Genomic DNA, 60948 nt, shown 5'->3' with positions numbered 1-60948 from the left:
AATTTGGGCCACATGATGTCGCTCTAAACCGTGAATTGCTCTCCTATTCACCAAGTCATCCTTTATCCATTGGAAAGACGTTCTGCTGTTTCACTCTTTGGATGCAAAACAATGGCCAGCATATAAGGAGTGGAATAAAGTTATATTAAGATTCTTCTAAAATTTGAAGCAAGTCTCTCTGATGGGAATAAAAGTCAATAATTTGAAATGGTGGACCTGAGTGGATGCAACAAGGAGAGCCGACAACTACTTCTGTTTATGGTAATTCTAGCAGCCTGGGAGGAGGGGAGCGGCCAGCTCCATTACTCGGTCCCGGAGGAGGCAAAACACGGCACTTTCGTGGGCCGCATAGCCCAGGATCTTGAATTGCAACTGACGGAGCTGCTGCCTCGCCTGTTCCGGGTGGCTTCCAAGAGCCCTGGAGACCTTCTGGAGGTAAATCTGCAGAATGGCATTTTGTTTGTGAATTCTCGGATCGACCGGGAGGAGCTGTGCGGGCGGAGCGCGGAGTGTAGCATCCACCTGGAGGTGATCGTGGACAGACCGCTGCAGGTTTTCCATGTGGAGGTGGAGGTGAAGGACATTAACGACAACCCCCCGGTGTTCCCAGTCACACAAAAGAATCTGTTTATAGCAGAATCCAGGCCGCTTGACTCTCGGTTTCCACTAGAGGGCGCCTCGGATGCAGATGTCGGAGCCAATGCTCTGCTGACTTACAGACTGAGCCCCAATGAGTATTTCTCACTGGATGTACCACCCAGCCACGAACAGGTAAAACCTCTTGGACTTGTGTTACGCAAACCTTTGGACCGGGAAGAAGCTCCAGAGCTTTACCTATTGCTCACCGCTACCGACGGAGGCAAACCCGAGCTGACTGGCACCGTTCAGTTATTCATCACAGTGCTGGATGCCAATGACAATGCCCCAGTATTCGACAGGACACTCTATACAGTGAGATTACCAGAAAATGTTCCTATAGGAACGCTGGTAATTAACCCCAATGCCTCAGATTTAGACGAAGGAGTGAATGGGGATATTGCTTACTCATTTTCCAGTGATGTTTCTCCAGATATAAAATCCAAGTTCCACATAGATGCTGTGAGTGGGGCAATCACAGTGATAGGACGTATTGATTTTGAAGAAAGCAAAACTTACAAAATTCAAGTAGAGGCAATTGATAAAGGCTTTCCACCACTGGCTGGTCACTGTACAGTTCTTGTGGAAGTGGTGGACACTAATGACAATGCTCCAGAGTTGACTGTCACTTCCCTGTCTCTTCCCATCTCTGAGGATACCCTGCCTGGCACAGTCATCACCTTGATTAGTGTGTTTGATCACGATTCTGGTACCAATGGACAAGTGACTTGCTCTCTGATGCCTCATGTCCCCTTCAAACTAGTGTCCACTTTCAAGAATTACTATTCGTTGGTGTTGGACAGTGTCTTAGACCGCGAGACTGTATCTGACTATAAAGTAGTGGTGACCGCCAGGGATGGAGGCTCACCTTCGCTGTGGACCACTGCCAGCTTGTTGGTGGAGGTGGCTGACGTGAACGACAATGCACCAGTGTTTGCGCAGTCCGAGTACACGGTGTTCGTGAAGGAGAACAACCCGCCAGGGTGCCACATCTTCACGGTGTCTGCGCATGACGCGGACGCGCAGGAGAACGCTCTGGTGTCCTATTCTCTGGTGGAGCGTCGGGTGGGCGAGCGTGCGCTGTCGAGCTACGTGTCAGTGCACGCGGAGAGCGGCAAGGTGTATGCTCTGCAATCTCTGGACCACGAAGAGCTGGAGCTGCTGCAATTCCAGGTGAGCGCGCGCGACGCTGGCGTACCGCCCCTGGGCAGCAATGTGACTCTGCAAGTGTTCGTGCTGGATGAAAACGACAATGCGCCAGCACTGCTGGGACCTTGGCAACAAGGAGCAGGAGGCACTGTGAGCGAGCTGGTGTCGCGGTCAGTTGGTGCGGGCCACGTGGTGGCGAAAGTGCGGGCGGTGGACGCAGACTCTGGCTACAATGCGTGGCTGTCTTATGAGCTTCTGCCGGTGGCCGGTGTCACGCGTAGTCCGTTTCGCGTGGGACTCTATACTGGCGAGATCAGTACGACACGCTCCCTGGATGAGATGGATGTGCCACGCCAGAGCTTGCTAGTGCTGGTGATGGACCATGGCGAACCTGCCCTGACCTCCACCGCCACAGTGCTGGTGTCTCTTGTGGAGAGCGGCCAGGCGCCCCAGGCCTCCTCCAGGGCGCTGGCAGGTGCCTCTGGCCAGGACGCTGCTCTGGTGGATGTCAATGTGTACCTGATTATAGCCATCTGCATGGTGTCCAGCCTGTTGGTGCTCACCGGGGTGCTGTACTTGGCGTTTCGGTGCTCCGCGTCGCCCACCCAGGACACGTGTGGTCCTGTGAAGCCCACGCTGGTGTGTTCCAGTGCGGTGGGGAGCTGGTCCTACTCCCAGCAGAGAAGGCAGAGGGTGTGCTCTGGAGAGGTGCCACCCAAGGCTGATCTCATGGCCTTCAGCCCTAGTTTGCCTCAGGCTCCTACCTCTACAGAAAACGTGAGTCTTAATTTTTTCCAACAATTTAATTGAGAAAAAGTATTGCCTTATTTTTCTTGTTAAAATCAAGTGTTCATTTTACTGTTTTTTTAAAAATATTTTGCTAATTGAAATTATGGATTCACCTTCCTCTTAAATGGTGGATTTCCAAAGTCATTTACATATCCACAGCTTGTAATTAACTTTTTTGACTTGATGATGAGAATGGAATCCAGGCTTTCCTGGGGCATGCTCACTCACTTCTATGGTGTGCCCCATCAATGTTTATAAATGTTATAAGTATTGAATTTTGATATATATTGACATTTATTTTTTTGTGTTGTACTTACCATAATAAAACACGTTTCTATATCATCTGTTTAATTTTGCCTTTTATATTTAGTCTAAAGTTGGGTTATTTTAACTTCTAATTACACCAGTTTATTTTTTCTGCAAGCAGTTGTGTAGTACTGGCTTCTTTGTAATTTACTTTGTAGAAATGCATTTGCCATGTCGAAGATGAATTAAATGATACAGTTTAAGATACATTTAAAATACAGTTAAATAGTATACTGTTCCTTATTTGTATGGAATATATGCTCATAATCAAAACTTTAAGAAACTGAATTCCAAATGTAGTGGAAGTAGCCACTTCAAACACTAATCCATTCATTTTATCTCTCTGAATTACTGAAGTGTTCCAGATTTTTTTTTTTTTTTGTACATTCCAGGTCAGTCTACCACTTACTTTTTTGCCCTTCATAATTTTCTTCTTTAGTATATTGTTTATGGTTGGTTATTCATTTTAAAAATCTGTATCTCATTTTATTATATGAATATATCATGATTTATTTATTAAATTATTTTTATGGAGATTTGTGGAATAGTAGCTTAATTTTCCAAGCTCATATTAATTTGAAAACTCACAAATAATATTTTGGTTAGTTACTAGTGCCAACATTCAGTTTTAGAATACCTTGGAATTTTTTTGTTTTCAATATAATTAATGGTAGAGGTATATCAACTCAAGATACTGTCTGAAAATCAATAGAATTATTTGTCATCAAGCAGTAAATTGTCATTCACAATAAGCAGATCAAATTTTCTGCTTTGTTGAAAGAAGAATCAATTTTTGATCACATCTATAAATATTGTAGACTTTTAATAATGACAATTGTAATTGTTTTATTGTTTTACTTTTATTTCTTTTATTCTTTTTTTAAAGAGAGGGGGGAGAGAGAGAGAGAGAGAGAGAGAGAGAGAGAGAGAGAGAGAGAGGGAGAGAGGGAGGGAGAGGGAGGGAATTTTTTTTTAGTATTTTATTTTTCAGTTTTTGGTGGACACAACATCTTTATTTTTATATGGTTCTGAGGATCGAACCCAGCGCCTCGCGCATGCCAGGCGAGCATGTTACCACTTGAGCCACATCCTCAACCTAAATTTCTTTTATTCTTAAAAGTATTTATGTAGCTATTCATTTTAGGGTACTGAGGATTGAACCCAGGGATTGTTTACTGCTGAGCTCTCTTCTCAGCCCTTTTTATTTTATATTTTGAAACAGAGTTTAGCTAAGTTTCCCTGACTGGCTTAGAAATTGTGATCCTTCTATCCCATTCTCCTGAGTCACAGGGATTACAGTACAATTGTATCACTATGCCTGGAATATATGTACACTTAAAAAATCTTCCTGGTATTTTATTTAAAAAACTAAATAATCCTATTTTGGTAAGTAATAGAAGTTGATAGAGGATCTTATTCAACACCCCAACCTGTATTCACCAACCATCATTATTTTTTGATACAATTTTTTTTTAGAAATTTAAACTCTTTTACTTATGTTCATGTTATGGATTTTTTTTGGGGGGGAGTACTAAGGATTGAATCAGGGACACTTAATCACTGAGCCACATCCCCAGCCCCTTTAAAAAAAAATTTTGGGACAGGGTCTTACTATGATGCCTAGATAAATTGCTGAGGTGGCTTTGAACTCTCAATCCTCCTGCTTCAGCTTCCCAAAACCATTGTGATTACAAATGTGCTACAACCCTTGCAGATTATTTTTTTCTTGTTGGTGGAAAATGCTTTTTGGTGGATGGGGGTTCACCTTCGCTATGGGCCACAGTCAGCTTCTTGGTGAAAAAGTATTGCCTTATTTTTCTTGTTAAAATCAACTGTTCAATGTGCCAGTGTTCGCACAGGGTATTTATGTTGGCAGAAAAAATCTATGAAGCAAAATGGTTTAAGTGAAAGGCCTACTTAAGCAAGCTACAGATATATTGAATATTATAAAGAATGTACACTTGAATTTTTCTTGTACTAATAAGTGAAAATTAGGAAATTTAATATTCATAGAATGAAGTAAAACAGAAGCTTAACAATAATTTGCCAGTTGATAAGATGAAATAGAATTACAAGATCACTTTGGTTAATATATCCTGGTGACCAGATAAACATAAACACAATGCTTCCACAAAAAGTGTGTAAGATAGTTTACATATGTCACTATACATTATTTATGACTTATGAAGATCATGCTTGAACATAATACTAATACATGCCAATATTGAAAATATTGAGAAAAAGTATTGCCTTATGAGGAAAAAGATTCCTGCTAAAACCAACTTAATGTAAAAATCCATATGGCATAAACACACTTAAAATTAATAAGGATAAGGGTCTATATTAAATTTGATAAAATAAAATATTTATTGCATAAAAGAACAATTATTGAGGAGTCAATTTAATAATGAAAACATTACCCTTTGGAGCCGCTTGATGTCGCTGTCTGACAAATTCTGTCCAGACAAGATCCAAAGACATTGCTGTAGCAGTATCTGTCTTTCAAAGCCAAACAATCGCAGATGCAGCGAAATTGGACTAAAAGCATCCAGATAATACAATAGTTCATCTTTATATCCGGACAATATTTTCTGATAGGAACAAAACGAGTACTTGACATGGTATTTTCCTGGCGAGGAAACCCGGAATCCGGGCATCTGCTTCTCTCGATTCTGCTTCTCTCGGTCTGGAAGGATACGTATGGTAGACAGATTCACTACTCGGTCCCCGAGGAGGCCAAACACGGCACCTTCGTGGGCCGCATCGCCCAGGACCTGGGGCTGGAACTGGAAGAGTTGGTGCCGCGCCTGTTTCGGGTAGTGCCCAAGGACCGCGCAGACCTTCTGGAGGTAAATCTGCAGAATGGCATTTTGTTTGTGAATTCTCGGATCGACCGGGAGGAACTGTGCGGGCGGAGCGCGGAATGTAGCATCCACCTGGAGGTGATCGTGGACAGACCGCTTCAGGTTTTCCATGTGGAGGTGGAAGTGAAGGACATTAACGACAACCCTCCTGTATTCCCAGTAACGGAACAAAAGCTGTTTGTTTCAGAATCCAGGCCGCTTGACTCTCGGTTCCCACTAGAGGGCGCGTCGGATACAGATATTGGAGCTAACTCAGCTTTAACCTACAAGCTTAACTCTAATGATTATTTCATGCTAAGCGTGAATTTAAAGAACGAGGAGAATAAACAGGTTGAGCTAATATTAAGAAAATTCTTGGACAGAGAGGATGCTCCTGAACACAATTTACTCCTGATAGCCACCGATGGAGGCAAACCTGAGCTCACGGGCTCTGTTCAGCTGCTGGTCACTGTGCTGGACGTGAACGATAATGCTCCTAGTTTCGAAAGGTCTGAATATGAAGTGAGACTATTCGAAAACTCAGACAAAGGAACTACAGTTGTGAGACTGAATGCTTCTGATCGGGATGAAGGAACGAACGGGGCAATTTCCTACTCTTTTAATAGTCTTGTTCCACCCATGGTTACTGACCAGTTTAGTCTAGATGCAAACACTGGAGAAATAACAACCCAAGGGAATTTGGATTTTGAACAAGTAAGTTTATACAAACTCCGCATTGACGCGACGGACAAAGGCCACCCTCCAATGGCGGGTCATTGCACCGTTTTAGTGAAAGTTTTGGATGAAAATGATAATGCCCCTCAGATTGCAGTGACGTCCTTATCCTTGCCTGTCCGGGAGGACGCTCAATTCGGTACTGTCATTGCCCTGATCAGCGTGTCAGACCGTGACTCTGGAGCCAATGGACAGGTGACCTGTTCCCTGACGCCTCAAGTCCCCTTCAAGCTGATGTCCACTTTCAAGAATTACTACTCGCTTGTATTGGATAGCGCCTTGGACCGCGAGAGCATATCTGAGTATGATTTGGTGGTGACTGCGAGGGATGGGGGCTCGCCTTCGCTGTGGGCCACTGCCAGCTTGTTGGTGGAGGTGGCAGATGTGAATGACAATGCGCCAGTGTTTGCGCAGCCGGAGTACACGGTGTTCGTGAAGGAGAACAACCCGCCAGGCTGTCACATCTTCACGGTGTCTGCGCATGACGCGGACGCTCAGGAGAATGCGCGGGTGTTATATTCACTGGTGGAGCGGCGGGTGGGTGAGCGTGCGCTGTCGAGCTACGTGTCAGTGCACGCGGAGAGCGGCAAGGTGTATGCGCTGCAACCTCTGGATCATGAGGAGTTGGAGCTGCTGCAGTTCCAGGTGAGCGCGAGGGACTCTGGGGTGCCGCCCTTGGGCAGCAATGTGACTCTGCAAGTATTCGTGCTGGATGAGAATGACAATGCACCAGCATTGCTGGGACCTTGGACACAAGGAGCAAGTGGCTCAGTGAATGAGTTAGTGCAGTGGTCAGTTGGTGTGGGCCACGTGGTGGCAAAGGTGCGAGCAGTGGACGCTGACTCTGGGTACAATGCATGGCTGTCGTATGAGCTGCTGCCAGTGGTAGGTGGAACACGCAGTCCGTTCCGAGTAGGGCTGTACACTGGTGAGATCAGTACCACACGTGCCCTGAATGAGGCAGATGCTGCACGCCAGAGTCTACTGGTCTTGGTGAAGGACCATGGAGAGCCGTCGCTGACCGCCACTGCCACAGTGCTGATCTCTTTGGTGGAAAGCTGGCAAGCTCCAAAAACCTCTTATAGGGCTTTAGCTGGTGCAGCAGGTCAGGAAACAGCACTGGTGGGTGTGAACGTGTACCTAGTCATCGCTATCTGCGCTGTGTCCAGTCTGTTGGTGCTCACGCTGCTTCTGTACACCATGCTGAGGTGCTCCTCGGGGACCGCCCAGGACAAGTGCGCGTCTGGGAAGCCCACACTGGTGTGCTCCAGTGCGGTGGGAAGCTGGTCTTATTCACAAAAGAGGAGACAGGTGGTGTGCTCTGGGGAGGTCCCACCCAAGACAGACCTCATGGCCTTCAGCCCCAGTCTTCCACAGTGTCCAGAATCAGTCGATGTGCGTGAACAGCAAGATTTAAATGTTGATCATTGTATTCAAGTAAGTGCCTGTCTATTTAGAAATTTTAAATTGTATTCGTGGAAATTTTATAATTACTTCTAAGTTTATTTCACTTTTCTGCATATGATGCAATCAAAATTGAAACTTTTTTAGTTTTAAAAAATACTCTATAAACTATCCTTATTTTTAAGGGCTCTCTTAATTTTTTTTTTTTTGGTACCAGGGATCCACAAATTGTCCTTAGACTCAAATTAACATTAGATAATTTTTTGTACAAATATTAATTTTAGCCTTTTTACTATTCCAGTAATCTCTGAATAATATTCTAATAAAATGCTCTCATCCAGACATTTAAGCTTTCATGATCAGGCATTGGACTTTTAACCTTGTTTCCTAACCTATGCTTTGAAATATATATTTTAAATAATTTCTTGTTTTTATAGCACCACAAAAATTTTTGCATTATACTTATGTTTAATATGATTTAACTGGTAAATATCTATCAGAAAACTGTACTAGATAATTTCATTCTTGCAAGCCAAATATAGGATTTTCAAATCTTTGTTACAGAAAATTTTCAGAATGATCAGAACTCATTGGTTAATGTAGAAATTCTTGGTATTTTTCAAAGTCCAAGATTCTTTCCTTTTTCTCCTTCAAGTTTTCCAAGGCCTTAAGCATGTTGGTTAGTGTTCTACCACTGAACTACAACCCCAGAACAGTTCTTTTAAACTTCTTGTTCTTTTAGTTGGTTGTGTCTGTTTTTCTGTGCTTCTTGTGACTTTTTGGCCCACCTTGATATTAAATATCCATTATATTTTGACCATATTCCTTTGGAGAGATTAATGGAATTTGATGAAAGGGAATGAAGGTTGCTGGGATTCTGAGTTCTTATGTTATAAACATACTAATTTGCTTATTTATCACTTACTTATGAATTTACAGGAATTTTGTAAGAAAGTGATCTTACTCTTACAATTTCTATTCTATGTCTACTTTGTTCTCAGGTATAATTTTACTGAATTCTCCTTCTAAATATTTACTTCATTTTACAAAAGCACTTTTCCTTTCCACCAGAAGCAAGGTTCTTTTCTACCATCGAGCGTAGCATTTGACAACTTGTCATTTCAGTCATTTTAGTTCTTTGTTTATCCAACTCTCTAATTGATATTTGAATTGTATTTGATGGGCACACTTTTTTCAAAGAAGGAATCTAAACTTTTTTCTTGTATTTCTAATATCTTGGTATTAAATGCCCATTTCTATTCTATGTGCAGTACTGCTTTTAGCTATTTTCTGTTTCTTAAGTTGAAAGTCATTAGAGCTTAGTTGTTATATATAGTGGATTCTGGAGCTTCCTGGATTACTTATCCCCTCTAAAATGTTTTGTTTTTATGGATTCTGGTAAAAAATTGTTATTCAGTACACTGATTTTACATTTATGCATAATAAATGTGAATTATATCACCTAGAACTTTTTTGTGCCAATCAAGTTAATATTTATAAATTTGTAATAAAATTTAGCAAATGCTAAGGACATAATAAAAGGTACTTATTATTACTTCCAAGAGGAAAAGAAGTTTGAATGCAAAAAAACCTAAAATGTCAGCAAAATTAAATAAAATGTCAGAAAGTAATTTTATTTTTATGTAAAATTAATCTTGTGAGGACTTCTGAAATTGACCCAAGACTAAATATTTTGAATTCTGTGTGGTAGAATTTGCATCATGTATGTGGTAAAATATTTTTGGATATACAAAAAGATGGCTTATCTTGGTATTAAATGCCCATTAGATTTTTATCTTATTCTTTTGGAGAGAATGATGGGACATAATGGAATAGAATGAAAGGTTTCTGGGGTTCTGAATTCTTATAGCTTATTATTAACATAGTTTTTATATCTTTATCACTTTATCACTAGAGTACTTCATGGTGACATTTGTGATTTATTCCATACTTATAAGTTGCAGGCTGGAGATGTCGCTCAGTGGTAAGCATTTGCTTAACATTCATGAGACCATGGGTTAGGTTCCAGCACCAAATAAATAAACAACCCAGCATAGTTACAGTTGCCCAAGATCCTTCAGTGTCTGAGTAAGTATTTGAGATATTTCTGTGTTTCATTCAATTAATATTTTTCCCCTTTCTTAAAAGCACACAATAGTATTTTGATATGATTTAAAATAATTTGTTATAGTACTCCCAACAAATGAAATAAATTATTTTACAGCATTATAGAATAAATACATGCTATCTTAGTAAGTAGAGAATATTAAAGCTACCAGTCTTCTTTAAACATTTAACAGGGTCCTTATACATCTCTAGAAACATGTCATTATGTTAGAAATTACCCAGCCTCAAACTTGAGATTTTGAGTAAAACAAATAATATGAATTACATAATGCAATATGTTATAATGAGCACAAAAGAGGTAATGAAGTTGGAATTGAAATAAAATAATTCCCTGTTTGCGTCTTTGAAGGAACACCTGAAGGGTCATTGTGTTCTAGTGTTTTTTTACAAGGGTTGATTTCCACTGCAGAACACCAGAAATAATTTACAGTGCTGCTAAGGAGAAAACAAACAAAACCGAAGACACAGAGAAGCTTCAAATGACTGGAAATATGGAATGGTCTGCTTTATTTAAAACATGTGGATTGCATAAAAGATAATGTGAGAAAATCTGTATTTTGAGCACTAGAAGCAGTTGGGAGCTATCAAAAGATTTTGAGTAAAATAAATTCACACTGTTTCAGCAATTTAAAAGAGAAGACAAACTGGGAAGGTACTGCAGTCATCAAGATTAACAACAATTGAAAGTGACTCTAATTGATAAGAATACAAAAGAAAATATAGATATTTAAAAACATCAGTGACTCAAAAACTTTCAGGTACTTGCTTTCAGACTCAAGACTAAAATATAGATTTAATAAATTTGTTTGCACTTTGGAATGACAGACTAAAACTTATGACAGCTTTACTTATGTAGAACCTAGGCAGAAAAAGAATCCCACCTTAAGTCTAAAATCAGAAATTGCCCTAAGTGCTAAGGATGAACAATAATGAAAAAAAAAATGCATTGGGAAAAGACATAATGAAGCTCTATTGATTTTAATGAAGAGATAATTATTCACAAATGATAAGGATCAAAAAGAATCAAACTAATAGATACAGGAAAGAAACAAAGGAGTGGGAACAAATTTAGTAATTGCTATTAAGAGGAAAATTAGGAAAAAATTTCCCCCAAAATTAAAACAAATTTTTCTATTCTTAAAGTATTTCACACATATTAAGTTCATGAAATTACTTAAGAAAACTACTTCCAATATTTGCTCCCTGAGTAATTATCTTTCTGGGCTCCTAGACTCAGTAGCCACAGTGAATTATGGAGTTGTGTTACACTAGAATCTTAAATCTAGAAATATGGAAGATTCTGAATTCCAGAACAAAATAATTTTCCAATTTAAAATTTGTGATCATTTAACTGATCATCTTGATTTATTACCACACAAATTCTGTTACTATTTTAATATTATGTGGGGAGTATTTTCTGGAGAGAACTACATTTATGGTCATAATGCATTTCTTAGATGAGATTAGGTCTCGTAACACTTCCTCCAGCAAGAAAAACGTACTCCTCTATTTCAACAATGATTAAGAAAGAATTCACAGAAGGAAATAAAATTTTGCAGGATAACGGTGCAATTTTCATTCATGAAAAATGTACTTACTCTTTGGGCCACGTGATGTCACTCTTGGCCGCGATATTCTGTTTCAAAGGGAATACAGAAATCCTTTTCCCCGTGGGAAAACCACGCTCTCTTTTTCACTCACTCCGTGATGATCAATGGCGAATACAGGAAGACGTGACTGACAGAGTCAGTAGATTTCTCTTAATTTCGAGGCAATTTACATTAAGCAGAAAGAGATCGGGTATTTGAAATGTTGTACTCAGGTGGAAGCGTTCCAGAAGGCCAGCACCTACTGCTTTCACTTCTGCTCCTCACAATCTGGGAAGCAGGCAGCGGGCAGCTCCATTACTCGGTCCTGGAGGAGGCAAAACACGGCACATTCGTGGGCCGCATCGCCCAGGATCTTGAGCTGCAGCTGATGGAGCTGGTGCCTCGCATGTTCCAGTTGGATTCTAAGAGTCACGGAGACCTTCTGGAGGTAAATCTGCAGAATGGCATTTTGTTTGTGAATTCTCGGATCGACCGGGAGGAGCTGTGCGGGCGGAGCGCGGAGTGTAGCATCCACCTGGAGGTGATCGTGGACAGACCGCTGCAGGTTTTCCATGTGGAGGTGGAGGTGAAGGACATTAACGACAACCCCCCGGTGTTCCCAGTCACACAAAAGAATCTGTTTATAGCAGAATCCAGGCCGCTTGACTCTCGGTTTCCACTAGAGGGCGCCTCGGATGCAGATGTCGGAGCCAATGCTCTGCTGACTTACAGACTGAGCCCCAATGAGTATTTCTCACTGGATGTACCACCCAGCCACGAACAGGTAAAACCTCTTGGACTTGTGTTACGCAAACCTTTGGACCGGGAAGAAGCTCCAGAGCTTTACCTATTGCTCACCGCTACCGACGGAGGCAAACCCGAGCTGACTGGCACCGTTCAGTTATTCATCACAGTGCTGGATGCCAATGACAATGCCCCAGTATTCGACAGGACACTCTATACAGTGAGATTACCAGAAAATGTTCCTATAGGAACGCTGGTAATTAACCCCAATGCCTCAGATTTAGACGAAGGAGTGAATGGGGATATTGCTTACTCATTTTCCAGTGATGTTTCTCCAGATATAAAATCCAAGTTCCACATAGATGCTGTGAGTGGGGCAATCACAGTGATAGGACGTATTGATTTTGAAGAAAGCAAAACTTACAAAATTCAAGTAGAGGCAATTGATAAAGGCTTTCCACCACTGGCTGGTCACTGTACAGTTCTTGTGGAAGTGGTGGACACTAATGACAATGTTCCACAGTTAACTGTGAAAACTATCTGGCTTCCTGTTAAAGAGGATGCACAACTTGGAACAGTTATTGCTCTGATCAGTGTGACTGACCTAGATGCAGGCGTGAATGGACAAGTGACCTGCTCCCTGATGCCTCATGTCCCCTTCAAGCTAGTGTCCACTTTCAAGAATTACTATTCATTGGTGCTGGACAGTACCCTGGATCGCGAGACTGTATCTGACTATAAAGTGGTGGTGACCGCCAGGGACGGAGGTTCACCTTCGCTGTGGGCCACCACCAGTGTGTCTGTAGAGGTGGCTGACGTGAACGACAACGCACCGGCTTTTGCACAACCGGAGTACACTGTGTTCTTGAAGGAGAACAACCCGCCAGGGTGCCACATCTTCACGGTGTCTGCGCATGACGCGGACGCGCAGGAGAACGCTCTTGTGTCCTATTCTCTGGTGGAGCGTCGGGTGGGCGAGCGTGCGCTGTCGAGCTACGTGTCAGTGCACGCGGAGAGCGGCAAGGTGTATGCGCTGCAGCCTCTGGACCACGAGGAATTGGAGCTTCTGCAGTTTCAAGTGAGCGCATGCGATTCTGGCGATCCGTCACTTTGCAGCAACGTGACATTACAGGTGTTCGTGTTGGACGAAAATGACAATGCGCCAGCGCTGTTGGGGTCTGGGACCGGGGACGTGAGCTTAGTGGTGACCCAGCTGGTGCCTTGGTCTGTAGGTGCAGGCCATGTGGTGGCGAAGGTGCGCGCGGTGGATTCAGACTCAGGTTACAATGCATGGTTGTCTTATGAGCTACAGACGTCGGTGGGCGTCGCTCGCAGTCCCTTCCGCGTGGGACTGTACACCGGCGAGATCAGCACAACTCGCGCCCTGGATGAGACCGACTCGCCTCGTCAGCGCCTTTTGGTCCTGGTGAAGGACCATGGGGAGCCAGCGCTGATTGCCACCGCCACAGTGCTGGTGTCTCTGGTGGAAAGCGGCCAGACCCCAAAGACCGCTTCTAGAAGCTTGGCGGGTACTGCCAGCCAGGAGGCAACGCTGGTGGATGTCAACGTGTACCTGATCATTGCCATCTGCGCAGTGTCCAGCCTGTTGGTGCTCACGCTGCTGTTGTACGTATCATTTCGGTGTTCAGCGGCGCCCACCCAAGGCGAGTGCGGGTCTGGGAAACCCATGCTGGTGTGCTCCAGCGCGGTGGGCAGCTGGTCGTACTCGAATCAGCGACGACAGCGGGTGTGCTCTGGAGAGGTCCCACCCAAGACCGACCTCATGGCCTTCAGCCCAGGTCTTCCTCCGTGTCCTGGAGCTGTAGAAGGAGTGGGAGAACCGCCTGTTGTTTTGGACTCCCCTGGGAAGGTAGGTTATCTTAGAATTTATTTTTGTTATTTGTTATTGAATGATATTTTTCAGCTCCTGTGGTACATTTAAATTTTTTTTTCATTTTTCTATAACTCTACCAGACTTTCAAAGTAAAAGTTCATAGTTTTACTTTGAATCTCATAAGTTTGGAACAGACTTTTGTTTTGACTTTCTTTTAAAAATTTTTTTAACCTTTATTTATTTATTTATTTATTTATTTATTTATTTATTTATTTATTTTTATGTGGTGCCGAGAATCGAACCCAGGGTCTCACATGTGCTAGGAGACTGCTCTACCGCTGAGCCACAACCCCAGTCCTGTTTCAACTTTCTTAATGAGAAACGTCATAAACTGTATATTAAACAGGCATTATTATGTGTCAAATTAATTTTTGGAATCTGTAATTATTCTGAATTGCCGTAGCACTTGACAACCATTCAGTGTTACAGCCAATGCAGTTGTTATTCATTCAGTAAGCATGAACACCACTCTATCATTTATTCTAAATTTACTCTAAATCATTTATTTCTAAAATTTGCATTGTAGTTTGGTCTAGTTTTATTGTTTATTATAAACTCTTAAGTTTGTTTTTGCGTTTAATTCCTCTGAATGAAGACTTTCTTGATATGGTTGTTCAGCACTGCTCAGTATCTTTTACTGCAACGAGTAATTTTCTTAAAATCCTGGAAAACAATTTCTCTATTTAGGAATCAAAATGGCCACAATAATGATTATGAAAATTGAAGTAAATTTTAAATAAAATATTTCAGTTTCTTCTAAATCATATGCCTGAGCCATGCTTCAACACAGTCTGTTTTTCAAATTTTACTTCATTCAAAATGAATAGTCCCTCAGCTCCTGTCATCAAACCTATGTCTATCAACACATGTTACCTTGAATTCAGACTTACACTTGTATATATTTGTCTTTGAATGTTTTTCAGGTTCCATGTGCCACTGATCTTGGGCTTAGGTATTATGTGTTGTATGCAATTATGTGATATGAATTGAGTAGTGCTATAAATGTCATCTTTCTCCTCAAATTCCTTCTTGCCTCTTAGACTTAATTTTTTGAGCACTGAATTATAAAATTTACTCATTATTATTCATGAGTATATTGATTAACTGATAATTTAATCCTTTATGTTAACTTGATTATCCTCTTAGATTAGTTCTTCTCAAGTGATAGTTACTAGATAGGACAAACTAAATTACTGCCTAAACTAAATTATAAACTTATTTTAAGATTCCAGATAATAGCTCAGATTGAACATTAGTATTGTGAATGGATGGATAATTCATTACATTTAAATGTATGCCTTGTAAGAAAATAGACACATAAGCTGATGGATCAAGTGATCCTCATTTCTGTCAATTTTTCTATTTATAAATATTATTCTACTGTCCAGCTTTTAATAATGACTAAAGTAATTTAAAATTATTGATATGTTTAATATATCTTTTATAAGCCATAACATTATTAAATTTAAAAAATCATTTGGAAAGGATACAATTTCTATTATATTTAAGATTTTTTGGAAAAAGAGAAAACCTCAGGATTTTAAAGCTACATAGATCTCTTAGTGGAGAGTTTTGCTTTCTGAATATTTGATTCCAAGAACTTTGAGAGAGGAAAAAATATTTTTTTACTGCAGGCAGTGTGACAAACTTTACTGACATTGATAAAACTATTAGATAGATTACAGAACTGTGTCTTTTTGGTATTTAAAAAATTAAATGTTACAGGGATGTAAGCTGTTGACTATGAAAGTAGAAGTGGTACATTTGTGAATTATAATCATAAGATTCTTTTTGCTCATGTAAGATATAATAAAGTGAAACTTCTCCCCATACAATTGATTTCTTAATAAATGTACTTTTCTGTCTTCTTAGAGACAAGAAGCACCCTCTCAGCATGTCCAATAGCAATGATGAAAGCATTGTAGAGTGACACTATTCTATACATAATAATTTTTCCTGAGGACCCAAATTTGTTCTTGAGAATCATGAAAACAAATGTGGCCAAATTGAGGCTGGAGAGTAATTCTTACTAATGAAGCACTCATTCTCCTTAAAATGCGATCCCAGGCACTTAAAATACCATAACTCACAACCCAATTTTTTACTATTATATTATGAAAGTGGAAAGTAAAACATGTAAAGGTTGAATGGTTGAGGATGTAAAGTCACATTACTAGTAAGTAGGATAATAAAAATCTAAATGGAGAAATGTCTGATGTTGAAGACAGTAATCTCTCTACATTTTAGTGATGACTGGAATTTAGGAGTCGCAAACACCTCATGGGTAATTGATGCTTGTTATTAGTGTAAAAATAAGGTTCATTGAACCTTAAAATAATGACAAAGTGAAGTAAATATCATAACTTGAAGAGACCCACTATTGTCATCCAATAAAATGCTTCTACACAGTATGCAAACTTGAGAGCATTTGAAATTTAGCTAAGATAATCAAGTGGTTAAGGAAGGAATTAGTTCTCTGAAATTCTGTGTCAAATAAAATGTTGTGCCATGAATAAAGTCAATATTATTATATACAAGAGACTATTATAAGGGTTTGAAAGTCCAGATAAACACATATAGAAATAAGAGATGAATGAAAGAAAAGTTAAACTCATGGAATTGTACTTACGAATTAGGCCACCGGATGTCGCTGTTGTCCACAATATACGTAGCCTTTTAGAAAAAAAGGAATAATCCACTGTCTCGCAAGGTCTAGGAAGTAGCAATTTTCTTAGATCTCAACCGTTTCTATTAAAAAAAATGGAAGAAAGATATCGGATGGGAAATGTTCAGAGTATTCATAGACTTGTAAGACAAGAGAAAGGTAGGATGTTGATCGCCAGATCCGGCCTTCCGGGAGCCCAGTGTCTGCTGCTCTCGCTTCTGCTCCTGACAGTCTGGGAGGCTGGGAGCGTTCAGCTCCATTACTCGGTCCAGGAGGAAGCCAAACACGGCACTTTCGTGGGCCGCATCGCGCAAGACCTGGGGTTGGAACTGGAAGACCTGGTGCCCCGCCTGTTTCGGGTAGCGTCCAAGGGTCGCAGGGACCTTCTGGAGGTAAATCTGCAGAATGGTATTTTGTTTGTGAATTCTCGGATCGACCGGGAGGAGCTGTGCGGGCGGAGCGCGGAGTGTAGCATCCACCTGGAGGTGATCGTGGACAGACCGCTGCAGGTTTTCCATGTGGAGGTGGAAGTGAAGGACATTAATGACAACCCTCCGATGTTCTCCGTAACAGAACAAAAGATCTCAATACCGGAGTCTAGACTGCTTGACTCTAGATTTCCGCTGGAAGGCGCTTCTGATGCAGATGTTGGAGAGAACGCGATGATTACTTATAAACTCAGTTCAAATGAGTTTTTCATTCTTGATATTATAAGCAAAAAAGACAAAGGCAAGTTCCCAGTCCTTGTTTTGAGAAAACTGCTAGACCGTGAAGAAAATCCACAGCTTAAGTTGTTATTGACGGCAACGGATGGGGGCAAACCTGAATTCACAGGATCTGTTTCTGTGTTCATTTTTGTGTTAGATGCTAATGATAATGCTCCTACATTTGACAGATCCGTTTATGAAGTAAAGATGTATGAAAATCAGTTGAATCAAACGTTAGTAATATGGCTAAATGCTTCTGACGCGGATGAAGGAATAAACAAGGAAATGGTGTATTCTTTTAGCTCTTTGGTCCCACCCATCATAAGAAGGAAATTTTTAATAAATGAAATGACAGGAGAAATAAAAGTAAATGATTATATTGACTTTGAAGATAGAAACATTTATGAAATTCATGTAGATGTTACAGATAAAGGAGCTCCACCTATGGTTGGTCACTGCACTGTCTTAGTAGAAGTCCTCGATGAAAATGACAATTCTCCTGAGGTAGTTGTCACTTCTTTGGCTCTCCCAGTAGAAGAGAATGCTCAAGTGGGCACTGTCGTTGCCCTAATTAGCGTGTCTGACCAAGACTCTGGAGCCAATGGTCAGGTGATTTGCTCGCTGACACCCCACATCCCCTTCAAGCTGGTGTCCACTTTCAAAAATTACTACTCGCTGGTGTTGGACAGCACCCTGGACCGTGAGACCATATCTGAGTATGAGTTGGTGGTGACTGCGAGGGATGGGGGCTCGCCTTCGCTGTGGGCCACAGCCAGCTTGTTGGTGGAGGTGGCAGATGTGAATGACAATGCGCCAGTGTTTGCGCAGTCCGAGTACACGGTGTTCGTGAAGGAGAACAACCCGCCAGGCTGTCACATCTTCACGGTGTCTGCGCATGACGCGGATGCGCGGGAGAATGCGCTGGTGTCCTACTCTCTGGTGGAGCGGCGGGTGGGTGAGCGTGCACTGTCGAGCTACGTGTCAGTGCACGCGGAGAGCGGCAAGGTGTATGCGCTGCAGCCTTTGGACCATGAGGAGTTGGAGCTGCTGCAGTTCCAGGTGAACGCGCGGGACTCTGGTGTGCCACCCCTGGGCAGCAACGTGACTTTACAAGTATTCGTGCTGGATGAGAACGACAACGCGCCAGCACTGCTGAGACCTTGGACACAAGGAGCAGGCGGCTCTGTGAGCGAACTGGTGTCGCGGTCAGTTGGTGCGGGCCACGTGGTGGCAAAGGTGCGGGCGGTGGACGCAGACTCTGGCTACAATGCGTGGCTGTCTTATGAACTGCTGCCTGCGAAGGGCAGTGCTCGAAGTCCATTCCGCGTGGGGCTGTACACAGGCGAGATCAGCACCACGCGCTTGCTGGATGAGGCGGATGCACCCAGTCAGAGCCTGCTGATTCTGGTGAAAGACCACGGTGAGCCGGCACTGACCGCTACTACCACAGTTCTGGTATCTCTGGTGGAGAATGGTCAGACGCCAAAGGCCTCCTTGCGAGCGTCAGCTGGAGCTGTGGACCCAGAGGTGGCGTTGGTGGATGTCAATGTGTACCTGATCATTGCCATCTGTGCGATATCCAGCCTGTTGGTGCTCACGCTGCTACTGTACACCGCACTGCGGTGCTCAGAGGCGCCCACTGAGGGCGCATGCAGGCCTGGGAAGCCCACGCTGGTGTGCTCTAGCGCGGTGGGGAGCTGGTCATACTCTCAGCAGAGGAGGCAGGTGTATTCTGGTGAGAGCCCACCCAAGACTGACCTCATGGCTTTCAGCCCTAGTATTCCTCCTGGTTCAGGTCCTGGAGATAGTGGAGTCCAACAGGAGATCTTTGAAAATGTGAGTACAGCAATACTGTGATGTATTTCATTCCTGTTAATGTCACTGACATATTAGTTCACCAATTTATTATTGTAAATTCATTGTTTTCTTAAATTTGTTTTTGCCTTTCTCTTTAGATGGTTTATTGAAAGCCTACTGCAAATCTAGCCATCTTCATCACTTTTTACTACAGTCATTGAGAATATTTCTTAGGAATATTCTTCAGTTGCTAAATATAATAACAAAATAGCAATACTGAAATAGGATGAGTCAACGTTTCCCCTTGCTTCGGAAAGTTAAGTTTGCTAGGAAGAAGGCAAAGATCATGATGGGAAATGTAGAATATGGACAAGGCTCCAATCCACTTCTCAGTTTTCCAGCAATTTCATTCTTCCTATTCTAATTGGTGTCCTCCATTTCTTATCATGTTTATGTATCAAAACTACCACCATTTTATTTTATAATTTGAGTTTAAAACATGTTTATTTCTTAACTTTTTATATCTTTAAATTATCTGTCACTAATGCAGATGGGCATGGTTGAGGCAGCTTTGTTTTATATACAATTTTTTCTTTATAATCAACAGCATGCTTTTTTGAGATGGTCTTTGCAGGGGTAGAGTTTTAGCCTTGCCTTTGGAGGTCGTTTTAGTATTTTTGGGGAGGGTCATTAATACCCTTGTATTATCAAACTCATTTTTTCAAATTCTACTCTTTTAGATAGACAATATTTTCCCCCCTTACTAACATGATGTCAATTCTGCTTAATTATCTGTTAAACTCATTGCTACTTTCTTCCAGTTTAATTTATTGAGCTCTTCTACTTATTTTGAAGATTTATTTGGGCACGGATCATACTCATTTTCTTCCATTCTTAGCACTTGTCAAGAGGCTATACTGAAATATTTTAGATAGGAAAATTAGCACTTGTGCTTTCAGTTTAAGAAATTCTTCGCATAAATGGTGAAGTGCAATATTGTTGCCTGTGCTTAGCAAGATGTGTGGTCTTTAAAATGACATTAATAATTTAAACATAGAAATAATGAAATATCAGTAAAGGTACTTCCACTTAAGTACCTCATTGTTGATTGTGCAGAATTTAACACAGTATACTCCAGATACATAAGTATATTTTGTTTGGGGTTGGGGTTGTAGCTTTAGTGGTAGAACACTTGTCTAACAGGCACAAAACCCTGGGTTCAATTATCAACACTGCAAGAAAAAAAAATTGTGGTTTCAGCACCATCACCATGTGAGTTGTTTTATTTAAAGAAATCCCAGAGAATCTGTAATTAAACCTATAAGGATATCTATTAAATAGTATGGAAGGTTAATTACAAATTTGTTCTTCTGGACTTCAATTACAAATGAAATACTCTTTGATTCTGCTGTGTGAATACATATTTGCATTTGGAAGGAGAGTCGAGTTATGGACAGGGTAAAGTCCAAAGAAACACTTTGAAGGTGTTAGTGGCTATTTTCTGTTTTGAAAGAGGAACTTTAGGGGGATGATTTCCATGAAGATAAACATTAGGAAAATCTTTAGTAAAGAGGTTACCATCACCCATGCCTTCATATATTATGTGTGGATCTCTCCATCTGTAGATGGGGGAGAACAAGAGCAAATGTTGGTGATTATATAGTAAACCACCACTGTATAGGCTCTTTCTATTTGTTGGGCATGGTGTGAAGGGCTTAAAATACATCTTTTCATTTAATCCCAATTCATTTATGATAATTTGTAAAATCCTGTACATAGAGCTATCCAAATTTTAAAGATAAGGGAAGCTGAGATATTTATCTATCTTCTCCAGTTCCCTTCAACTAGTACATAGTGGAGATAATGTTCAAATGCATATCTTTCACATCCAGACCCAATTCTTTTTTAAATATTTTATTTTTAGTTGTAGTTTGACACAATACCTTTATTTTATTTTTATGTGGTACTGGGGATCGAACCCAGGGTCTCACTTGTGCTAGGCAAGTACTCTACCACTGAGCCTCAACTCCAGACCCAGAGCCATTCTTTTATTCATCATAATGTAGAATTTTCTTCAGTAAATCTTTTCTCTTTTATCAAATAGTGCTGGGTATGAAAATTACAATCGGTATACAGGGAAATCCTTTCTGTTTTGTTTTAAAAAGCCCTTCATGATTATATTAATCATTAACGTTGTGCAATGCTATGATTGAGGTGGACATTAGGATTTTTTTTTTTTTGTGAAAGTTTTTCTTAGGAGAGTTCATGATTATCACATATCACATGTTTTAATCAATTGCTCTATTGACAGAGTCACTTATATTATTTAATCAGTAAATAATTAAGAATTGTATTATAAGAACTATGGATCAATTGTTTAGAAGTGATAGAGATAAAGAAGAGTTATTTAATACATGAAAAACATCATAGGCTGCATTTTCTAATAATGCTGCAAAACACCAAAGTCAAATATCACATAACAGAGTGACGACCTTGTTTGTTCTTTGTCATGAATAAGGATAGTGTTTTAGACAAGTATAAATGATAAAGTAACTTCAAGGATCCTGAACATGGTCAAAGGATTCAGAAGTGTTTACAATGTTTCATACTTCCTTAACAGCTTTAAAGGCATTGGTTTTCCATGAAAATCTTTAAATGTATGTAGGTCTTTCTCGTTCAGTCTTCTTCAGTCTTATTGTTGGCTGAGAGACTTGTGCCAACTAAACAAAGGATTTGAAATTGTGTTTACTAAATAAGTCATGCTAGAGCAGAGTCAGCCTCATTCAGTAGATCCTACAGTGGTTGGATATTGAATTTTAATCTGATTTTAAAGAGCTTTCTGAGGTTCTATGAATGGCTACAAAATTAATTTCTCTGTTTTATGTTTTCAAGAAATATAGCACTAATATAACATAAACTATGCATTCTAACTAGGACTAGCAGGATACACAGGTAGCATTTAAAGCTAACCAAATTAATTTTGTAAAGGTCTAGAACAAAATTTCTCAGTTGATTTTGCAAAGTCAAAGTTAATGATGATAATGATATGGCCTATTGGCATTAGCCTAGAGCCAAATATTAGGCTCATCCCACAAAATGAATTTGAATAGAGCATTTTTTTCTCTCTGGGTGATTTAGATGGTGACACCCGAAATATTATAGCTAATGAAAATGATGGATCATTGACTCACACACCATATTGAATGTTTCAATGACTTGCCATTTGCCCAGGGCCAGTTTGTATAATCACAAAATATCATATTATTGAAAATTGACCCCTAAATTAACATCTGTTTTTAATTCAAATATATATTATCATCTATCATGAGTTAAATTTCTCATATTTATATCTGTATTTAGGAAGATACCTCATTGTGTATGACATCTCAATTCCCAGTTCCCATAATTAAGTGGCTGGAAATCTGTTGCTTATTTTGTTGAAAAATAAAAAATTGACATGCTTCAAATGTCATTTTAAATACACTGTTATCTGGTCAAACGTTGTACTTAAATTAAAAGTTCATATGACTGATGTATAATAGAATATGATAGGTGTATAATAGAATTCAGTGCCATAAAATGTGTATACTTTTTAAATTTTTAAACAGAATTTTAATTTAGTTTAAAAAGAGTTTAATGCTATGACAATATTGGGGAAAGAGTAAATATGAAAAAAGTGAAACAAAATCACAAATTAGTAGTAGAATGTATTTTTAAAGTCAAGATTAATGAAAATATCAACAAAGAAATATGATGACCATTTTTCTCATATGCCATTGTAGCAATTTTGGGATGCAGATGATCCATCAAAATGAACACTGAGGAAGAAAATAGCTTGAGCCCCCAAATTTGAAGGCAGCCTGGGAGATCTTGACTCTTAAAAAACCTATATAAAAATAAGCAACTTTATGTAAGAAAATATTTAAGCTAAAATTTTTATTCTGAGTCACTTTCTACTCTAAACTTACGTTGTGTCATCTTTTTTCTCCTAAGTGGTTATGAGAAGTCAAAGAAAACATAACCAAATCACAGTGTCAGGCAATGAAAACTCACATCAACAATTCTGATTTTCTGTAGTATGTACACACAATGGAATATTCCTTAGCATAAAGAAAAATGAAATTATGGCATTTGTCAGTAAATGGATGGAACTGAAGACTATCATGTTAAGTGAAATAAGCCAATTCCCTAAAACCAAAGGCTAAATGTTCTCTCTGATATAGGGACACTAACACACAACAAGCAGGGGAGGGAAGAATAATAGTTCATTGGATTAGACAAAGGGGAATGAAGGGAAGGGAGAGTGGATAGGAATAGGAAAGTATATTCCAGATACATTTAACACAAATGAATGAATCAGACATAACTTTCCTATGTTCATATATGAATACACAACAGTAAAACTCCACATCATGTACAACCACAAGAATGGTATCCTAATTATAAAAAGTTATACTCCATATATGTATATCAAAATATACTCTACTGTCATGTATATCTAAAGAGAACAAAAAAAATCCCATTTTACTTAGTATTCTATGAAATTCCATTTCCAAACTCTAAGCGCATCTTTAGACACTCAGAGGAGATATATTAGAAATCACTTTGCTTGTTCTGGATGAATATATTATTGAAATTCCCAAATTCTTCAACAACAAGCCATTTTAATTAATGTATTTTGATTGGATTGAGAAAACCAATGTTGGTGACTTGGAAGTAGCAAAATGGTACAGGTGTTTTTTTGTGGTGATTTTTAACTTCATGGAGTTATTTCATTGAAAAAATCATTTTACATTTGAAAGGATTATTTCTATTATATTATTCCTCCATTACTTAATGTTCCATTTGGATGTCTCATAGTATTAACAATGTAACTTATGTGAGAAATCATCTATGTCAAATTCATAATTCATCTAGACCAAGGGACTTTTCCTTTGTAAATTCTGTATTTTAAATTAACAAACTTGAAAATACATTATTTATTTTTCTGATTATTTTCCTATTGTTCTTCAATGGCTATAAAGTCACTTGTAACAAGAAGACAGTTAAATGTAAATAATGAAGAATCAGAACTGAAGGAAAAAAGATATGATATAATCAACAATAGTGCTTTACATATTTCAATATAGCCAGAAGAGATGATTTTGAACGTTTCATCACAATGAAATGATGTATGTTTAAGGTGGTAGATATGCTAATTACCCTGGCTTGATTATTACACAATATATACACAAATGAAAACATTTAATTGTACCCCATAAATTTGTACAAGTATTACATGTCAATTTTAAAAATTAAAAGAGACATGAGAAGGCATATTCATATAGATAAAAGCATAGTATGCAGAACATAAAGTCTGAAGAGTTGTTATTACTAAGATTTAAAGTTTTTCTTTGAGGGTGAGGCGTGTAGCTTAATGGTAGAGGGCTTGCCTATCATACAAAGGGCCCTAACTTCTGCAGAAACAAAAAACAAAAAACAAGCTCCAGTGTCACAATTATTTTTGAGTTTTCTAGCAGACCCAGTTACAAGGGAAGTTGGAAGTAAAATAATTCAATTTTGATAAAATGTATTTTAGATTTGATAATATTTTTGTATGAGGAACAATACTTTAGGTAAACATTACCTCTGTTTTTCCAACAGGTTTTTTTAAATAAGTGAACTCTCTTTTTCTCTAAGTACTTAGATAAGTGAAATAATAATTTTATAATTCTAAATGAACCACAGAAAGAATTTAAATTTTATGTTATTCAAGAAACAAAGTGCCATTTCCACATATATTTGATTTCAATACAACTTAAAATCTGAACATTCCATAAAAATCACTTTGGAATTGTTTAGGAAAAAGTAAGGTAAAACATTAAAATTCTGGGGTGATGGATGCAGTGCACAGTACTCACAATTTCAGGCACAAGGTGTCGCTCTTTGCTTGAAAGAAAGAGTCCTCTCATGGATTGGTCTGGTCAGGCATTCCTCCTAAAAAACGACTCCATCATGTTGGATGCTACTATGAAAGGATCCTTCGAAACTTCTCAAAAATTCAGCGAGATTTTAAACCTGAATTGAAGTATCTTGTACAGTAAGTGTAAGAAAATCTTATTTTGGAAGCCAACTTCGTATGCAATGTTAGGTTTTCAGCGAAGGAGTTTGGGTACTCTGCGACTACTGATCACGCTTCTGCTTCTGGCAGCCTGGAAGGCAGGGAGTGGCCAGCTCCACTATTCCATCCCGGAAGAGGCTAAACATGGCACCTTTGTGGGCCGCATCGCTCAGGACCTAGGGTTGGAACTGGAAGAGCTGGTGCCGCGTTTGTTCCGGGTGGAGTCCAAGGGCCGCGGGGACCTTCTGGAGGTAAATCTGCAGAATGGCATTTTGTTTGTGAATTCTCGGATTGACCGGGAGGAGCTGTGCGGGCGGAGCGCGGAATGTAGCATCCACCTGGAGGTGATCGTGGACAGACCGCTGCAGGTTTTTCATGTGGAGGTGGAGGTGAAAGATATTAATGACAACCCGCCAACGTTCTCTCTCAGAGAACAAAGCCTGCTGATTTCTGAATCTAAGCAGCCAGACTCGCGATTTCCGCTAGAGGGAGCTTCTGATGCGGATATAGGCGAGAATGCTCTATTGACCTACAGACTAAGTCAAAATGAGTATTTTACTTTAGAATCACCAACGAATAGTAAGCCGACTAAAAGACTATCGCTTATATTAAAGAAGTCACTGGACAGAGAGAAAACTCCGAAACTTAATTTGCTACTGACTGCCACGGATGGAGGGAAACCAGAACTCACAGGCACCCTTCAGCTCTTGGTCTCTATCTTGGATGTTAACGACAATGATCCGGAGTTTGATCAATTAGAATACAAGGTGAGATTGATGGAAAACACTGCTAAAGAAACTCTTGTGATAAAGCTAAACGCCACGGATCGAGATGAAGGAATAAACGGGGAAGTAACATACTTCTTAATGTCAATTAAGCCCAATGGAAAATTCTTATTTACACTAGATGAAAATAATGGAGAAGTGAGGGTCAATGGAACTTTAGATTATGAAGAAAATAAGTTTTATGAAATTGAAGTGCAGGCCACAGATAAGGGGATTCCTCCGATGGCAGGTCACTGTACAGTCTGGGTAGAAATCGTAGACACAAATGATAACGCTCCTGAAGTTACTGTGACTTCTCTGTCCCTCCCAGTACGTGAGGACACCCAGCCAACTACAGTCATTGCATTAATAAAAGTATCCGACCGCGACTCCGGTGTTAACAGCCAGGTGACCTGCTCTCTGACGCCCGATGTTCCCTTCAAGATTGTGTCCACCTTCAAAAACTATTATTCACTGGTGTTGGACAGTGATCTGGACCGAGAAAAAGTGTCAGCATATAATTTGGTCGTGACTGCACGAGACGGGGGCTCGCCTTCGCTGTGGACCACAGCTACTGTGTCGGTGGAGGTGGCCGACGTGAACGACAATGCACCTGCGTTCCCACAGTCTGAATACACCATATTCGTGAAGGAGAACAATCTGCCAGGCTCCCACATCTTCACGGTATCCGCTCGAGACGCGGACACGCAAGAAAATGCGCTGGTATCCTACTCTCTAGTAGAGCGACGGGTGGGCGAGCGTGCGCTGTCGAGCTACGTGTCGGTGCACGCTGAGAATGGCAAGGTGTATGCACTGCAGCCCTTGGACCACGAAGAGCTTGAATTGCTGCAGTTCCAAGTGAGCGCGCGCGACGCTGGTGTGCCGCCACTCGGTAGCAATGTGACTCTGCAAGTATTCGTGCTGGACGAGAACGACAACACTCCTGCTCTGTTGCCTACTCCTGTAGGTGGCACCGTGAACGTGAACGAGCTGGTATCAAGGTCAGTGGGTGCCGGCCACGTGGTGGGTAAGGTGCGTGCAGTGGATGCAGACTCCGGGTACAATGCGTGGCTCTCCTACGAGCTATTGCCAGCTGCAGGTGGCGCTCGCAGTCCATTTCGCGTGGGGCTATACACCGGTGAGATCAGCACCACGCGCGCCCTGGACGAGACAGATGCGCCACGTCAGCGCCTGTTGGTTCTGGTGAAGGACCACGGTGAACCGGTTTTGATGGCCACGGCCACAGTACTCTTATCTCTGGTGGAGAGCGGTCAGGCGCCAAAGGCCGCCTCACCGATGTTTGCCAGCTCTGCGGGTCAGGCAGAGCCGCTGGTGGATGTCAACGTGTATTTGATCATAGCCATCTGCGCGGTGTCCAGCCTGTTGGTGCTCACGCTGCTGCTGTACACAGCGCTGCGGTGCTCGGCTGGGCCCACCGAGAGTGCGTGTGGACCTGGGAAGCCCACGCTGGTGTGCTCCAGCGCGGTGGGGAGCTGGTCATACTCGCAACAGAGGAGGCAGAGGGTGTGTTCTGGCGAGGACCCTCCCAAGACCGACCTAATGGCCTTCAGCCCCAGTCTTCCACCAGGACTAGACAGAGAAGATGAAAAAGGAAGACAGGAGGCAGGATCAAATAACCCTGTACACGTGAGTTTTCTAAAAATTCCACCTATTCAGAATGTTTATGTTAAATTATTTGGAACGTTTGTTAACAGAAATTTTTAAAATGAGAACTCTGTATTTTGAATATTGTTTTAAAGAACAATGTCTGTTAGTTATATATGTCAGATGATACATATATCCATTCTTTTAATAATGAAAAATCAGGTTTCTTTTTAATGAATGTGCTCTTTCTTCTAATGTTTGATTAGAATACATTGAAAGAAGTTTTTGAAGAATGGCCCTACTGTTGTTACTTGAGTACAAATAGTAACATTTTTTATGGATTCTTTAAATTTACCAACTTTTTTCTTTTAACAGCATTTGCCTTGATATTTTCACATTATTGTATCAGTGATTGAACCCTCTTCATTAGGTCTGAAATTATCTCCTTTTCTATAGAGCTTAATATCCATCTTAAATGTATTATCCTTCAAATAAAATTTAATTTTGCATCTATTTCTGTGGCAAAACCTATTTTTATATTATTTGAAGGAAAAAAATCCAGCCTTGCATTGTAATATGCTGGAAATAACATCCTACAATGGAAATAATTAAATTGTCCATTCTTAATTTTTTTTTCTGTGAGCTGGCAATAGATTTATCTAGCACATATTCAAGCAAAACTCCCTGTTTCATGTTTCTAAAGTAAAATAGGCAAGTAAAATTATTAAAGTTATTCAAGCAAATCACACAAACTTGCTAAGGGCATATATGTTTATAATATCTGCAATATGTGCTTATGGGCATTGTTTCCTACATTTTTTAATTTATCTAGAAAGGAAAATGTTAACCTCATTAAAGTGAATGAAACTGGTAATTATCATTGTATTCATTTCACTTTTATTCCTTTTGTGGTACTGGGGATTGAACCCAGGGTTGCTGTATCTATTACTTAGCTACTTCCCTAGGCCTATTTATTTAGTTATAGACAGGATCTTTCTAAGTTGCCAGAGCTGTATTCAGACTTGGAATTCTCCTGCCTCTGTCTCATGGATAATTCTGAGATTATAAGAATTTACCACTGTGCCTGACTATTTCACATTTTAACTGCTCTGTCTTTAAATGTCTTATCTCTTAATGTTCATGAAAAATTCTTTCTGTGTAGTATAATCATGTAAGAGTCTAGCAAAGATCATTTACCACTAGGAATTTCTTCTAATTCTTTGTGGGTTTTTTTGTTATGAATATGGTTGTAGAATTCTTTGAGAATCAGACATGGCTGTTTCAATGTTACACATCATGTCATTTGGCATAATATTCTAAAGGAGTCCATTCTTGGAACTTGGATCAGGAACTCCTATATTTGTTTGTTTATTATTTCTTCTTCTTCTTCTTCGAAACTTTTGTATTTCAATATTAATTGGCTAATAACATTCTTTAAATATTAAAAGTAGGTAAAAGATATTTGAAATTGTATAAATATAATAAATATGAATATTAAGGCATACATTATTGCCATTTCCAAATGAAGTTATTTGATTAAGTTCATCTAAATTTACTTTTAAAAAGACATTGGAGAATTTTAGGTTACAGTTTAAATTTTTGTAAACTATTACTTTTGCATCACATAAATAGCTGGTGCACATTTAGATAATTCCAAATTACTAGAAATAATTTTTATAGATTCAGAGTCATTCATATTTATTCTTACTTTCAGAGCTACATTCTTTGGTAAAATTATAATTTCACCTTATTTTTTAGTTTGGGTAAGTACTAGGATAACAGATTTTATTACCTGCTTAATAATTTAATTATGTACAACAATGTATGAGAACTGCATGACAGTATTTTTTTTCTGACAGTATCTTAGCAATCCAGGTACATTAACTTTTTTGAAAACGGAAAATAGGAAATGAAACTTGGTGGTGATGTTCAGCGATTTAAATAATTAGTTTGATTATATCAAAATTAAAGTGGTTTTCTTAAGTAAGAGCCAGTTTTATAGTTATTTTATACTCAGTGGTTATTTTTTCTGGTTGTATAAAGGCCTCACACCTCACTTACCTTTATTGTTGTATGTAAGAGGAGTGGCAACAAATTATGGGCTTAAAGATTTGAGTTTGAATATTAATGAAGCTATAAAATCTATGTTTATTTTTCTCATCTATTTTGTTTTCATGATTATCTTGACTTACTAAAAATTATGAAAGCTCTTTTGGTTCACCTTGAACCATAGTCACCATTTTGATTTTCTGAAGAGACTTATATTTTGAGTAATTACTAACTGATCTGTAGGGAAAGATTTATCAAGAAACCAACATATTTGTTTCATGTTCATATTCTTTTGCGTTTGGTTGGTGAGATTAAGTGCCTTAAAACACTTCATGAGATCATTTGCATATTGGTCTGCAATTGTTAGCTTAGAATATTGTGAAATTTGGCAGCTTGACTCATACATTTTCATGGCAATGCTTTATTTCTTCCAAATAAAGCTTTCTAGAACTTGTGCTTTGCATTGCTTTAACATGCTATGGGAATAAGAGCAGATGTATGAAAAGCCATCACATATAAACATCAATGAATCCCAAACAATAACATCGTTCATATTTATGATGAATTACAATATTCAATAGAGTTGTACAATTTATATATGTGAAATGTTTAGCTCATAGAAATACTTATGTTTCATTTTCTCTACTGATAATGGCATTCTTAACATTTTCCTAAGATCTTAAAATAAAGTGTTTGGGAAGCACTTTATCATGAAGACAGTGTGAATTGTAAGCAGTGTAAGGTTAGGAGTGATTATTCCCCATAATAGTTAAAGGGTAACTTCTTTTATGCCTTATTTTCAAAGGTTTTTAAAAATTTTATTTATTCTAATTTGTTATAGATGACAGCAGAATACAATTCAATTCATATCACACAAATAGAGCACAAATTTTCATGTCTCTGGTTGTACACAAAGTAGAGTTCATGTTTTCATACATGTATTTAGGGTAATGATGTCTGTCTCATTCCACCATCTTTTCTATCCCCATGCTTCCTCCTTTCCCCTCCCTCCCCTTTGCCTTATCTAAAGTTCTTCTATTCCTCCCACACTGCCCCCCATCCCCATTATGAATTAGCATCCTTATATCAGAGAAAACATTTGGCACTTGGTTTTTTGGGATTGGCTTACTTCACTTAGCATTATATTCTCCAACTGTATCCATTTACCTGCAAATGCCATGAGTTTATTCTCTTTTAATGCTGAGTAATATCCATTGAGTATATATATCAAAGGTTATTTTAATGATAAACTTTGAAGCAGAAACTACAACATAGGCATTTTTGTTTTGTTGCTAATAACATATAGGTTAACTAAATAGGATCATTCACAAATGATCCATGAAATGATCCAAAATAGAATTTAGAGTGACCAAGAAATGCCTAGCCCCAAAAGAACCTCTTGTCTTTTTGTTGTATTTACATAATCAGTCACATATGTCGCTATACACTCAAAAGGTGAAGAAGGAAAATTCTGTCTGCGCACATAGTTATCAACCATTCACATATAGGGTCATCTCCATATTGACTGGAATGCAGGTCAAGAATTATTAAATAGGTACATAAAGGGTCATAAACATCTCATGTATGCTCTCCTTTAAAACGGCCTTCACTGTTTGCAATGGTGTTTATAGAGTGGAGGACTGATTCCTGCAATTGCTGCTTTAGCTTTTACTCATGGCAGCCAGGGAAGGGGGAACCCGTCAGCTTCACGGGGTGCATGATGCAGGACCTGGGCCTGTTCCGGGTGGTGTCCAAGGACTGCGAGGACCTTCTGGAAGTAAATCTGCAGAATGGCATTTTGTTTGTGAATTCTCGGATCAACCGGGAGGAGCTGTGCGGGCGGAGTGCAGAGTGTTCCATCCACCTGGAGGTGATCGTGGACAGACCGCTGCAGGTTTTCCATGTGGAGGTGGAGGTGAAGGACATTAATGACAACCCACCAGTGCTCAGAGAAAAACAACATAAGGTCTGAAACTGCACCTCTGGACACAGTTTCTTCTAGAAGGCGTTCCTGATGCAGATTTTGGCATAAACTCTCTCCTAACTTATACACTAAGTTTAAAGGAGCATTTTGCACTTCAAACAACAACAGCAACAACAATGATAAAAGCACATTGCCTGTGTTAATTCTTCGGAAGTTACTGTACAGAGAGGAAACCCCCAAACTTAATTTATTGCTGATGGTCATTGATGGTGGTAAACCGGAGCTAACAGGATTGTCAGATTGGAATAACCACCCTGAATGTGATGCCAACACTCCAGAGTTTGATAAGCCTGGTTATAAAGCAGTATTGTTTGAAAATGTCAGAAACAACACTAGAATAATTCAACTAAATGCTTCGGATCTGGACGAAGGCCTGAATGGGGAAATTTCCTGTGAAATCAGAATGATTTTGCCAGTGAGTGAGAACTGCAAGTTTTCAATTAATCCAGGTATAGGTGAAATTAGAATCCACAGGGAACTAGATTTTGAAGAGAATAATGCTTATGAAATTCAGGTTAACACCATTGAAAAGGGATTCCTTCCATGGTAGGTCACAGTTTGGTCCTGGTGGAGGTTCTGTACCCGAATTACAATATTCCTGAGAAATTCCCTGTGAGAGAGGATGCCCAAGTGGGGGAATAGCGGGTCTGACTGTGACTCTGGGGCCAACAGACAGGTCACCTACTCCTTGTCATCCTACATACCCTTCAAGCTGGTGTCTACATTCAAAATTTACTATTCCCTGGTTCTGGACAGTGCCTTGGACCATATCTGCCTATAAAGTAGTGGTTACTACAAGGGATGAGAGCTCGCCTTCGCTGTGGATTACCACCATAGTGTTCGTGAAGGTGGCGGACGTGAACGACAATGCGCCAACTTTTGCGCAAATTGAGTACGAGTTGTTGGTGAAGAACAACCCACCGGCTGCTGACGCACAGGAGAATGCACAGCTGTCGTATTCGCTGGTGGGTGGGCGATCGCTGTCGAGCTATGTCAGTGCACGTGGAGAGCGACAGTGTGGTGCCGCAGTCCGGCTGCAGCAAAATATCCGGGAGTGACGAATGACTTGTGTACCTTGATACAGCAGGAATGGAAGCCGTTTATTATAGGACAGGAGAGGTATTTATACATTTTACACAGCTTATTTAATTAGCATAAAATAGATACAGCAGTCAACCAATAAGGAATCTCCACACTTAATGGCTCGCTTTTGTTACTTCACAAACCATTACCTCTGGCATTTTGCCAGGCACCATGCAGACTTGTTTATAGATTCTAACACTTCTCTGGCAAAATAACAGGTGCCAATCTGACTTGTTTACAGACCTTAACAGTGTGGGTGCGCTGCAGCCTCTGGACCTTGAAGAGCTTGAGCTGTTGTAGTTTCAGGTGAATGCGCAGGACTCTGGCGTGCTGCCTCTGGGCCCCAAAGTGACGTTGCAGGTATTCGAGTTGAATGAAAATGACAATGCTCGCTCCCTGCGAAGTCAGGGGCGGGCATCCCAGGTGGCACAGTGAGTCAGCGTGTGCCGGTATCAATGGATGCTGGCTACGTCGTAGCGAAGTATGTGCAGTGACCCTGATTCAGGATACAATGCATGACTATCTTATGAGCTGCTGCCAGCGACTGGTGTTGCTCAAAGCCCATTCAGCTCGGGGCTGTATACTGGCGAGATTAGCACAAGGCGCGCCCTGGACTAAGCAGACGCGCCAAACAAGTGCCTGTTGGTGCTAGTGAAGGACAATGGCGAGCCCCCACTGACGGCCACTGCCTCAGTGCTTGTGTCTCTCCTGGATAACAGTCAGGAGCCAAGGGACCGGCATGTGCTGCAGACCAGAAGATGGTGGTAGTAGATGTCAAGGAGTACTTGATTATTACAATCTTTGTGGTGTCCAGCTTCTTTGTGCTCAAGCTGCTGTGTATGCCGCCCTGCGGTGCTTGGTAGAGCCTGCCCAGCGCGCATGCCAGCTTGGATAGTGCACGAAGATGTGCTTCTTGGAGGTGGAGGTTGGGTGGTACTCGCAGGAGGCAGAGAGTGTGTTCTGGAGAGGACCACCTAAGACTGACCTATTAGCCTTCAGTTCCAGTCTTCAGCCATCTCAAGAAGATTGTTTAAATTCTTCCAGGGAAGTACGTTATTGATATCATTTATGTATATGTTTCCCTGTAATAACTTGATTTTAGGTTATAACCATATCCTCTTTTTCTTATTCTTTTCTTCATAATGTTATCCCGTAAACCATGAAATGTCTACTGTTCTCTGGTCTGATCATTCTTTTCTTAAATCTTAAACCACTTATCACTTGTTTACTTTAATTTCACATAATTTTCATGTATTACCATATTCTAACATTACATGCATCATTGGAAGATAATGGAAGCCCTATTGAAGTTCATTGAGAGTATTGAAGTTTAAAAGCAATCAATAAAGAGTTTTTATAAATTATCAAAAATTTATAGCAAGTTGTCTGCTAATTAAGAGGTTCTCAGCTGAAACACTTTTCCTTCTATTTTTTCATTTCTACATTCAGTAACAACTGTGTACATCTTTACTTATTTTCAGAAACAACATATTTAATTAACAATTATCTCAAGATAAGATGCGGAGAGCCACGAGTCTGTATGGCCCCTGGCATTTTGCCATCAGTATTGATTGACAGGCGAGGCATTACTAACCTACTCTGCCCCTACTTTTGAGTTCTCACATTACTTTGGAGTGCTCAGTGGGGATTCCTGGGGATTTCCAGAGAGTTCCCATTGGTTGGGGAAGTCAAGAGGAGGGATTTCGTGGAGAGATATTTCCAGCTGGGGGTTCCTGGACTAGCCCAGTGGTGTTCGGGAGAATTCCCCCTGGAGCGTGGGTGAAGTGTTTTCTTGCAGTTCAAAAATAAAGTTTGTTCCTGCTTCAGTGGCTCATGATTTGTGCCCAGCCAGACTGCGGCAATAAGAGAATATGAAGAAATGTAGAAAGAAAAATAATGAACTTTTCTATACAATTTACATGGATTATTTTGCTTCTGATGACCTTAATGAACTCTAAATGAGAGAAGCTCATATGTCCCAAATTCTGATGTTGATTAACATACAAAAATTTTCACAATTATATGTCACTTTCTTCATTCCAAATTAGTAGATATGAACTTTGTATAGAATTGTATATAACTCTTTAGTTTTTTGTTTGAAAATTTGATTTGCCATAAGCAATTTTGATAGATGTAAATATCATTAAAGTTAGAAAACCTTTGACTCTACATATGTATCCATCTCAAGCTAAAAGTCAAGATCTTTGTCTTAGTCATCCTTATTTTGAATATTCATGTGTTATTCAACATTACTTTAGGGAATGAGTTACATAGATATAATGAAGACCATAGATCACCACATCTGAAAATTTCCATTTCTCTCCTTTTTCTTGCTATCTATGAGTGATTAGCATTGAAAATAATAGTATGTTAAATTAAAAACTGACTAGGTGTTTGATAACTCTTAAATTTATTTTTAATTTGGTCATAAATTTAGGATTTCAGACAAATTATAAAAATAATTAAAAGAATTCCTAAACACATTAAACTTGATTCATTAATTTTTCCTTATGTACTAGGGCCATTAAAATAGCCTCCTTGATCTCCATTCTAATTTCTCTAAAGGCTTAAATTATGACAGTAGAAATGAATCAAAAGAACCATGTACAGGAATTGGGAATATAAGATGTAGCTGTAGAGGATTTGCCTAGCATGTGCCAGGCTCTAGCATGTGCAAGTTTAATTGCCAGTAGTGGAAGTGGAAGGAAAGAACCATATATATGGTAGTAAGGTAGAAGCAGCCAGATGATTGATGACTCAGTATAAATGATGAGAAAGATAAAAGTTGAAGATAAAACCCCCTCTCTTTTCAATTTTGTCAACAGGGAGGATGTAATTGCTCTAAAAAAATATGCAAAACAGAGTTGGAAAAACAGTTCATATATGTTTGGTCATGTAAGGAATGGAGAGGAACATTTAAGAAAATGGTATTTTTGAGGTTTCAAGAGAACACTACCATGACTGGAAGTATGGATCTAGAATTCAGAGGAGATTATAAAATAAATGCCTGAGAGAAAAATATAAATCCTTGAAAGGATAAAATCACCAAGACCAGAAACTTAAACATTTAAAAAATAATAATTCCAAGAAAACAATTTAGGTGGATAGTTGTGTTAGTTCCTGGAGCTGCTATAAGAAATGACTGGATGGTACACAACAAAAATCTATTCACTTTCAGTTTTGGAGATCTGAAGTCCAAAATCAAGGTATTAGCAGGGCTGTATTCCCTCTGGAAGCTCTAGGGGAATACATCTAGGGAATATATCTGTTCTTTGCTTCTTTAAGTTTCTCATGGGTAGTGCCATTCCTTAGCTTGTGGCTGCATCATTCCAATCTCTGTCTCCATGGTCACATAGCTTCCTCCTCTTCTCCATGTATTCTCTGTGTACATGTGATTGCACTTAGGGCCCACCTGTATACTCCAGGATAAATGTCTCCTTGCAAGATTCTTAATTTAATTACATAATTTGCCTATAAAGTAATATTCAAAAGTTCTGAGCCTTAAGATGTGGGTATATCTTTTTGAGGAACCACCATTCACCCAACTATAGTAGGCCTAAAATCTCAGGGAGAATAGATAGACAGCTGAGATCAAACTTCAACTAAATGTTAGAAATTAGAGGTGAAGGAAAGGAGATAAACAAAAGTTTTTTCCCCCAGAAGTAGCATGTTTAAGTATATATATTCATATATATACATATGTTTTAATAAAAACATATAATACAATTATTTATATATAAATTGATGCATATTTTAGTTAGATATATTTGAGAATTTTTTTGTGTGAGAGCAAAGAAGCAAGTAAAGAAGGTGATATGAAAGACAAAACAGGAAGCAAGGGAATGAAATGAAGATAAAAACATGAAGGAGATGAAAATGGAAAATAATATTTTTCAGATTATAGGGTTAGCATAAAAAGTGGGGACAGTTTTTTCCTGTGAACTAATAGGGAGAAAAGTAGAGACTACAAAGAAAATTGTTGATATGAGAAGAGAGCAGTGAGTTCACTCTCCTAATAGGAAAATTATCCAAAAGTCAAGCAGTAGGAATGGAGTGGAGAATTGTGAAGAGAGGACAATATAAAATAATATCTGAAGGCAATAGGAAGAGTTTAACTTGAGGTCCAGCTGTAGAAAATGTGTAAGTAAACTTCTAGAGAATATAGTCATCATCATTAAATAACTACTTTTTACTGAGGTCAATAGGAAGAATAGAGAAAATGAATAGTTAATTGTGTGTTGGATGCTACAGAATGATAGAGAGGAGTAAGATAAACAGGTGACTGATCTTATGATATCTGGAAGGACATATTTTAAATGGTTGACTATGAATTTTAGTTTATGTGGAGAAGTTTGAGAAGCAGTGGAGGGCCAAATAAACAAGAATCATTAGAAATAATCATGATATTTTCCCATTATGAGAATGAAGTATGTTAGTAGAAGTAATGGAGCTTGAGAGGATGATGAGAGCAAACAAATACCAAATACTCTATTTAAAGTTTAATAGGGGAAAGAGGTACAGAAATCAATCCAGCTGTCATTTCCTACAGAGTTGTGCACAAAAATAAATATCAGAAAGATATTTATTAGAGCTATTATATATTTTTCATTGTGTTATTCAGCCTGGACCTGGTAATGATATCAATGGATAAAAGATTCACTTCTTTTCCTTGCTTACGATGTGTTAACACCTTTGTCTTGCTATTGTCACTTACTTGGAAAGTCAGAATCAATTTAAATGGTAGTAAGTTTTTTCTTAGTGATGATGAAATGAGAAAGGGAGGAAAAAAGAAAAAGAAGGTAAGTCTATTGGTTGTAGTTTAAATTCTATTAAATACGCAGGAGGCTGGTTCTTAGCATGTTTCTGGCAAAGGAAACTTAAAACTTCAAAGCCTTGTTGTATTTAAATAGTCTTGAGTTTACTGTGTATTTATGCACACACACAAGCTCACACACATTTGACTAAACACTTTCTTTCATATACAAACATTTTACCTACACGGCACAGTCACATTTGGATGAATTTATAAATATGGTGAAATAATTCAAAATCTGGTGTATCACTTACCAATATCCTTTGCATTCATCTGCTTTTTCCCCCCTTATGTGATTGTTATATTTCCATTTGGAATCAGTGGCCATTGTATGAGAAGGTCTTGAAAAATATTACAGGAAAAGGAAATTACAACCAAAGCCTTCAGGAATATGAGAACTAGAGATCCATTGCTCTCAAGTGAATGTATAATATTCTCCCTTTAAAAGTTCTCCATGGAGGTTTTACACATGAAACAAATTTTTGGAAAAATTGAACACATCAACCAACTGTCAAATAACATCCAATGCTGAGCAGCATACAACGATTTACTGTTTCTGTAAAGGTATATATTTAATCTCAAATTACATATTTGCGGCGAAAAAGTCGGTAAATGTGAGGAAAATGATACCCTATATCAATGGAAAATATGAAGACCTAGTCATTCTTACACTTACACATTCATGCGCATGGTGTCGCTCTTTACTGAGAATGTTTCTGCGAAGAAAGGCACCGTATCTTCCTCCAGAAAATTCGTCAGGTAGTGAGAAATCCGTTGCGAATTCTCTCTCACTAGAAGCTCATAAAACGGATCCTTGCGAGGAAGTTTTATGTAAGGCGTTCTATATACTGTAGATATCTATGAATCCTTATGCGTGTATCATGCTGTTTTCCTTGCAAAGAGACCCGGGAGCCTGGCACCTTCTGTTCTCGCTTCTGCTCCTCACAGACTGGGAGGCCGGGAGCGGTCAGCTCCACTACTCTGTCTCGGAGGAGGCAAAACACGGCACCTTTGTGGGTCGCATCGCGCAGGACCTGGGGCTGGAGATAACAGAATTGGTGCCACGCCTGTTCCGGGTGGCGTCCAAGGACCGCGGGGACCTTCTGGAGGTAAATCTGCAGAATGGCATTTTGCAGAGTGTAGCATCCATCTGGAGGTGATCGTGGACAGGCCACTTCAGGTTTTTCATGTGGAGGTGGAGGTTAAAGATATTAATGACAATCCGCCGGTATTCCCTGAAAATAACAAAAGCATAATGATTGCAGAATCTAGACGTCCAGAAACCAGATTTCCACTAGATGGCGCTTCGGATGCAGATATTGGCGCAAACGCTGCCTTGACCTACCGACTGGATCCCAACGATTATTTCACTTTGGATACGCAAAACAATCGTGAACAAACGTCTTCGTTATCACTTGTGTTAAGGAAAACATTAGACAGGGAGGCAATTCAGGAACATAGTTTATTACTGACAGCCAGTGATGGAGGTAAACCAGAGCTGACAGGCACAGTTCAGCTGTTGATCATAATTCTGGATGTGAATGACAATGCTCCAGAATTTGATCAATTCGTTTATAAAGTTAAAGTGTTAGAGAATGCACTTAATGGAACACTCCTGATTAAACTAAATGCCACAGATCCTGATGATGGTACTAATGGAGATATAGTTTACTCTTTTAGAAGGCCCATGTCTCCCTCAGTGGTGTATGCATTTAACATAAATTCCAACGATGGAGAAGTTAGGACAAAAGGTAAACTGGATTTTGAAGAAAAGAAATTATATGAAATATCCGTGGAGGCAGTTGACAAAGGGAATATTCCAATGACGGGTCATTGTACCCTTTTGGTGGAAGTACTAGATATAAACGATAATGCCCCTGAAGTAACCATCACTACTCTGTCACTTCCCATCAGAGAAGATACACAACCTAGTGCAGTCATCGCCCTGATCAGCGTGTCCGACCGTGACTCTGGTGTCAACGGACAGGTCACCTGCTTTCTGACGCCCCCTGTCCCCTTTAAGCTGGTGCCCACCTTCAAGAATTATTATTCGCTAGTGCTGGACAGCGTTCTGGATCGTGAGACTATATCTGACTATAAGCTGATGGTGACAGCGCGTGATGGCGGCTCGCCTTCCTTGTCGGCCACAGCCAGCATGTCCGTGGAGGTGGCCGACGTGAACGACAATGCACCAGCGTTCACGCAGACCGAGTACACCGTGTTCGTGAAGGAGAACAACCCACCGGGATTCCACATCTTCACAGTGTCCGCGCGGGACACGGACGCGCGGGAGAACGCGCTAGTGTCCTACTCTCTGGTTGAGCGTCGGGTGGGCGAGCGTGCGCTGTCGAGCTACGTGTCAGTGCACGCAGAGAGCGGCAAGGTGTATGCGCTGCAGCCCTTGGACCATGAGGAGTTGGAGCTGCTGCAATTCCAGGTGACCGCGCGCGACGCTGGCGTGCCCTCCCTGAGCAGCAACGTGACGCTACAGGTGTTTGTATTGGACGAGAATGACAACGCGCCCACGCTGCTGCCTCCTCGGGCAGGTGGCTCTATGAGCGAGCTGGTGCCACTGTCAGTGGATGTGGGCCAAGTGGTGGCGAAGGTGCGCGCTGTTGATGCGGATTCGGGCTACAATGCGTGGTTATCGTATGAGCTGCAGACGCTGGCGAGCGGTGTGCGCAGCCCGTTCCGTGTAGGGCTGTATACTGGTGAGATCAGTATCACGCGCGCCCTGGATGAGGTGGACGCGCCACGCCAGCGACTGCTGGTGCTAGTGAAGGACCATGGCGAACCAGCACTGACCGCCACTGCCACAGTGCTGGTGTCACTGGTGGAGAGTGGTCAGGTGTCAAAGGTCTCTTCGCGGTCGTCCACCAGTGCCTCTGGCCCAGAGGCGGCGCTGGTGGATGTCAACGTGTACCTGATCATCGCGATCTGCGCGGTGTCCAGCCTGTTGGTGCTCACGCTGGTGCTGTACATGGCATTTCGCTGCTCCGCGGTGCCCACGGAGGGCGCGTGCGGCCGTGGGAAGCCCACGCTGGTGTGCTCCAGTGCGGTGGGGAGCTGGTCTTACTCGCAACAGAGGCTACAGAGGGTGTGTTCTGGAGAGGTCCCACCCAAGACCGACTTAATGGCCTTTAGCCCGGGTCTTGCTCCAGTTTTGAGTTCTGCAGAAGAAACATGCCAGGGAGAAGGGCAGGCAGAGTTCTTGAAAGCGGTAAGTTCCTATTTTAAAGAATAGACTTTTTTTTTTTAACATATTTGCTTTTTATTTTTGGTTAAAGAATTTTTGTAAATCCTGGACAATCTGATAATTTTTTTTGTCCTTAGATATTAAAATATATACATACATCTTAAGAAATAGTCTTAACTAAATATTTTAGCCTTCTTGACAGTTGTTCATTTAAAATATCTTTAACCCCAATTTTGAGATTGTTTCTTAGGTTAATTTTAATTTCCCTGCTCTTTATCATCTTTAACAATTTGGTTATTGACATTTAGGTTGGATTATTCTTCATAGTGAAACCTGAAGTCACCACAATGAAGTGTCCAAAACTGAAATAATTTGGTTTTGTTGTCCTGTTAATAGTTTTCTGTATTTATTACGTATTCACCATTTACAAAAATCCCACATTTTGAGAACTTAAGCAGTTTTAAAAATGTTGTTTTAATGAGGCTAATCAAAATTTAAATTTTTGAATCTTTTTATTTAATTTACAAATATGCCTACATACATGTATTATTTTAAAGTGTTTCATAACTTTTCACGGAAATGCCTCATTTTACAGTTCATTTTTTTTTTCTTTTAAATAATTTCTTTTTGCACTCCTTTGTTGTCTTTTAGGCACATCAATATTTCCCTCTCAGGTATCCCATAACAAGCTCCTTGTGATTTTCCTTTCATATTTTTATTTGCACTCAGATAATTATTCATTAATTTACATTCATGTAGTGATTTTTTATTATTGTTTTGTTTTAAATATTTAACACATTATGTATTTTAGATCTCTTTGTCACAAGACTTTTTGGAAATCTTTTATTTTAGTTAGTTATGTATGACAGCAGAATGCATTACAAATTATATTACATGTATAGAGCACAATTTTTCATATCTCTGGTTGTACACAAAGTAGAGTCACACCATTTGTGTCTTAATACATGTAAGTAGGGTAGTGATGTACATCTCATTCCACCAACTTTCCTAACCCCATGCCCCCTCCCTTCCCCTCCCTCCCCTTTGCTCTATCTAGAGTTGTCTAATCCACCCATGCTCCCCACCCCAAGCCCATTATGAATCAGCATCCTTATATCAGACAAAACATTTGGCATTTGGTTTTGCAAATGTGATACTATTAATAGCTGTATGGTAATGATAGTGTGGACATATCACTACACATTCAGTTATTCACCTGGGGATGAGCAAACACGTTGTTTTTAGTGTTCTTTTACAAAGAACATGTTGTACTATCATTTTATGTATTTCCTAAAAACAGATACTTGATTCTCACAGTGGAATTGATCACCAAAGAGTATCAATAATTTTAATTTTGAAGTATGTTAATAGGTGGTTTTCCAAAAATTTTGTAGTACTTGAAATTTCCACCAAACAGTTAAGAGCATTCTTTTCATCTTATCTCCAGAAGCAATAGAGGATTTACTTTCTGTTGCTGTGATCAGTCAAATATCAAACAAATATTTTATTATTTGTTTTAATCAGTTATACATGACAGTAGAATGCACTTATATACTTTGATGTATCATACATAGATGGATATAATTTCTCATTTTTCTGAGTATACATATTGTAGAATCACATTAGTCATACAGTCACATACATACATGCAGTAATAATGTCTGTTTCATTCTACTATTTTTCTTATCCCCACATCCCCTGCCTTCCCCTCCTTTCATTTCTCTCTACTTAATCTGAGGTAACTTTTTTTTTTGCATTACAATTCTTAATACACATAAATACCACACTTTTTGTAATGCTAAGTATGAAGTCAGCAAATCCCCCCAAAACAAATACCGGAATGTTTTCTCTGATATAGGGAGGTTACTCATAGTGGAATTGGGAGGGAGAGCATGGGAGGAGTAGATGAATTCTAGATAGGGAAGAGGGGTGGGAGAGAAAGGGAGGGGGCAGGAGATTAACAAGGATGGTGGAATGTGATGGACACCACTGTACAAAGTACAAGTATGAAGACTTGAATTGGGTGTCAATATACTTTATATACAAACAGAAATATCTGTTATTTTGATTTTAAATTCCTATATGTCACCAGTGGAATTGAGAATTTTATGTTATTTTGTTTTGGACTTTATTGTCTTTGATTTATCAATAAAACTCTTTACCCATTTTCACATATGAAAAAAATGTGGTTCTTAATTTGGGAAAATTCTTTGGACAACATAAATATTACCTATTTATGTGCTAAGTGCATCACAAATGTACTTTTCTCCAGTGTCATTTCTACTGATTTGTTTATAGAATATTTTGCAATATAAAAGTGTTCAAAATTCATATAGTCAAACATGTCTAATTTTTATTTTATGCATTTTAAAGTTTGAAGGTTAGTTTGAAAAGTCTTTCTAACCTCTGTATTGAAATTCACTGGGCTAGGGGTAAAGCTCAGTGGTAGAACACAGGACTAACATGCACCAGGCCCTTAGTTCTATCTCCAGCACCATAAATAAATAAATAAATAAATAAATAAATAAATACACACACACATATATATATATATACATATATATAATTCATTAATTAAATTTATTTAATAAATACATATTCAATGTTCTTTATATACCAGGGGTTTTACAGAATAGGAATATAGCTTTGAAATTCATTCTTTTTTTGTTGTTGTTAAATACAAATTTCTAGATTGGTGCCATTTAATTTTTGCCTGAAAATTTTCTTTAATACGTCTTGTGTTCTGGTACTGAATTCACTCAAATTTGTGAAAATTTTTTATTGCACTTTCATTTTTGAAAACGTATTTTTACTGGATATATAGGATAATTTTTGAAAGGTGTTATTCATTCCCTCCTCTCCTGGCTTGAATAGTTTCTGATGAGAAGATTGCTATTGTTTTTACCTTTGTTCTGCTGTGTGTAACTTCTTTCCCCTCCATCACTTCTTATAGTGTCAGTTTAAAGTATCCTTTTAAAAATGTCATTTTTATCATTGATTTTTGCAAATTGATCATTACGTTCTTTAGTCTTATTTTCTTTATGTTAGTCTATTTGGGGTTTGTTGATTTTCTTGATCTGTGGATTTACCATTTTCACCAAATTTGGGAAAATTTTAACCATATTGCTTCAAATATTTTTTCTTCCTTTCTGCCTTTCTGTGACTCCAATTACACATATGTTGGACCATCTGATGTTTTCTTTGTCTTTTCACTCTCTGTGCCTCATTTAAGATACATTTACTGGTATATTTTCAACTCCACTAATTTTTCCTTTTGTAGTGTCATGTCTTCTAATCCTAACCAGTATATTTTGAAAAATTCAGACAGTATATTTCTTATCTCTGTGAGATTCCACTTGGGTCTTTCATTTTATTTATCTCCACATAATATTCATCTTTTGATCTATATACTTGATTACATAAGTATATTTATTATAGATGTTTTAACACTCTTGTCTCCCTGTTTGAATGTTTTTCTCTGCTTCTTTTGATTGATCTTTCTTTTTGAGTGGATTGTGTGGATTTGCATGGCAGGTAATATTTGATTAGATGCCAGACATGGTGAATTTTACATTGTTAGGTACTGAAGTGTGTGTGTGTGTGTGTGTGTGTGTGTGTGTATGTGTGTGTGTGTTTTTTCCTTTAAAGTGATGATTCTCCACCAGGGACAATTTTGCTCCTGCCCCAGTAGATAATCTGAAAATACCTGGATACATTTTAGTACTTACAACTAGGGTATTGCTATAGAACCTAGTGATAGAGGCCAGAGAGACTGCTAAATATCCAATAATTGCTGCTAAACATCCCACATAACAAAGAATTATCCAGATCAAAATATCAATAGTGTTGCTCTGTTTTCAAGAGCATTGAACTTAATTTGATGTGAAGTTGAGTTTCTTGATACAATTTTTTTCTTTCAAAGCTTGATTTTAAGCTTTGTTAGTGCACATTTAGGATACTTTTAGCATAGGACTAATTTGACCAGCTTTTAACATAATAATGCCTTAGGACACCACCTAATGCCCTGTAAAGTCTTAAGAAGTCTCTTTTCTCTGACTGATGGGAGTGCAAAATATTTCCAGCCCTGAATGAGTTCTAGGAATTATTCTGCTTACTCATTTGAAGTGATTATTTCCCTGGATTTGTGGAGTTTTACCCAATGCACATGCACATTACTACTATTCAACCAAATTTTGTAGAAGACCCCTCTGCAGATCTGTGGAGCTCTTTCTCAGTTCATTTTCTTATATCCTTCTTTGCAAATTCTATTTTTCTGGGCCTTGCTTAGCTTTGATTTCTTTATGCTGGTGCAGTGAGGCCACTGGGCTGTTTACTTTTCCCCCTTGCTATTGCCTAGTGTGATGAGGACATTCTTAAGGTTGATCTTATTTGTATTCTCTCTTGAAGATTGTAGCCTTCCTTACCTATTGTATGAAAACAGTTCCTTTATATACTTTATGCAGTTTTCTTATTGTTTATCATGGTAGGATAAAACAGAAGTTCATACATTATTGTATATCATTGCAAAATATCTGTCTACTCTGTTTGTTTCTTTGAATTTTAAATTCCAAAGAGTTTGTTATTAATATCAACATTTTTAAAATCAGAATTTACTTGGATATCTTTTCATTAACCCCTATATTTTCAACCTTATTCATTACATTAAGTACATTCTTATGAAAGGATGAAGCTCAATATTGCTTTTTAAACTTAATATTATGCCTTTCTTTTAATGTAGAATTTAGATAATTCATGTTTAGTGTGATGCATTATATATGTATTATATATTTTATTTCATGTTTATTGGTTATTTTACTTTTTTAATATTTATTTTTTAGTTGTAGTTGGACACAATACCCTTATTTTAATATGGTGCTGAGGATTGAACATAGGGCTTTGCATGTACCAGGTGAGTGCTCTACCACTGAACCACAACCCAGCCCTGGTTATTTTACTTTTTTGTCCCTTTTTATTTTCATGATTTTGGTGATTTACTAAAAAGGAATGCTTATTATCTTACCTCGTTTAATTTGGAAGTTCTAATATAGTTTTTGTCTCTAATAATGCTCATATTCTTTCCTACTTATCTCTGTATTTTAACATTATAATTGTGAATATAACATACTTATGGAAAAGTGATTAAACACACATGTATGGTTTAACACATATTTATAAATCAGACATGCTGTAATCTCAAAGAACTGGAACAATGCAAAGATTTTTTTTTTGGATGGTGGTGCTGGGGATTGAACCCAGGGACTTGTACATACTAGGCAAGTACTCTACCAACTGAGACATATCCCCAGCCCTAATGACAAGATCTATTTTTTAACTCATTTAATCTCCTTTGAATTATATGCCATTTTATCAGGTTTCAAGCATTAGAGGCCTAAATTTTTATTTTTTTATTTTTTAGTTGTAGATAGATGCCGCAGTCTGGCTGCAGCAAAATAACCGGGGGATGACGAACAACTTGTGTAGATTGATACAGCAGGAGTGGGAGCCGTTTATTGTAGGACAACAGAGGTATTTATATATGCCACACAGCTTATCTTAATTAACATAAACTAGATACAGCAGTCAACCAATAAGGAATCTCCACACTTAATGGCTCGCTGGAGCCACCTCACAAACCACTCCCCCTGGCAAAATGCCAGGCGCCATCCTGACTTGTTTACAGACTCTAACAGATAGACACAATGTCTTTATTGTATTTATGTATTTATTTATTTATTTATGTGGTGCTGAGGATCAAACTCAGTGCCTCATACTTGCTAGGCAAGCACTCTACTACTGAGCCACAACTCCAGCCCTAGAAGACCTTATTATTTTAATTGTTTATACAATCAAGATTTTTAAAAGTAAATGTAGAAAACAGGCTCAAGAAAGCTAAAAGTGGGGTTTTTGAAATAATCAATAATAATGATAACCTCTAGTGCAGTTGAACCAGAAAAAAAGACACAGGAAGAAAAAATGATATCAAGAATTTACAAGGCTCAATTTTAGAATTTTATACAAAATTATATTTTGTTCTGGTGTAGAGAATCACTTGCTAAAAAATAAATGATTTTTTAAAATGAAAAACAAAAGAAGAAGAATTGGTTGGTGTGGTGGTGCATGCCTGTAATCTCAGTGGCCTGGGAAGCTGAGGCGGGAGGATCACAAGTTCAAAGCCAGCCTCAACAGAAGTGAGGCACCAAGCAAATCAGTGAGACCCTGTCTCTAAATAAAATACAAAATAGGGCTGGCTATGTGGCTCAGTGGTCAAGTGCCCCTGAGTTCAATGTATGCTCCCCCTATAAAAATGATTAAAAGGGGAATGTCACTAGAATATAGAAAATGCTAACATGTAGCTGAGAGTTTAGATTAATTGGGAATATACTCTGAAAAATGTCACCTGCTATAACTGACATAAGAGGAAATAAAGCTCTGAACAATCCTTTGACCACTAAGGAAACTGAATTAGTAATCAGAAGCATTCCCACCAATAAAACTCTAGGTACAGATAATTTCAATAATAAGTTCTATGTTCAAGTGAGAAATAATTCAAAGAGTATATAAATCTTTGAGTATAGAAGGAGATGCCACTTTTATATTATTTAAGAAACTACCATAAATTGAATACTACTGGCAAAGAAATAAATAGGGAAGAAAAGCAAGGATATGGAAGTATCACTCTGAAACTTAAATGCAAGAATTTTTTTTTAAACTTAAAGTAAATCAAGGAATATATAGAATGAATTATAAATTGTGATCTAATTATGATCAAATGTGTCTTTCCAAGAAAATACAGGTTCATTTGCCGAAGGAAAACCACAAATGTCATTCAATACATTAATTCTCGCAAGAGAAAAAACTCGCACATGCATACAACATTTGACATCAATTCTAATTTTAAAAAATTCATATAAACAATGACAGAGGCAATATATATAAACATTCAACTGGAAAAATCAGCTGGAAATAAAATTTTTTAAATTTCAGTTTGCTTTGGGTTTGGGTTTGGGGGGTTTTTGTTTTTGTTGTGGGGGATACTTGGAATTGAACCCAGGGGTGCTCTATCACTGAACCACATGCAGCTGTTTTATTTTTTTATTTTGGGACAGAATCATGTAGGTTGGTTAAGGCCTCACTAAGCTGCTAAGGGTGACTCCCAACTTCGATTCTCTTGCCCAGCCTCCTGAGTTGTTGCGATTACAGGCATGCACCAGTGCACCCAAAGGAAATGAAATTTTAAAAGATATTACACTTTAAACTATCAGGTATCTGGATATAAATCTAATAAAGCACTTGCAAGATTTCTATGGAAAAAAATCCATCTCTACCCTGAGCCAATGAACATACCTATATTTTAGAGTAGAAGCTTTATGATTTTTGTCTTTTATACTTGGGAAAATCTCTTCTTTTTTTTAACTGCTTATAGTGTCATTCCTATGACATATATACTGTTCATAATTATATGAGTCTTTATAGGTGTAAAATCTATTTTATTAATCTTTTTGTCTTATATCAGTACCGCAAGTATGACATAGTTATTATAACTGTAGTTTTTAATTAAGGCTTGAGAGCTGGTAGTATAAATCCTCCTACTTTGATGTTCAAAGGGAAGTAATTCTATTTATTTTTGCTGTAAATTTTAATTGACAAATAATAATTGTTACTATTTATGGGTATAGTTAATAGTAATATACTGTGTTTCAAAATTGCTAATAGTTATTTTTATGGAATAGATTTATATTCTCGCCATAAAAATTAAATTGATGAGGTGGGTATGTTAATCAGCTTTTTTCCCCCCAGTAGTAGTAATTGAACCCACAGCCTTACACATTCTAGGCAAGTGCTCTACTACGAAGCTACAGCTGCAGCCCTTTTAAAAATATTTATTTTTGAGACATTGTTTTGCTAATTTTCTCAGGTTGACCTCAAAGTTGCCATTCTCTGTCTCAATATCCACCTAGAGGAAAACATCACATGGGCAGCAGGAATGTAGCTCTATAGTAGAGCTCTTACTTAGCTATCTTGAGGTTCTGGGTTCAATCCCCAGTGCTGAAAAAAATCACCTTATATTCCAGTTTTATCTTATCTAAGAATTGATAATTCTTGACCATCACTATTTCATTTAAACTGTGGTTTTTAAAGTTTCACATATACAAAACAAATTCTAGTTGAGTTTTGAATTTTGATTGGTATTGAATTAAATCTATAGATCATTTTTTGGGGAGCTAATATCTTCAAAACATGCATTTCCAACTCATGAACATAGTATAGTCTCTTCTTATTTAGGTCCTCTCCAATGTTTCTCTAAAGAGTCTTGTAACTTTTTTCCATGCTGCATCACTGTAATATGCTGATTTTCAGTCTTTTGGGTATAAACCAAGGAGTGGGATAGCTGGGTCAAATGGTGGTTCCATTCCAAGTTTTCTAAGGAATCTCCACATCTGCTTTCCAGAGTGATTGCACCAATTTGCAGTACCATCGTCAATGTATGAATGTACCTCCCCCCACACCCATATCCTTGCCAACACTTCTTATTCTTTCCTGATTGAAGTCAGGTGAAATCTTAGAGTAGTTTTGATTTGCATTTCTCTAATTTCTAGAGATGATAAACTTTTTTTTATATGTTTGTTGATCAATTGTATATCTTCTTCTTTGAAGTGTCTGTTCAATTCCTGTGCCCATTTGTTGATTGGGTTATTTGTTTTTTTGTTGTTGTTAAGTGTTTTGGGTTCTTTATATATCCTGGAGATTAGTGCTGTATCTGATATGCATGTGGTAAAGATTTTCTCCCAATCTGTAGGCTCTCTCTTCATGTTATTTATTGTTTCCTTTGTCGAGAATAAGCTTTTAGTTTGAATCTATCCCATTTATTGATTCTTTATTTTACCTCTTCTGCTTTAAAAGTCTTGTTAAGAAAGTCAGGTCCTAAGCTGACATGATGAAGATTTGGGCCTAATTTTTCTTCTAATAGGCACAGAATGTCTCTTCTAGTGCCTAAGTCTTTGATATACTTTGAGTTGATTTTTGTGTAGGGTGAGAGATAGAGGTTTAATTTCATTTTTTAACATATGATATGGATTTCCAGTTTTCTTAGCACCATTTGATGAAGAGGCTATCTTTTCTCCAATGTATGTTTTTGGCACCTTTGTCAAGTATGAGATAACTGTATTTATGTGGATTTGTATCTGTGTCTTCTATCCTGTACTATTGGTCTACATGTCTATTTTGGTGCCAATACCATGCTGTTTTTGTTACTATTGCTCTATAGTATAGCTTAAGTTCTGGTATTGTGATACTTCCTGCTTTTTTCTTCTTACTAAGGATTGCTTTGGGACTTTTATTTTTCCAAATGAATTTCATAATTGCTTGTTCTATTTCTATGAAGAACATCATTGGCATTTTAATAGGAATTACCTTTTATCTGTATAATACTTTTGATAGTATGGCCATTTTGACAATATTAATTCTGCCTATTCAAGAACATGGGAAATCTTTCCATCTTCTAAGGTCTTCTTCAACTTCTTTCTTTAGTGTTATGTAGTTTTCATTGTAGAGATATTTTTCACCTCTTTTGTTAGATTGATTTCCAAGTATTTTATTTTTTTGAGGCTGTTGTGAATGATGTAGTTTTCCTGACTTATCTTTCAGAAGATTCATCACTGATGTATAGAAATGCATTTGATTTATGGGTGTTGGTTTTATGTCCTGATACTTTGCTGAATTCATTTATTAGTTCTAGAAGTATTCTGGTGGAATTTTTTTTGGATCTTTTAAATATAGAATCATGTTGAAGGCACATAGTGATTTGTCTGATTTCTTCTTTTTCTATTCACATCCTTTTAATTTCCTTAGTCTGTCTTATTGCTTTGGCTACGATTTCAAGGACTATGTTGAATAGAAGTGGTGAAAGAGGGCATTCCAGTTTTTAGAGGAATACTTTCATTTTTTACTCCATTTACAATGATGTTGGTCTTGGCCTTAGCATAGGTAGCTTTTACAATGTTGAGGTATGTAACTAGTATCCCTAGTTTTTCTAGTGTTTTGAACATGAAAGCTATATTTTGTCAAATTCTTTGCTGAATTTATTGAGATAATGATGATTATTGTCTTTAAGTCTATTGCTATGATGAATTACATTTATTTATTTCCATATGTTGAACCAACCTTGCATCCCTGTGATCCCACTTGATTGTGGTGCAGTATCTTTTAACATGCTTTTGTATGCAATTTGCAATCTGATTGAAATTTTTTGCATGTATGTTCGTCAGGGATATTGGTGTGAAGTTTTCTTACCTTGATGTATCTTTGTGTGGTTTTGGTATCAGGGTGATACTAGCCTCATAGAATGAGTTTGGAAGTGTTTCCTCCTTTTTGATTTCATGGAATAATTTGAGGAGTATTTGATGTTAGTTCTTCTTTGAAGTTCTTGTAGAACTTGGCTAAGAATTCATCTAGTCCTGGGCTTTTCTTGGTTGGTAGGCTTTTGATGGTATCTTCTATTTTATTGCTTGAAGTTGATTTGTTTAAATTATGTATGTCCAATTGATTTAGTTTGGGTAGATCATATGCCTCTAGAAATTTGTTGATGTCTTCAAGATTTTATATTTTATTGAAGTATAAATTTTCATAATAGTTTCTAATTATCTTCTGTGATTCAGTAGTGTCCACCGTGATATTTCCTTTTTCATCACAAATTTTAGTAGTTTGAGTTTTCTCTTTCTCTTTGTTAGTGTAGCTAAGGGTTTATCAATTTTATTTATTTTTTAAAGAACCAACTTTTTGTTTTGTCATTTTTTTGAATTGTTTCTTTTGTTTCAATTTCATTAATTTCAGCTCTGATTTTAATACTTCCTGTCTTCTGATTTTGGTGTTGATTTGTTCTCCTTTTTCCTAAGGCTTTGAGGTGTAATGTTTGGACATTTTTTTGTCTTTTTATTCTTTTAATGTATGGTATGAGCTCAATGCAATGAACTTTCCTATTAGCATTGCCTTCATAGTGTCACAGAGATTTTGATATGTTGTATCAGTGTTCTCATTAACCTCTAAGTATTTTTTTATTTCCTCCCCGATTTCTCCTGCTATCCATTCATCATTCAATAGCATGCTATTTAGTCTCCAGATGTTGGAGTAGCTTCTATATTGTATTTTAACATTGATTTCTAGTTTTATTTAACATTGATTTCTAGTTTTATTTTATTATGATCTGATAGAATGCAGGGTGGTATTCTTTCTTTTTTTTTGTATTTGCTGAAGGTTCTTTTTGGCATAACATATGGTCCATTTTAGAGAAGAATCCATGTGCTGCTGAGAAGAGAAGAAAGCATATTTGCTCAATGATGGATGAAATAGTCTAGTCTTCACTTCCCAAATGCTTGATTTATAAATTTGGCAACATAGTTGCTTTTCTAATTTCAAGATTTTCCATTTTACCTTCAAAGCTGACCATTTTCAGTTGTGCAAAGTATTCAACAAATGCAGAAATAAAAAGCAGCATTTTGAAATTAGTTGAGGTCAGTGCAGTTCTACTCTGAAATCAGTTTAGCTAAAGGAATCTGGCACTCTTGTTGAATGAAAGGATATGGGATATGCCTACCATTTGACTTTGAGAGGATAAGCAAGATTTACTCATGATGCCTGGATTTGGGGTGGATTCCAATCTATCATTGCTCTGTCACATGTCAATTACCACATAAAAGTTCAAACATAATGTCAAATCCAAAAACCATGGAGAAAAGAGTTCAGTTCCCAAAGGAACAGAAAGAGCTTAACAATGTGAAACGTCATCTAGAATATATTGGCGTTAAATTAGTACTGCTGAAACAATACATTGAGGATTTACAGTAACACCTGGAAGTTCCTTCTAATGTGCATATAAATTGAATTATGAAGCTTTTTATATAACCTGTTTTATGGCCTTATAGATTTCATGAACCAAATGAAAACTGAAATCTCCATTCCACATTCCATCCTTTATCTTGAGATAAAATATTTCAAGGTAGAGTTTTAAGTATCCATATTTCTTATGCCTCATTCAAAGAAATCTTATCTCAATTTTGGATGTTATCTCTTTTTATCTTGTATGTGAAACTCCAGTAGATTTAATATCGGCATTCATCACCTGTGAAACCCTTCATGTGTCCTTCAAACCAATTAATTTGGAATTCTCAGTGCTTTCTGTGCCAGTGGAATCAGGCATGGAATTGGTGGATTTGATGCAGATCTGCTTTTGAATTTCTTTCACTATGCTCTTATCTTTTCATATCAAGTATTGCTTTCAAAATATCTGACAGTATATTTTTATTTTTTATAAGTGGTATTTATTTACCAATATTTTTGCCTGGGTATTCATGTTTTTTTCCTTGACATTTTCATTAATGTCAAGTATATTTATGAAAATATATCTTGATTTTGGTTATTCTGGGTTAGTTGTCTCAGATAGATACATCAGACATTTTCTGCAATATGCAGTTTCAAGTTTTATTTTCCTAGATCATAGATTTTAGTATTCTATATTATTACTTCAGATTTTTTCTTCAAGGACTCCAATTACATATGTATTAAATACTGTATCTTTCTTTAATAGCTAACAGTTCTAAATTCTACTTAATTCTTTTTATAAGATTTTAATTATTTCTTATTTTCATCTTACATTTTTCTTAAGGCATTATTCAGTGTTTATTCGCTGTTGTGTTCCTTCTAGTTTACTTTTTACTTCTGAAAAAATTCTTTTGCTTTTTAAATAATTTTTTTGATAAATTTTCTCATCTTTATCATATCTATTTTTAAAACTCTCTTTTCTTTAGTCAGTCATCTCATAACTGAGTCTTATTTGTTTATTTATTAAATTTAAATTAGTTTAAATTATTATTTCAAATGATACACGAAAACATAAAAATTGTATATAGCAATGGGATATCATGGGAAGTTTCAATACACGCCTATATTGTATGGTGCTTGAAACAGGGTAAACATAATCTGTCTGCACAAATGTTTATCATTTCTTTATAGTGAAAACTTTAATAATCTCTTCTAGCTTTGTGAAATGATTAGTACATTATTATTATCTATAGTCACCCTTCTATGTAAGAGCATATCAGAATTTCTTGCTTCTATTTAACTGTAACTTAGTACTCATTGATAAATCTTTCCCTGTGCCTCCTTCCCACCTAATCTCTTCAGCCCCTGGTAACCACCATTCTAGTCTGAACTTCTATGAGAGCAACAGTTTTAGATTTTACATGGGTGAGATCATATGGTTCTTGTATTTTTTTCTGTGCCTAATTTCACTTAACACAATGATCTTCATTTCTATATATGTTGTTGCAAATTATAGGATTTTGTTCTTTTTTTCATGGTTGAACAAAAAGTATCCATTGTGTATATATTCTACTTTTCTTAATTCTTTCATCTGCTGATAGACATTTATATTTCTTAGCTATTGTGAATTGGGCTACAATGAACAAAGGAGTGCAAAGGAAATGAATTGTTGGTTTCGTTTCCTTTGGATAGATTTATACCCAGTAGTGGGATTTATGGATTATATTGTAGTTTTATTTTTAATGTTTTGAGGAACCTCCCCACTTTTCCATAATGATTGCATTAATTTACATTCCCACCAATGGTGTATGCAAGAATTCCTTTTTCTCCACATTCTCTTCAACATTCACTATCTTCAATCTTTTTGATAATAGTTGTTCTTACAAGTATGAGTGATATCTCATTGTGGTTTTGATTTGTATTTCCCTGATGGTTACTGATAATGCACATTTCCCCCATATACCTGTTGGTCATTTGTGTGTGTTCTTTTGAGGAATATCTGTTTATATCTGTTACTCTTTATAAAATTGGGCTATTTGTGGGTTACTATTAAATTTTTATATATGTTTAACTCTAAGTATAACACTGCCTTTTCCAGACTATCATATAGTTAGAACCATATGTTCAACCTATTTTTATTACCAAGATATACCCATTTAATGTTCCTTTGTGTTTTTCCATGGGTTCATCACTAAATTTATTTTTACCAGTGAATAATATTCCATTGTATGAATATACCAGAGTTTGCTTATCTGTTCACCTTTTGAAAGACATCTTGGTTGCTTCCAGTTTTGTCAATTATGAATAAAGCTGATATAAACATTTATGTGAGGCTCTTTTCCCTACCTCCTTTTTTTTTTTTTTTTTTTGGTACTGGGAATTGAACCCAAGGTCACTTAACCACTGAGCCACATCCCCAGCCTTTAAATTTTTTTTTAATTTTGAGACAGTGTCCCACTGAGTTGCTTAGGGCCTTGCTAAGTTTCTTAGGCTGGCATGAACTTGTGATCCTCCTACCTCAGTCTCTCAAGTTGTTGGGATTACAGGTGTTCACCACTGTACCAGGCTATGTGCAGGTTTTCATTTGGACCTGCTTTCAAATCAATTATCTAAATACTTAGGAGTGTAGTTGCTCAGTTTTATGGTAAGACCATGTTTAGTTCTGTACAAAACTGCCAAACAGTCTTCCAGTGTGGGTATACCATTTTTTATTCTTGCCAGCAATAAATGAGAGTTCTTATTGATCTGCAATCCCTGTCAGCATTTGATATTGTCAGTTTTTTTAAAAATTTGAGGCACTCTAATAGGTGTATGGTCATCATCTTACTCTTGATTAAATTTGCAATTCTTTATGTGTGATATTTTCATATGTTTGTCACCTGTATATCTTCTTTATTTTGGTGGTGGTGTGGGGGGGAACCAAGGATTGAACTCAGAGGCACTTGACCACTGAGCCGCATCCCCAGCTCTATTTTGTGTTTTATTTAGAGACAGGTGTCTCAGCACCTTGCTGTTGCTGAGGCTGGCTTTGAACTCCTGACCCTCCTTTCTCAGCTTCCTGAGCCACTGGGATTAAAGATGTGCACCACCAAGCCTGGCTTATATATCTTTTTTAGTGAGATCTGTTCAGATCTATTGCCCATTTTAAAACTGGATTGTTGTCTGTTGAGTTTTTAGAATTATTTGTCCTTTATCAGATACAGGTTTTACATGTATTTTATCCCACCTTGTGGCTTGTGTTTTCATTCACAAGCAAAAATTTAAAATTTTAATAAAGTCAAACTTAGCAGTTTTTTTTCTTTCAAGGATCATTCCTTTCATATTTAAAAATTCTTTGTCAGGACTGAGGGTGTAGCCCAGTGGTAGACTACTTAATTAACATGCAAAGGCCCTGGGTTTGGCATCCAGCACTACAAAAATGAATGAATGAATGAATGAATGAATGAATAACATTTGTTGCTCAAATTGTTTCATCTCTGGAGCTCTTAGCTGACCCCTTTGCTTTTAGTATATTCTTACTTTATGGTACTACGAGATGCTTGAGGTTCATCTAGTATATTTCTTGTTCCAGTCTTAGAATCATGCATTTTTACAAGGAGCTTTTATTTAAAAGTAGTATTAGAAATCAAGATCTGAATATGAGGTGCACCCACTGTTACTATTATGCTGTTGCTTCTAGGACCTCTCAGCTGACAGGAAGAATATATGTATATACCACTGTATGCATATACACATATCTACAAATATTCTTTTTGTAACCATCTATATCAAGATAAATGTGAGTTATATTGATGTCTTCAACTCTAATACTTACCACATGGATCATTCCAGCCTCTTCTATTTGTTATCTGAAACTTTTCACTACAACATTTTTCATCATCTCCCATTTGTCATCCATTTACTTAATTGTTCAATTAACTTACTTAATTTATTTAAGTATGCATGTATAGTGACTTCAGAATGTTGACCTGTACTTCTGTGATAACAACTCTATTAACTGTAGTACAAAAATGTTCCTTTTCCCTCTAGTCTTATAAATCACATCATTTCCAGAGTTGCTCAGGTCAGCACCTTATTACTCAACTTCCTTCACTGAGGTTATTTCATATATTTCTAATATTTTTAAATTTTTATTTTTAAATTTTATTTTATTGGTTCTTTTTAGTTATACATGACATTAGAATTCATTTTGACATAATTATACAAACATGGAATATATCTTACTGTAATTCAGACCCTAGTACCACACCTTCCCCTTCCCTTTCTCCTTCCCCTACTCCCTTCCCTCTATTGGTATTTCTGCCATTTACCCATAATTATTTTTATTAATTAATTTCTTGTGGATGTACTTGATGGTGAAATTCACTGTGGTATATTCACATATGTACACAGGAAAGTTATGTCAGATCCATTCCACTCTTTTTCCTGTTCCAATCCGCCCTCCCTTCCCTTTTGTCTAATCCACTGAACTTATATTGCCCCCTGCATCCCCTACCCTTCATTTTGGGTTAGCTTCCACATATCAGAGAAAATTCAACCTTATTTCCCTTAGCATAATAGTCTCCAGATCCAGCTATTTACTTGTAAATGTCATAAAGTCATTCTTCTTTATGCATAAGTAATATTCCATTGTGTGTGCATATCACATTTCCTTTTCCATTCATCTGTTGAAGGGCACCTATTTGGCTCCTAGCTTAACTACTGTGAATTATGCTGCTTTAAACATTGATGTGACTGCATTACTGTAATATGCCGATTTTAAATCCTTTGGATATATATACTGAGGAGGTGGGTCAAATCTTGTTCCATTTCTAGTTTTTGTTGTTTTGTTTTGATAATTAGGCTATTTTATTATTTTCTCAATTAAAATTATTTTATTTTTTTAAAGGAAAGAGGTTTATTTTGGCTTATTACCCAGGAACTCTTTTTAATTTATTTTAATTGGCAATTATAGTTAGCCTTACAAAAACTATTTATTTGTTCTAATTAGTTATACATGATAATAGAATGCATTTTGACACATTATACATAAAATGAGTACAACTTCTCATTTGTCTGGTTGTACATGACATAGAGTTACATAGGTCATGCAATCCTATATGCACACAGGGTGATAATGTATGATTCATTCTGCTATCATTCCTACTCCCATGCCCTACCCTATTCCCTCCCTTTACTCCCTAAATCTAGTCCTAAATACCTCTATTCTTCCCCTCCTTATTGTGAATTAGCATCTGCATATCAGAGAAAATGTTAAAGTCTGTAAACAAGTCAGATTGGCACCTGTTATTTTGCCAGAGAAATGTTAAAGTCTGTAAACAAGTCTGCATGGTGCCTGGCAAAATGCCAGAGGGAGTGGTTTGTGAAGTAACAAAAGCGAGCCATTAAGTGTGGAGATTCCTTATTGGTTGACTGCTGTATCTATTTTATGCTAATTAGATAAGCTGTGTAAAATGTATAAATATCGCTCAGGTCCTACAATAAACAGCTCCCATTCCTGTTGCATCAATGTACACAAGTTATTCATCACCCCCCCACCCCCCCACCCCCCGGTTATTTTGCTGCAGCCGGACTGCGGCAAGAAAACATTCAACCTTTGGTTTTTTGGGATAAGCTTATTTTGTTTAGGATAATATTCTCCAGTTCCATCCATTTACTGGAAAATGCCATAACTTCATTCTTCTTTAAGGCTGAATAATATTCCATTGTGTATATATACCACAGTTACTTTACTATTCCTAGTTTTTGAGGAATCTACATTCTGCTTTCCAGAGTGGTTGCACCAGTTTGCAGTACAACCAACAATGTATGAGTATACCCTTTCCCCCACATCCTTGCCAACATTTGTTGTTACTTGTATTCTTGATCAATGCCATTCTGATTGGAGCAAGGTAAAATCTCAGTGTAGTTTTAATTTGCATTTTTTAAAATTGTTAGAGATGTTGAACATTTTTTCATTTAATTTTGACCATTTGTATTTCTTCTTTTAAGAAGTGTCTATTTAGTTTCTTTGCTCATTTATTGATTGAATTATGTAACATATTTAGATTTTTTTTACATTCTGCATTCCATTCCAAGATGGCATAAATATTAAAATTTATTCTTTGTTCTATAAAGTACTATACATTTTGACAAAATCCTCGTGTCTTGTGTTCACAATTCAAAAGAATCATGAAGAATAGTTTCACCTTGTACTTTACCTATTTAATCTTACTCTCCCCTACTCTACCTTGAACCCTTGGCAAAACTTTTATAGTTTTACTTTTCCAGTAATTTGAAATATTATAGTGAGTAGCTTTTTCTGACTGAATTACACTTTTGATTTACCCATTGCTTTAAAAAAACTTCTTTTATTTGTAGGTGAACATAATACCTTTATTTTATTTATTTATTTTTAATGTTGTGCTGAGGATCAAACCCAGTGCCTCACAACTGAGCTACAACCCCAGCCCTACCCATTGCTTTTGTGTCTTGACAGATCATTTCTTTTTGTTGATGGATACTATTCCATTGTGGAGACATACCACAGTTTGTTTATCCATTCATATATTAATGAATATATTGGTTGCTTTCAGTTTTTGTTGACCAAAAATAAATCTACCATAAATATTCATGTATATCTATACACTTTTTATTTCCTTTTCTTTTCTGTTTCAGCAAGTACTTCCAGAACAATGTTGGATAGAGGATAACCTTGCTTTGTTTCCAATCTTTGGGCAAAATTGTTCAGCTTCTTACCATAAAGATGATGTTAGCTATTGTTTTTTTTTTTTTTTTTTTCGGTAGATGTTCTTTGTCAAATTCAGGTTGTTCCCTTCTATTCCCATTCACTGAGAATTTTATCATGAATTGTTGGCTCCTGTCAGGTACTTTATTTGCATTAAATTGATTGATCATATTATTTTTCTCCTTGTTAATTTGGTAGATTACATTAATTGATTTTGAAATGTTGAGCCAGCTTTGGATATTGGGAATAAATTCCACTGGTTTAGTGATATATAATTTTTAATACATTAGTGGATTCAATTTGCTAATATTTTCTTGAGAATATTTATATCTATGTTTGTTTTAGTTTTCCCATTGTTGCTGTAACAAAATACCACACATTTAGTGGCTTTTAATAACACAAATTTATTCTCTTGAAATTCTAGAAGTCCAAAGTTTAAAATTAAGATGTAAGCTAGGCTTTATTCTTTCTGGAGGCTTCAGGAAATAATTCCCATTTTCTTGCCTTTTTTTTAGCTTCCAGAAGCTGCCTGCATTCCTTAGCTTGTGGCTGCTTCCACCTATCACTTCAAAATCTCTTGCTCACAAAATCTCATGTCCTACTGCTGACTCTGTTTCTCTTGCCCACTTCTTATAAAGGAGCTTTGTGGTTACCTAGGGCTCACCCCAGTAATCCAATATAACCTGCCCATATTTAAAATCCTAAGTTAATCACATCTGTATTCCTTTTACCATGCAGAGTACTATATTCAGAAATTATGAGATTAGGACCTGGACATCTTCAAGGCATCATTATTCAATTTACCTTTACCAAAAATACTCTTGAAATCTGATCTGTAGTTTCTTTTTCTTGTGATATATTTATCTCATTTTGTTATTAGTACAATACTGGACTGATAGACTGAGTTAGCAAGTGTCCCCTCTTCTCTAGAAGAGATTGTAGAGAATTAGTATCATACTTTAAATGTTTGGTAGAATTCTCTGGTGAAACCATCTGGGCTTGGTGCTTTAAAAAATGTATGTAATGTGTATGTGTGTGTGTGTTTGTGTGTGTGTGTGTGTATTTTCAAGTCCTTTAATAAGTTTAGGGCCATTGAGATTATCCATTTTTTTAGTGATTTATGTTTCCAAAGAATTGATCCATTTCTATAAATTATAAATATATGGGCATAGATTGTTCATAAAATTCTCTTGTTATCTTTTTAGATTTTTACATTCTTCATTCCATTCCAAGATGTCATAAATATTAAAATTTATTCTTTGTTCTATCAAGTACTATAAATTTTGACAAAATCCTAATGTCTTGTGTTCACAATTAAAGTATCATGAAGAATAGTTTCACTTTGTACTTTACCTATTCAATCTTATTGTTCCCTACTCTACCTTGAACCCTTGGCAAAACTTTTATAGTTTTACTTTTCCAGTAATT

General features: G+C 37.6%; 6 protein-coding genes and 1 pseudogene across 6 annotated transcripts; all 7 read left to right on the top strand.

Annotated features, from left to right (window-relative positions):
- Window positions 1-207: 207 nt before the first annotated feature.
- On the top strand, window positions 208-2595 carry LOC143400436 (protocadherin alpha-7-like). Its single transcript, XM_076857665.1, has one exon. It carries the CDS (start codon window positions 208-210, stop codon window positions 2593-2595), a length of 2388 nt encoding a protein of 795 aa, XP_076713780.1.
- Window positions 2596-5498: 2903 nt separating this feature from the next.
- LOC143400435 (protocadherin alpha-8-like) lies at window positions 5499-11726 on the top strand. The gene is made up of 2 exons (XM_076857664.1): window positions 5499-7895; window positions 11637-11726. Exons 1-2 carry the CDS (start codon window positions 5499-5501, stop codon window positions 11724-11726), a joined length of 2487 nt encoding a protein of 828 aa, XP_076713779.1.
- A 72-nt stretch (window positions 11727-11798) lies between these two features.
- Window positions 11799-14264, top strand: LOC143400434 (protocadherin alpha-9-like). The gene has a single exon (XM_076857663.2). It carries the CDS (start codon window positions 11799-11801, stop codon window positions 14262-14264), a length of 2466 nt encoding a protein of 821 aa, XP_076713778.2.
- A 2781-nt stretch (window positions 14265-17045) lies between these two features.
- Window positions 17046-19445, top strand: LOC143400433 (protocadherin alpha-10-like). Its single transcript, XM_076857661.1, has one exon. The coding sequence runs from the start codon at window positions 17046-17048 to the stop codon at window positions 19443-19445; it is 2400 nt and encodes a 799-aa protein (XP_076713776.1).
- Window positions 19446-25508: 6063 nt separating this feature from the next.
- LOC143400432 (protocadherin alpha-11-like) lies at window positions 25509-27974 on the top strand. The gene has a single exon (XM_076857660.1). The coding sequence runs from the start codon at window positions 25509-25511 to the stop codon at window positions 27972-27974; it is 2466 nt and encodes an 821-aa protein (XP_076713775.1).
- A 3649-nt stretch (window positions 27975-31623) lies between these two features.
- LOC143400431 (protocadherin alpha-12 pseudogene) lies at window positions 31624-33833 on the top strand (annotated as a pseudogene).
- Window positions 33834-38664: 4831 nt separating this feature from the next.
- Pcdha13 (protocadherin alpha 13) lies at window positions 38665-41027 on the top strand. The gene is given in 2 exon segments (XM_076855965.2): window positions 38665-38911; window positions 38914-41027. Coding segments are annotated over 2 exon segments (2361 nt in total).
- The last annotated feature ends 19921 nt before the right edge of the window (window positions 41028-60948 follow it).

Source organism: Callospermophilus lateralis, chromosome 5 (assembly GCF_048772815.1).
Source record: "Callospermophilus lateralis isolate mCalLat2 chromosome 5, mCalLat2.hap1, whole genome shotgun sequence".
Classification (NCBI taxonomy): Eukaryota; Metazoa; Chordata; class Mammalia; order Rodentia; family Sciuridae; genus Callospermophilus; species Callospermophilus lateralis.
Note: the sequence above shows the minus strand (reverse complement) of the source record. Positions and strands in the feature narration are given on the sequence as shown.

Coding starts and splice junctions, on each gene's coding strand:
- LOC143400436 (XM_076857665.1), top strand. CDS start 208: ATGGTGGACCTGAGTGGATGCAACAAGGAGAGCCGACAACTACTTCTG.
- LOC143400435 (XM_076857664.1), top strand. CDS start 5,499: ATGGTATTTTCCTGGCGAGGAAACCCGGAATCCGGGCATCTGCTTCTC. Junction 7,896..11,636: donor ATGTTGATCATTGTATTCAA/GTAAGTGCCTGT, acceptor TCTGTTTCAAAG/GGAATACAGAAATCCTTTTC.
- LOC143400434 (XM_076857663.2), top strand. CDS start 11,799: ATGTTGTACTCAGGTGGAAGCGTTCCAGAAGGCCAGCACCTACTGCTT.
- LOC143400433 (XM_076857661.1), top strand. CDS start 17,046: ATGTTGATCGCCAGATCCGGCCTTCCGGGAGCCCAGTGTCTGCTGCTC.
- LOC143400432 (XM_076857660.1), top strand. CDS start 25,509: ATGTTAGGTTTTCAGCGAAGGAGTTTGGGTACTCTGCGACTACTGATC.